Source organism: Triticum aestivum, chromosome 1D, assembly GCF_018294505.1.
Source record: "Triticum aestivum cultivar Chinese Spring chromosome 1D, IWGSC CS RefSeq v2.1, whole genome shotgun sequence".
NCBI classification, from domain to species: domain Eukaryota; kingdom Viridiplantae; phylum Streptophyta; class Magnoliopsida; order Poales; family Poaceae; genus Triticum; species Triticum aestivum.
Genome location: NC_057796.1, coordinates 306,648,314 through 306,720,402, shown reverse-complemented (window position 1 = coordinate 306,720,402; position 72,089 = coordinate 306,648,314).

The following is a 72,089-nucleotide window of genomic DNA, read 5'->3' as shown; positions in this document are numbered from 1 at the left end:
CTCAGTGCCCCAGGAACCAACTCCGGCGACTTAATGACGCACCAAGACGCTTGGCCTCACCAAAATGCGCTACTTAAAGCGGCAACGCCCAGCTAACCTCCACACCATAGCGCATCGTCCTCCTACCTGGCACCACATCCGCCATGACCGCAAGTGCGAACACTTTGTAGGAGAGCTTGTCTTTGGGGATGAAGCTCGAGGTTGCCGCCCTCGCTCAAGTCGCCTCTCGCGACGCAATAGCGGCGTAGCCTGACGCGGACGCGACCGCACAAGCGGTGGCCACGCTGGCGGCCGACGACGGGAGCACCGTCAGCCACGCGTCCTACTTGCCGCCGTCCAACATCCGGCACCGCCGAGGTCGGGGACTCCTCCGAGGATGAGTAGGGCATGGGAGGCGGCAGGGCATGGTGTGCCAACTGGCCGGTCCGTATCCCATGTTCTACTCTTCCTCGCTGGAGACCGCACCTTCACTTCACGGGTCTTGAACCCTGCCCCCGTACATAGAGATCGCAGATGGAGGATGTCGGTCGCCGTCGTAGAATAGGTTTAGGGTCGGGTTTCTTTTATTTTTCTCTCCTATAAAAGTTTGAAATGTAATGATAATCTGCCGTGTTTGCATTAATCTTGGCCGGTGTATATGAACTTTCACAATAATATAGTATATTGTAGGAGTACTAGCAAGATGCCCGTGCATTGCACGGAAGATCAAGATCTTGTGGGAGAAAAGGATGAATGAGGGAAGGCCTTATCTGCCAATGTGGAGAGGAGTGCGGGTAAATTGTCATAGTTTCCTTCCTATCCGTTAGATATAGATCAGATGGCCTATATTGCAGGATGACAGGAACACCATCATCACCAACTCTGCTTTTTATTGAACCGAGACAAAGCTAACATGCGAAGTAAAATAAACACATAGGGTCTATACATACACAATTTATCTTAGGCACTCCAATAGTACGTCCACTACACATTCACGCATTTCACATCTTTCTACATCTACGGGAACCTACGAAAGGGTTAACGTAAATTGCCTCTCTCTCTCTCCTCCCCTGATTTTCATGGTGGTGGGCCCCTCCCTCCCCCAATCTACAATCAACGGCTCACACGTTTCACATTACGTTAATTACGTAACTGGGATTACGTAGGTGTAGCATTACTCATCCTAAAAAAACCCAACTAAGCCAACCTCCCAGCATATCGCGCGGGAAAAGACCCGGCCGGGCCGTTTTAGTCGGGATTACCGGATTACTACTAGTAGTATCGATGGATCACGCGAAGCAACAAGTTTTTTTAGGGGGCGAAGCACCTAGTTTAAAAGGAAAAAAGGCGGTACACTCACAGCACCATTGTCGCGGTCGCATTGCACCCCACACACGTTCGGTCCTGCACACGGCTCACGTAAACGGAACGCGCTTTGGCTTGCCTCTTCACTGACACGTGGGACTGCACTTGGAGAAACCGACCATGCGCCAAACTCCCCCCGCCCACCGCGCGAAAATCCCCCCCCCCCACCCAAAAATTCCCCCCAAATCCTAGATTCAACCGCCCTTCGGCCAACTAGCCAATAATATTCCCCAAACCCCCCTCCCCCCGTCCCCTCCACTCCATTCGCTCCGCCAAAGCCGCCCTCCCCGCCGCGCCGATACGTTGGCGCTGTGGTTCGTCGAGGGGACACACAGTGATCCTCTTGCTCCCACAGTACACCCTCGTAGACTGCCGTCCTCTAGCCTCGCCGCCACCGCTGGCGACGTTCTTGTGGAGGCGCACGGCGGTCAGCGCCGCCACCGCTGGCGACGTTCGTGTGGAGACGCACGGCGGTCAGCTTCTCCCATGGTACGCGCATTCTAGACCGAGGCCCCGTGCTTGTCGGTGTAGCGCTGAACGTTAGCTGATAGACGCTGTTAATCTCACTGTTTGCCGAAGTAGTTTACAGTCAATATGCTCTACTTAAGAAGCTTCCTTGCCCTGTTCTGCACTCAATCTGCTTAGCTGAGATGGCATGCCAAGGCCGATTAGTTGCTAAAATATCCTGCCAATGACGTAGATTGCCATGGTCTAGTAGCCAATATGTTAGGTGAAATAGCTCTACACCGTTTTATACTCGTTCTTTATTGCTGCGATGGCCTTCGATAGTTCGATGGCTATGTGCTCGGCCTCATTGACTGCTGAAACAACCTGCCATAATTTAGCACTCAAATCTGTTTGCTGAATTAGCTTTACATATATTTCATTACTTAGATCTGCTCGTCCAAATATCTTGTCATAGCTTTAGACATCGACCTAGGTATTTTTTTCTAGACTTCATAAAAAAGCATATATGTTTTTTCTGTAATATCTAGTAGAAGAACTAATTTGTATGTCTAACAGATGGACATGACTTGGATAACTTCTGCTCGAAGATTCTCCGCTGCATATGTCGAGGGGGTTGAAAACTTCATGAACTTTATCAGAGCTGAGTACGGTGGTCCGAAATCAGATGTGCTCTGCCCGTGTAGCAGTTGTATGAATTCAGTTACAAGACCCCAGTCAACTGTGCAAAATCATCTACACTTGTATGGGATGTCGGTCACATATACTAGGTGGGTTCATCATGGTGAAGCTGTGAACATCAATGTTATTGACTACATGGAAGCAGCAGATCACCATCTTGATCTGCCTGATGCTCAGGTGGAAGAGGAGGACGAGGAGGTGGTGGCGGAGCCAGTGAGTTTGACCAACATTGAAACAATGCTACGAAACGCTCGTGCATTCCGTGAACTTTCACCTGCAGAAGAAAAATGGTGGGACCACATGTTGGAACAATGCAACGTGGCTGTCACCCCAGGAAATAAGCTGTCAGTATTCTCAGCTATGGTCACCTTTCTTCAGGTCAAGACATCTGAGCGGATGACCAACAAATCATTCGATGCGATGTTGGCTGCTTTCCGCAAAGCTTTCCCAGATGCGTACTACGCCAATAGCACTCATTCATAAACTGGTGACGGGTACAAATAGCATAAAGAAATGTAACCAACGTTTATTGGAAAAAGCAACACCAAAGATTTGGGACCAAAAGCGGTTAGCAATGACCATGGAATAAGTTTCTTCAGCTTGAGTTGGGTTAAAGCACGGAAGGTATTTGCACCATCACCGTCCTCAAATAGAGTGTTTTCTACGGTCGCTCCATGAATAGCGCAATAGTTTTGGTTTACTAGAACCATCCGCATATTGATTCAGCTCGGTGGAAACCCAATTCTTTTCCTCAGGATCTCTTGAATGAAATTAGGGAACGAAGTTAGAAAGACCAGTGCCCGGAAAAGCAAGTCGGAAGGGGATCCGGATGTTCAGTGCTTAAAGAAAAAAGATAGGTGTTGCTCTGTTGTTTGCTTTGAGGTTTCCCCTAGTTGGGGAGACCGAGAAGAAAACCAGTAGGAAGGCGATCCAAAGTCTAGTGTTAAAAGAGAGTTCGCTCACTGAGTTCTTAGATCAGTAGATCTGGATAGAGTCTCGCTCATAAAGGAAGAGTAGCGCGCTAGCGCGGCTCGCTTCGCTTTTCGACGCGGAGCTAGCTGCTGCCTTTTTAGCTTCAAAACTACAGGGCGCACACACCTACAGTAAAATGAAGAATTTCCTTTGTGCAGTTGGAATTGGATATGATATGATCCATGTTTGTAAGAATAATTGTGTTCTGTTCCGGAAGGATTATGCCAACTTAAGTGAATGCCCGAAATGCAAATCATCAAGGTGGAAAGATGGCGATGCTGTGAAGAGGATTCCTCATAATGTTCTGAGACATTTTCCAATTACACCAAGATTGCAGAGGTTGTTTCATGATGCTGAAACAAGAGAGGATGTATTGTGGCATTCTAGGAACCAGGAGTACAGAGATCAGGATGTAATGAGCCATCTATCACATGGTAGTGAGTGGAAAAGCTTCAATCAGAAACACAAAAAGTTTGTTGCTGACCCGAGAAACATTAGACTTGGCTTAGCTTCAGATGGATTTAACCCATTTGGCCACCAGAGCGCCACATATAGCATGTGGCCAGTGCTTGTTATCCCTTACAACATGACTCCAAATGTCTGCACCAAAGAATCAAACTACATGATGGGCTTGCTCATCCCAGGTCCAAAAAGTCCTGGAAAGGATTTTGATTTGTTCATGGAGCCTCTTGTGGAGGAACTTCAACAGCTATGGAGGGGTGTTCTCACTTGAGACCTATATAGCAGCCCACCAGCTGATTTCTTTCTGTGTGCTGTTATAATTTGGTGCATCCATGATTATCCGGCTTTGGGCACTACGTCAGGGTGAACGACACATGGTTACAATGCATGTGTTCGCTGTGATAGGAATCCGATGTCATACGCAATACTTAGCAAGATCTATTACATTGGACACCACCATTTCCTTGCCAAGGACAAGCCGCATCCTAGAAAATACCGAAGACATGTGTTCAATGCAAAGCATGAAAACCGTGATGCGCCAAAGAGGCTCACCGTCGATGAGTTGCAAGTGGAATTAGAGAAGGTCGGGCATATTACACCAGGAAACCATCCTGGTAATGGTAGCGGGAAAAGGAAGCGTGGCAGGGCAGAAGAGAGATTATTGTTTACCCGCAGGTCCACTTTGTGGGACTTGGAGTATTGGAAAGATTTGGATCTGCGGCATAATCTTGATGTGATCTACATCAAGAAAAATATATGTGACAGCATTATCGGCACACTTCTTAATATTGAAGGCAAGACGAAAGATACCTTAAAATCTAGGATTGATTTGATACACCTAGGTATCAGACAGATTTGCAGGTGCAAGATGAAGGTAAACCACGGGATATAGCACCAGCTGTGTACGTCTTAGACAAGGTAAATAGAAAAGAATTCTGTGAGGTCCTGTCACATGTGAGATTCCCACATGTATTTGCTTCCAACCCCGAAAGGAGAGTCAGTGCAGGTGGAAACAAGGTACAAGGGTTGAAAACTCATGAGTGCCACGTCCTACTTCAAAGGGGTTTACCTGTTATCCTTAGAGGATTGGGCCGCCCAGACTTATACAGAGCAGTTGCAGAGTTGGGACAATTCTTCAGGGAACTGTGCAGTAGAAATATCAGGATAGATGCTTTGGAGCGTCTTAGAGACAAGATACCAACTATCCTATGCGACCTTGAGAAGATATATCCTCCAGCCTTCTTTGATGTGATGGTGCATTTGGTTGTTCATCTACCTGATGAGGCACTACTTAGAGGTCCAATACAGTGTGGCTAGATGTACCCTATTGAAAGGTGGCTAGGGACTTCCAAGGGTTATGTTAGGAACAGAGCTAGACCCGAGGGTTCCATCGCAGAGAATGTCGGTGTCAAAACCGGCGGATCTCCGGTAGGGGGTCCCGAACTGTGCGTCTAAGGTCGATGGTAAGAGGAGACAGGGGACACAATGTTTACCCAGGTTCGGGCCCTCTCTATGGAGGTAATACCCTACTTCCTACTTGATTGATCTTGATGAATATGAGTATTACAAGAGTTGATCTACCACGAGATCGTAATGGCTAAACCCTAGAAGTCTAGCCTGTATGACTATGATAATGAATATCCTCCCCGGACTAAGACCTCCGGTTTATATAGGCACCGGGAGGATCTATGGTTACACTGGGTCGGTTACAAGGAAGGGAATCTACATATTCGGCCGCCAAGCTTGCCTTCCACGCCAAGGAGAGTCACATCCGGACACGGGTGCAGTCTTCGGTCTTTGCATCTTCACAGCCCATCAGTCCAGCCCATGGCTAATAGGCCGGACGCCTAAGGACCCCTTAGTCCAGGACCCCCTCAGTAGCCCCTGAACCTAGCTTCAATGACGAGGAGTCCGGCGCACAGATTTATCTTCGGCATTGCAAGGCGGGTTCCCCCTTTCCGGATACTTCATAATGGTCTTCGGACGATCGAGTTCGGCTTTGCAGCATGAGTAGCATATACTTCCACAGTGGGCATAATAATTTATAAGTCCAATCCTCTGGCAACTTTTTACAACATGACATCACGTCAATCCGGTCATTATTTTGAACCGTTTTTCTCGCCTGCTGCCCCACGTTCCGAGACGCGGTTGTCATTGGCACGTCTTATCCAAGCAGAGATCGTGTCCCCTTATTAAGGGATTCTTTATCGACACGGACGTGGGTAACCCAACCGTCTTTTAGGATACAACTCCTGGGGAATAGGCAAGTTTTAAGGCCCAGGAGGAGACGTTCGATATTCACGGCCTTTATACAGGGGTACAAACCCGTCTTTTTTCTCCACGCTTGCTTCTTCCTCAACCCTTACTACCTCGAGTTCCAACACCCAGGTTTCAATCTCCACAAGCCTTAGTCATGTCCGGATCCAGCCGTCAGGGCCGGTGGGTGGCTTCTTCTGTCACAGAGGAGGATATTGTGAAGCTTCGGGCGGCAAGATATCTGACCGCAGAAATCCTCCATCGGCTTCCCACGGAAGGGCAGGTCATCCCTACCCCCAGATCCGGCGAGAGGGTCATGCTCATCTCCCACTTCCTCCGAGGATTAGGGTTCGCCCTTAATCCCTTCGTCCGGGGGCTCATGTTCTATTATGGACTTGATTTTCACGATCTCGCCCCGAACTCTGTTCTTCTCATCTCGGCATTTATCGTCACGTGTGAAGCCTTCCTCCGAACTCCTCCGCACTTTGGCTTGTGCCTCAAGACCTTCAATGTGAAGCCGCAAGTGATAGAGGGGGAGCAGGCAGAGTGCGGTGGTGCCTCAGTGAGCAAGCTTACCAGCGTTGTTTGGCTAAAAGGATCCTTCATAGAATCTTCCGACTTATGGCAGCAGGAGTGGTTCTATATCACCGAGCCCCGTGGTTCCAAGTGGGCAGCTGCGCCTGCGTTCCAATCCAGCCCCCCAATTCAGCTTGCATCATGGATTAATAAGGGGTTGGACTGGGGATCAGTTGATGAAGTGCGGACTCTGCAGAGTCGTATCTGAAGCCTCGTTGAGAAGGATATCGATCTTGTCAACGTTATTCAGGTAATGCTAGTCCGCCGGACCCTGCCATGCCAGCGACGGCCTCTCCGCATGTGGGAGTTTAATCAAGAAGGGTCACGGACTCTTCAGCACTTCTTCGGCACTACGCACGAAGGAATGTGGAGATTATTTTTTGGGAAACGAAAACAATGGCCGGACACCACCGAAGATATTGGCGTTGACTGCAACCATCCGGACACCCCGGTAAGCGCTCAACTTCCGAACACTTTCTAGTTAAGCATCCCGTAATAAGATGTTGAGCAAACCATATTTTCTAGGGCTCGATAAACAAAGTGGAACGAATTAGGTGTCCGGCCCCTCTTCCCGAAGACTCAGCGAACGCCGTGCTGGCAAGGATGTTGGCCCCGACACCGTACCAGGTGCCTATGAAGGAGGGCAAGAACAAGAAGACTGGAGGCAACCCTTGTTCTGGAGATAAATCAGACACCATGTCCGAGGAAATCAAGGTTCCTTCGCCCAAACACAAAGGTACAGGAGAAGCGAACATCCCTTCTCCCCATGGCAAAAAAAGGGCCATCTCCGAAGCTTGGGAGGAGAAGTCTCCCAAGAGAGGCAAAATGCCATCGTCGGGCGGCTCGGGCTCGGTAGGCGACATCATTGCACAACTTCATCATGAGGACAAGCCTCCAGCCAAATTGTAATCGAAGCAGGGTGCTTTAAACAAATCCCGCTCCTTTCTTGTTACCGAAGTAGCATCTAACATAAATGTCTTCGCAGTTCGGCGCACGATTTTCCTCAGCAATCCTCTTCCTCGGGATATCTTCTCCCGGAGATGATGGCGAGCGATACGCCTCCCCCGACCTGCTCGCCCAACATGGCGGATGACTTCAAGGTGTCGTCACGGAGGGTTTCTCCCGACCGACAAGCAGTGAGGGCGTCGAAGGAGACCTTACCTGAAGGTGGTCCATCTGTTGCCCAGGGTTCGGGGGCCAATGATGAAGGTCCCCGACTATCCGGTTTACAGCCGGAGATGATTCTGGAGACGAGTGCACGGGTTCCTTCAAAGGAAGACCGTACTCCTATGACGGCTTTCGAAGATCCAGAAGCACAAGACATGTTAATGAACATGCTACGACAAGCGTCTATCTCAGAGGAGCACCGTGCCCTGATGGGTATGGTGGTCGAGAGGATTCTGTCCGCGAAGAGTGGATTGAATGAAGCCTTCACGAGCCTGCTAAGAGGCTTCGAGGTTTGTGATATAATTTTTCCAACTGTACTTTACTCGCAAAATGCACCTGTGTATAGATAGTAGCCCCTGAGACTCGGATTGCCTTCCAAAGGGAGGCGATCGGTGGATCACAAAAATATGCCTAGGTAACAATCTGATGTAATTGGAACACATGTCGTTTCACCCCCGGTGACTGTCCGGACTACAGAAGTAACCGAGCTGCAGCGGAGGCTTGATGTGGCAGGGGATGACATTGCGTTGATCAACAGGCGTCTTGACGAGTCGCAAGGTATGTGTTTGGAGCGGTCATGATACATGCGTGCTTTATAATATAAGCGTGACGCTGAAATTTGTATACTAGATGTGCGTGATTGCAGATGGTGCTGCCGCAGTTGAAGTTCTTCGGGCAGAGCTAGCCCAGGCCAAGGAGCAGGCCCGGTTTAGTAATGAGGCTGCCGAAAAGGCATCAGCCGAGTTCAAGGCTGAACAGGCTGCTCGGCGCCAAGACGAGGAGAAAATAACCATGATGGCGCTCGAACTAAAGGATGCTGCTGGCCGCTGTGAATTCCTTGAGAAGGAGAATGAAGCCAAAATGGCTGAACTTGACAGGGCCTTGCGAGAGGCGAGAGAAGCGCGTTCTGAATCTAGAGCAGCCCGTGAGGAGATCCGGCAAGCTGGGGAGATTGCGGCCGGTAAGCCCTTTTTGCTACAGACTAAGTTCGGTGATCTGAACTATGCTCAGCTTAACCAAGTGTGGAGTTCTCCAGACGAGTTTTTAGACTTGCCAAAGAGTTCTTCCGATGCGGCGCAGTTTTATCAAGCGCGAGAGGGGCATGCAACAGAGAAGCTTTTCTAGTCACAATTTGGCGCATCAAAGCGCCCTCTGTTGCTGAATGAACAGATGTCCCAATGGGCCGAGCTTCATAGGAGATCCGGCGCTGCGATGAAGAACGTCATAATCCGGCTGTGGCCGACTGAGCCTATTCCGAATAGCTACTTCGGCTTGGTGCAGTGGCTTGTTGATGCGGCGCGACGTATCGACGCTGTTAAGCGGTCGGCGTGCATTGAAGGTGCACAGATGGCCTTTGCCCGTGTCAAGACATACTGGGGGAAGATGAAGGCCATCGATGTTGCGGCGAAGAGTCCACTCAAGGGCAAGGACCATCACGCACCGGAGCATTATTTTGAGGACGTCTTAGAGACTGCCCGCTCGATAGAGGGTCAATGCTCGAAAGACATAATATTCGAGTGAGGTGTATGGGAATTGTAAAAGACAATTTCATATTTAATATATTTTTATGTTTTGCTCGAAAGCTTTTGTTCCTCCTGTGCGTCCATTTTTATATAATCTGAAAGTTTTCCAATCGTCGGCTTCAGCCCCCTCGTAGGAAGTACGGGGGTGTTCGGAAAAGCATTTGATCACACTTGACCCAACGTCTTGGTCCATGAAGGAGGTGACAATGCGGCGATCCAGGCAATCAGACTTTAGAGCGTTAACACTTTCACTTAGCCATATGATTTTTATGGTGGGTCTATGAAATAGCCATTGGTATGTATGCGGCTTATTTTTAATATGATGCGCTGCAAAAATGATCTGAAAAAGATCCTTCGTATGACACAGAGAGAATCGCTAAAGATTCCGGTAAGTCGTCGAGTGGTTGACCAGCTCTCGCCGCATCATGACAGTCAATTTTCGGCTTTCTCTACTAAGGTGCTTGACCAGATGAACCGGAAGCACAATCGCAGTAGTTCTCCCTTTACTACCCTAGCCGATAGAGCAGAACGTAGGGTAGCAAGCACAGGAGCCGGGGAACCCAATTATTGACCCAAGACATGATTCGGAGCTGATGCATATAAGGCCAAACTCGTGACGCCGAAGTACGCTATAAAGCTATTCGGACTTGCCGACAACTCATTTGTTCCCATACCGAGCCCCTGGCGAGTTATGCTGAGGTGTGTGTATAAAACAACCACCGGAGCAAAAATTTGGATCGATTAGGAAAAAGTCAATACTGGACACTGGTTACTTTTACTGGGAGCTGAGTGATATGCCAATTATTATATAGATAACAAAGCCGCAACCCTGGCTATTTGACATGCCAGTGGTCGAAGGATGAGGAAAAAGGCACTTTACTAGCTCCGAATAGAGAGCGCGGTCTACAAAAAGTTATTTTGGACCTCCTGTCGCACGTCTGCGCCGCCTGTCCTCGGTTAAGGGATTCCTTGACAGGAATAGCCCTTGGATGATTGTACGAACCCAAACTCTAGTAGAGTCCTCGGGGTGAACGGCCCTTGAGCTACCTGTAGAGGGGATAGTAAAAAGAAAAAGGGCAGTTAGAAAAGTATGGGGGGGGTTGCAGGCCCACCCGTATTGTGCTTCCACCGGTGCCCAGGGTATTTCAAGTGCATAATTATGTATGCGCGGTACCCATTTCAAAGGCATATTAGGCGAACGGCGGAAGCCGAATTGCTAGTTCAATATGGACATTGATCGGTCATGTTGAATGGAGACCGGCGACATGATGGCCGACGTGGTATGCGGCGTGATGAGGCCGCTGCGTAGTTCGGCTGATGTAGCCATAGTATGATCTCCTGTACGGAGGGAGTGTTCGGTGCGCTCACCTCTAGGGGTGTGTGTCACGTATACTGTGTTTACTGTTTTTGTTACGGGGGGAAACTGCTTCTGACCCCCGTTGTTCGGTTGGTGAGCCTCTTCATCGTCGCTATCGCCGGGCGGCCTCTTCCCCTTGTGTTCGGCATTTAACTTGCCGGCCTGTTTGAAGACCCAACAGCTTCTGTTGGTGTGATTAGCTGGTTTATTGGGGTGGCCATGAATCTGGCAGGGCCTATCCAATATTTTGTCTAAATTGGATGGTCCGTTTTGTTTGCCGTAAATGGCTTTTTCCGTTGGCCGGGTTTGGGGCCGCTGAATCCAGCGTTGACCGCTGTGTCCTGTGTGCCCTCATTATTATTGCGACGTTTGTTTTTATTGCGTCGTGGCTTTCCATTACCGTCCCGCACTTCGGAGGTGCCCGGATCGCTGGCGCTATTGCTTCTACGGGCGAGCCAGCTGTCTTCTCCCGCGCAAAAGCGGGTCATCAGAGCGGTAAGGGCTGACATACTTTGGTTTTTCCTGACCGAGGTGGCGGGCAAGCCACTCGTCCCGGACGCTGTGTTTGAAGGCCGCGAGGGCTTCCGCGTCCGGACAGTCAACAATTTGGTTCTTTTTAACTAAGAACCTAGTCCAGAGCTTTCTGGCGGATTCTTCGGGCTGCTGGACAATGTGACTTAGGTCATCGGCATCCGGTGGCCGAACATATGTACCTTGAAAGTTATCACGGAAGGCATCCTCCAACTCCTCCCAGCTGCCAATTGAGTTTTCAGGCCGACTGTTTAACCAGTGCTGAGCTGGTCCTTTGAGTTTCAACGGGAGGTATTTGATGGCATGAAGGTCATCTCGGGGGGCCATGTGGATATGGAGAAGGAAATCATCAATCCACACCGTGGGATCTGTTGTTCTGTCGTATGATTCAATATTTACGGGTTTAAACCCTTCTGGGAACTCGTGACCCATTAGTCCATCAGTGAAGCAAAGAGGGTGTGCGACGCCTCTGTATCGGGCCGCGTCGCGACGTAGCTCCGATGAAGCCCGTCTGCAGTTTTCGGCCCGGGCGTGACTAGGTTTGTCGCATCCGAATAGATAGCCATCGTCGCGTGTCGCGGTTCATCCTCGCGATCTGTAGATCGATCTGGTATATCCTGCTTTACTGTCCAGGTTCTGCCGAAGGTCGTATGTATCACCCCGAGCTGTGTTGTTTTTGTTTTTACGTGGCGGTGAGGCGGGTTGCTGTTCGGCTTGAATTGCCGCTTTATCCTGACCAAATTGTGGTCGACCTGCCGCATTGTCCCGACCATGCTGTGGTCAGTCGGCCGCGTTGCGCGAGTGAGGTATGAGCTCTAGCGCCTCCTCCTCAAACTGGGGTAGCAGTTTGCGCTTCGGGTAACTCCTGGCTGGGAGCTTGAGGCCATATTCTTCGGCTGCCAGGACATTAGTCCATCTGTCATTGAGCAGATCTTGGTCAGCTTGAAGCTGTTGCTGTTTCTTTTTTAGGCTCCTTGCAGTGGCTATTAGCCTGCGCTTGAAGCACTCCTACTCGAGAGGTTCCTCGGGCACGATGAAATCCTCGTCGCCGAGGCTTACCTCATCTTCGGAGAGCGGAAGATAATTATCGTCCTCCGAATCGTCGTGTATGGCCTGTTCATCAGGGCTAACTTGCCCATTTTCCCGTTCCTCCTGTTCGGAGGTTACCTCAACGGGGTCTTTATTATCCTCAGGTTCGTCCGGAGTACTATTTTCCCAAGTGCCAGTGTTGCTATCCTATGAACGACGTGACTCAGAGCGGCGCCGAGGACGCCGACGCTTGGGGTGTGTCTCAGGAGATTTATTCCCAACTGGATTTTCTTTGTCGTCGTCGTTAGTTGCTTTGGGTGTATCCACCGTGTACACATCGTGCGAAGAAGTGGCCGTCCAGCGTCCAGTAAATGGCGGGTTTTGGCCCTGCTCCTCATCGACATCGTCGTCCATGCCATCGATGTCTTCGGAGCCATAGTCAAGCATGTCGGTTAGATCCCCGACAGTGGCTATGAAGTGGGTGGCAGTTGGGAAGCAAGATTCTCCATCATCAGCACCTAGTTCGAACCGAACATAGTTCGGTTGTGAGTCCCCCGCCAAGGACAGGTTCTTTAATGAGCTTAGCACATCGCCCAAGGGCGAGTGCTGGAAGATGTCTGCGGTGCAGAACTCGAAGATCGATAAATGATCAAGTTCAGCATCCGTGGACTCACATGGTCGGAACTTACACCCAGAGACGAGTCCGGGGTTCCGGTGACACAAATATTGTGTGAGTTTAAGTCCATGTGCGGCTCCAGCGCCGGGGAATCTGTGGCCTCCGTGGTGGGGTTGAACCTCCAGTCCTTAGATGGCGCCGTATGCTCCGGATCTAAGGTGAGGGAAGTTATAGGAGCTATCTCCTGAATGTGGTCCGATGACAGATTTAGGTCATGTTCATAGAGGTGACCAGGAGCGACCGCCGCGGTCTCGAATCCGGCGAAGATCAAATCTCCACGGATGTCCGCGACGTAGCTCAAGCTCCCAAATCTGACCTGATGGCCAGGGGCGTAGCTATCGATCTGCTCCAGATGGCCAAACGAGTTGGCCCGCAGTGCGAAGCTACCGAACACAAAAATCTGTCCGGGGAAGAAGGTTTCTCCTTGGACAGCGTCATTGTTGACGATTGAAGGGGCCATCGAACCTTTCGAGGACGGCACAGTGGAACTCTCAATGAAAGCACCAATGTCGGTGTCGAAACCGGTGGATCTTGGGTAGGGGGTCCGGAACTGTGCGTCTAAGGTCGATGGTAACATGAGATAGGGGACACAATGTTTACCCAGGTTCGGGCCCTCTCTATGGAGGTAATACCCTACTTCCTGCTTGATTGATCTTGATGAATATGAGTATTACAAGAGTTGATCTACCACGAGATCGTAATGGCTAAACCCTAGAAGTCTAGCCTGTATGACTATGATAATGAATATCCTCCTCGGATTAAGTCCTCCGGTTTATATAGGCACCGGGAGGATCTAGGGTTACACAGGGTCGGTTACAAGGAAGAGAATCTACATATTCGGCCGCCAAGCTTGCCTTCCACGCCAAGGAGAGTCCCATACGAACACGGGTGCAGTCTTCGGTCTTCGCATCTTCACAACCCATCAGTCCGGCCCATGGCTAATAGGCTGGACGCCCGAGGACCCCTTAGTCCAGGACTCCCTCAGCCTACATTGCTACAGAAGCATTGACATTCTGCTCAAAATACATTGAAACAGCTGATCAAATTAGCAAAGAGGTGGGTGAAGACAATCCCGGGCTCAATGTTTTCGATTATTCTGTTCGAGTTACAGGGAAGAGTCGACAAGAGGACAAACCTAAAGATTTGGACAAAATGGTTTGGTATGTGTTGAATAACTGTCCTGAGATACTACCTTATATCAAGTAAGTGCTAAGTACTGTAGCTTATACATCATAATCTACTAAACTTGCAGCACATTCTTATATATTTGGATGTTTGACGCGATCACTATGTTGTGCAGCATCTACAAAAAGGAGTTACTGCCGCAAAATCCAAGAAACATTGACAAACTGGTTATGGCAGGATTTGTGAAATGGTTCAAGAGCCATGTAAGCTTTTGAATTGCACTGTCAGTTTTTTAATATATTGAGTACATAAGATGATCAACTTGTCTATTTTCTAACCATAGGTTAAGAAGATGCGGGAGGATGGGCTGGCAGTTCATGATGCCCTTTACTCACTAGCAAAGGGTCCTAATACTCGGGTAAGACATTATAAATCTCGCGTTGTTGGAGATGTGCGTTACAACACCCTTTCACGAGACGAAGGCAGGAAGACACAAAATAGTGCCATCATGAGCATAGATACGTATGACAAAGAGACAACTGAAATGTATGCTAACATAACAGACATTGTTCAGTTGCAGTATATCTCCAATTTCGAGGATCATTGGTGTGTGGTTCTGCTGTGCTGTCGTTGGTATAACCTGTTTTCCAGGATCGCAAAACCCAGAGCTGATGATTATTTCAAATCCATCAATGTCAAGGCGGCGTACCAGACCAACGAGCCTTTTATTTTGGCAAATCAAGCAACACAGATATTTTTCATGGAAGACACATTTGCACGTAGCGATGACTGGAGAGTATTGCAAAGGTTTGAGCAGAGGAATTCATTTAATGAAGTTGCACAACAAGATGATGCTTATACCGCTCCTGACGTACAAGATAACACAGATGTTCCTAATATCTTTGAGAACCATCACGTCAATGACGCGGCAAAAAGATTGCCTGTCGTGCTGTGGACATACAAGAGTTGATCAAGAAGAAGCCAATGTTTGAGGACGTTGAGGACGAAGAAGAAGATGACACCTTGGGGAATTACGATTCTGATACACATGGCGAAGATGTTGACGCTGCTGCTGCAGATGATGATTACATTGCTTTTGTCGTATTTGCCTGTTAGAAGACGTTTTTTTATCTACTATGTGAAATTGTGTTTGCTATGACAACTGAAACCTGATGAACATGTTGTTTAGTGTTTTCCTGTGAGAACATCACTTGTTATGTATGCTGATTTGTGTTTGGTGATAGTATGACGACTAAAACATGATGACATTGTTGTTTAGTTGTACTCATATTTGGCTGTGAAACTTGAATTTGTGACATAGTTTGCTGTTGGACTGCAATTTGCTCGACGTCTTCGAATGAGAACAAAGCTGACCCGACAGGGCCTCTGCTAATTTATTTATTTATTACCAAAAGGGCCTCTGCTATTTATTTATTTATGAGCAAAAGGGGATACCCCTGATTTCCGTTAATAGAAATCATTAGATGTTCACAACACTACGCCCAGCCTGCTACACAGGTTTCATTCATTACTAGTTTCAGCAAAATGCTCATGTCATAGCCACTGAATACATCACGAGTGCTACATACACTGCAAATAAAGAGACAATCATCCTACAGAGCACATCGATTTTGCCCATTATCTTCACATGCTCTTTCATCTCCTCATTGCTGTCAAGGACGTTCAGCAGCTGTTGCTTGGCCATGATCAGAGGAACTGCATCTTTAACCTTCTGCTCTGCATCTTCCTCTTCTACCGTTCCTTCAGTTACTTGTCCAACACCCCAATCTGCTGGTATTGGGATTCCTCGGCTAACCAAATAATCATCCTAGTTGCACTCCCCCACATCGACAACTTCCCAAAAATACAAATCACATGAATCTTCCCTTTTCTGCAAGAATCAAATTGGAAGATCATCAACCAAACTATTAAAAAAATTAGCAACTGAAAGTAGCAGAACAACACTTAAACATATTATTACCCCATGATTCGGGCATTTGTAGAAGACTCGGCCGGGGTTGAGGATTGTGGTTGAGACGCGACAGATGACTCTGCGTGATTTGCAGCAGTGGCACCACACCAACGGTAGCGGGTTGCGATGAGCAACCGGCTGCGGTGCGCGTGCCAGCGGGGGTGTGATGAGACCCACAGGCGATGGTACGGGTGGCGACTTGGCGCATATCTGGTTGTTGCCTGCTGAAGAGCAGGTGGACGAGCAGCCATCGGACATGGTTGCTGCGGCCGGAGCTTCTGATGCTAGGCAGAGTAAGTAGAGAAGAGGAGAAGCGAACATTGGATATGTCAGTTTCATTACTTGCAGAGTAGCATAGCACCATATATAGTCATAGTCTAGGTTTGGATTCGAACCAGCTACAGGAGCACGTCTCTCTTTTTTCTAAAACTCAGCAACGTCTCTTTACAAGTACACTAGCTTGTTCTGTATGCCTTCTCAAGTCTTTGATTTTCTTTCCCTTTTTTGCGAGGAAGGAAGGAGGACAAAATTGAGAGTTCCTGGGACTCGAACCCAAGACCTCTCGGTTGAAAAGCAAGGGTGCTAGTCACTTATGTGGCGAACGTTCCCTGGGAGGAGGACGGCAGATGAACGCATTTTCCTCGCAGTTTTAGTTGCGACACAAGATCGAACAGTCGCAGTTTCGAGAATGTTATCAGGCGAACGAGCACAGTTTTTCTTTTCTTCCTATATATAAAAAAGTATGCTACTTGGTGTCAGCTTAGTCAACAAACGATTGTGCCAACCTTGACCGTTGGATTGACATTCAACGTCTGTCGTGTTTCTTCAGTCTCTTCTTCCTCAAGCCGCCAAAGCCAAACCAGCGCCGGCGGGACCGCCTGCTCCTGCCCCCCACGGCTGGCTGTGCTGCCGCGCACGCATCGTGGCCACATCGCACCCTAAAACTCTGCGCATCTTCCCCGGCTCCTGTCCGTTCCCATCCGAGGCCTCACCATCGTCCTCCGCCTTGGTTCGCTCGCCGTGGCGCCGCCCTCCGGTGTTGTCAACATGGTAAACAACCGAGAGGAATAAGGAGATGACTATACATGTTGAGGATGACAGTAGGGACCCAGCAGCGCGTGCAGTAATTCTGTTTTTCGGGACGGATAAGGGTATCAACTGGGTTGTGTGGGAGCTGTGGCCCGTCTAGCCCAGGCTTTTATTTCATATGTTTAGCACATGACCAGCCTAGTTTGTTTTTTCCTTTCTGAAAATGGCTAGCCAGCTATTTTGTTTTTTGCAAACAGGCAATTAGTTCCAAAATAGTTTTTTCTTTCGGATTTTGATATTTTAATTTTCATTGTTTTTGTGCGGGTAAAATTTCATTGAATTTAAATTAGGTATATTTAGTTTTAAAATTAAATTTAATCTGGCTAGAAATTTTGGGTTGTATGCTGTTTGGGACAGATTTGGACGCTGACTTGTGGGTCTACTAGGTTGACGTGTATGAAAGGCTTTGTCAACTTAGTCCACAAACGATTCTAGCAGTAGTGACCGTTGAATGTTAATCCAACGGCCGTGCTGCTTCTTCAATATCTGATCTTCTTGCTCCAGCCGCCCAAACTAGCGCCGGTGGGACTGCCTGCTCCCGCCTCCCGTGGCCGGCTATGCTGCGGCACAGGCCGCACCGCCCCACCGTACTTCATTGCTGGCCAGGCCATTCCTCTACTCATCCACACCTCCTGTTATTTTCCAGCGACGGCAGCCGGTCAAGCAAATTCTCGTACTCCCCACCGCGTGGGCAACCATTGCTGAGTCTTCCCCGGCTCCGTGTCGTTCCCTTCCTAGGCCTCACCGTCGTCCATTGCCATGGTGCTCTCGGCGCGGCCTGGTCAACGTGGTCAACTAACGACATCCATCCGACGTGGACTGTACGTGGAGAGGCTGACAGCTGATTCCACGGCCGCACACAAGGAAATGACTCCTTATTACGTGCAAAATAATGATTCCTCCACTGACATCTGGGACCCACCGGAAGGGCCTCTGTATTTCGCGAAAAAAGGCGCCCCCCGCTGACAGGTCGGACCCACCAGCTATCTTCGCACGCAAGGAAGTGCCTCCTTATTACGCACCAAAAAATAAATACTCCCCCTGCCAGCTGGAACCCAGCATAGTGGGAGGCTAACTTGTGGGCCTACCAAGTTGACGGGGACGGAGGGCTTTGTCAACTTAGTCAATATGAACGGTTGTAGCTCCAGTTACCGTACGATGTTCATCCAACGGCCATAGTGCTTCTTCAACCTCTGGTCTTCTTGCTTTAGCCGCCCAAACCAGCGCCGGTCGTGCCGCGTGCTCCTGCCTCCCGTTGCCGGCTGTGATGCCGCGGAGGCCTCACCGCCCCCTACTACTCCCACCGCTGGCCAAGCCATCCCTATACTCACCCACACCCCCTGTTATTCTGCGGCGATGGCAGCCTCACACCGCAGCCGAACCAATGAACACTCGTACTCCTCTCCGCATGGGCATCCACTGCCGCGTCTTCCCCGGCTCCGCGTCGTCCCCTTCCTAGGCCTCGCCGTCGTCCACCGCCTTGGTGCTCTCGGTGCGCCGTGGTCAATGTGGTCAACGACCGACTTCCATTGGAAGAGTACTGTACATGGAGAGCCTGACAGCTGGGTCCACGGCCGCAGCAAGGAAGTGCCTCCTTATTACGCGGAAAATAATGATTCATCCACCTGATAGCAGGGACCCATCGGACGGGCAACCGTATTTTGTGAAAAAAAAACGTTTCCCCTGACTGCTGGGACCCACCAGCTACATCATCGCACGCAAGGAAGTGCGTCCGGGCAAAAAAAACGATTCGCCCCCCTAACTGCTGGGACCCACCAGCTACATCTTCGCACGCAAGGAAGTGCCTAACAGTCGGGACCCACCTGGTCGAAGCGTACATAGCATTGTCATTCTGGTCGCGAATGTGTACGTACATACTGGCGATGTAGAGGCGCGCACGTGTCGTAGTAGAGGCGCGCACATAGCATGTACACGTACATACATCGACCAAGGTGCAAGAAAGTAAATACAGCCACGTACGTACATACGGGCGTGGTCTCGAACGCCTAATCGCGTGTACGTACGGCCAGGGCTCGTGTACATGGCTGGGTCAGAACGGAGAAATTGCGTCGTCGTCGTGTTCATTGGGAGGCAACAGAATGCGTCGTGTTCATCGGGAGGCAACGGAACGCGTGGGAGCCAACCGGCTTGGATGGAACAGCCGATGGAAATGAGGCCTGGCGTACCACACAACGGAGGGAGCGACCTTGTGTTCGAACAGCCACGTTCGAAACGGGATCCTGTTCATTGGGAGGGGTCTGGCGTACCCCAAAACGGAGGAAACGGACTTGTGTTTGACCTCCTACAGTCGAAACGGGGTCCTATTGATCGGGAGGGGTGTGGCGTACCGCAAAACGGGACTCCACGGGATACTGTTCATCTCCACCGTCGACCCCCTCCAGCCTCCACGGGCTACTGTTCATCCACCGTCGACCTCCTCCAGTCTCCACCTGCGACTGTTCATCCACGGGCTCCTGTTCATCTAGCCTCCACCGTGCGCTATTCCATTGGCTATTGTTCAACCAGCCCTCTCCACGGGCTCCTGTTCAACCACCCCTCCACGGGCTACTGTTCTTCCAACCCTCCACCGTCTACTGTTCATCCAGCCCTCCACGGGGTCGTCCTATTCATCCAGCCCTCCACGGGGTCCTCTTCCTCCAGCCCCAACCGGCTCGATCGATTGGGGTCCTGTTCATCTAGAGGCAAGACCATCGGGTCCTGTTCATCCACCCCACCGGGAACTGTTCATCCAACCCCCCCCAGCAACGCTCACTGTTCATCCAGAGGCAGCATCGATCGGCTTCAGTTAGCAGCCGTAGCGAAGGAATCGCTCGATCGGGTTCAGTTAACAGCCATCGATCGATCGCTCTGGTTCAGTAACGTGTATCCTGCAGTGCAATCGCTCGGGTTCAGTAGGCGAACGCCTCGCTCGGGTTCAGTTAGAGACCAATGCCTCGCACCCACGCGCGTGCGTGTACGAGAGAAACGCGTAATCCTCCGTGCATCGCTCGGCCCCGACCACCCACCGTAACCGGGAACACCCCGATATTTTCCTCGCCCTCGCTTCTACGACGGTTTTTTCCGTCATGGACGGCCCAAAGAATGTCATGCAGCTGCGTCTCCGGCCCGCCCAGAACAAAAAGCCCATTTTCTGTCATGATTTTTTGTCATAAAAGTAGGAGCCCACCACATCTATGATGATACCGGGTTTTGTCACAATTATCGTCATAAGTATGACAGAAAAAATTTCGTTCGGCCCAAAATGTCACGGATGTGTCTTTTTTTGTAGTGTGTTTTGGAGTAGTTTGTCATTTGCTCTAGTGCTTCACTTATATCTTTTTAGAGCACTACGGTAGTTTTATTTTGAAGAAATTATTGAACTCTCATGCTTCACTTATATTATTTTGAGAGTCTCTCTAAACATCATGGTAATTTGCTTTGGTTATGAATTTAGTCCTAATATGATAGGCATCCAAAAGGGATATAATAAAAACTTTCATATGAAGTGCATTGAATACTATGAGAAGTTTGATTCCTTATGATTGTTTTGAGATATAGAGATGGTGATATTAGAGTCATGCTAGTGAGTAGTTGTGAATTTGAGAAATACTTGTGTTAAGGTTTGTGAGTCCCGTAGCATGCACGTTGTAACGCCCACGATGCGGCTATATCTCCCACATGTCGAGGCACGACTTAGAGGCATAACCGCATTGTGGTTTTGTCGCAAGAAGGGTCATCTTCACACAATCCCATGTAATGAGCAAGAATGGGATAACGAGAGTTGGCTTACAATCGCCACTTCACACAATACATAAATATAATTCATACATCATCCACAATACACACATAGACCGACTACGGTCAAGATCCAAATGAAAATAAGATAACCCCAAATACTAGATCCCCGATCGTCCCAACTGGGCTCCACTACTGATCATCAGGAAAAGACACATAGTAACGACCACGTTCCTCGTCGAACTCCCACTTGAGGTCGATCCCATCATCTGCAATGGCATCGTCGGCACCTGCAACTGTTTTGGTAGAATCTGTGAGTCACAAGGACTCAGCAATCTCACACCCGCGAGATCAAGACTATTTAAGCTTATAGGAAAGGAAGGTGTAAAGAGGTGGAACTGCAGTAGGCACTAAGCATATATGGTGGCTAACATACGCAAAAGAGAGCGAGAAGAGAAGCAACGGAACGGTCGTCATCTAGTAAAGACCAAGAAGTGATCCTGAACTCCTACTTACGTCATTCATAACTCAAACCGTGTTCACTTCCCGGACTCCGCCGAGAAGAGACCATCACGGCTACACACATGGTTGATGTATTATAATTGGGTCAAGTGACAAGTTCTCTACAACCGGACATTAACAAATTCCCATCTGCCTCATAACCGCGGGCATGGCTTTCGAAAGATAAAACCCTGCAGGGGTGTCCCAACTTAGCCCATCATAAGCTCTCACGGTCAACGAAGGATAAACCTTCTCCCGGAAAGAGCCGATCAGTCTTGGAATCCCGGTTTTCAAGACATTTCGACAATGGTAAAACAAGACCAGCAAAGCTGCCCGAATGTGCCGACAAATCCCGATAGGAGCTGCACATATCTCGTTCTCAGGGCACACCGGATGAGCAGTCTGTACAACTAAAACCAATCCTCGAGTTTCCCCAAGGTGGCGCTGCAAAGGGCTCTAGTTTGGACCAGCACTCAGAGGAACACTGGCCCGGGGTTTAAATAAAGATGACCCTCGGGCTCGCGAAAACCCGGGGGAAAAGGCTTAGGCGGCAAATGGTAAAACCAAGGTTGGGCCTTGCTGGAGGAGTTTTATTCAAGGCGAACTGTCAAGGGGGTCCCATAAATCACCCAACCGCGTAAGGAACGCAAACTCAAGGAACATAATACCGGTATGACGGAAACTAGGGCGGCAAGAGTGGAACAAAACACCAGGCATAAGGCCGAGCCTTCCACCCTTTACCAAATATATAGATGCATTAATTAAATAAGAGATATTGTGATATCCCAAAATATCCATGTTCCAACATGGAACAAACTTCATCTTCACCTTCAACTAGCAACGCTATAAGAAGGGCTGAGCAAAAGCGGTAACTTAGCCAAACAACGGTTTGCTAGGAAAGGATGGTTAGAGGCTGACATGGCAATATGGGAGGCATGATATAGCAAGTGGTAGGCAGCGCAGCATGGCAAAAGAGCGCACAACTAGCAAGCAAAGATAGAAGTGATTTCGAGGGTATGGTCATCTTGCCTGCAAGGTTCTCAGAGTTGTCGAAAGCTTGACCCTCGTAAGCGTACTCAACAGGTTCCTTGTTCACGAACTCGTCTCCCGGATCTACCCAAGACAAGAACACAAGCAATGGAACCACAATCAATCACGGGAAAATGCACAAGCAACATGATGCAAAACCTGAATGACATGCAAGATATGATATGTGATGCATATGCGTGCTCCGGAAGGGAAATGATGAACAAGGCAGTAGCTTGGCAAACCAAGCATGCCACTGGAAAGATGAGATGATTTCGGTTGAAATCGATATAAAGATCACCGGAAACGGATTCACGGTTTGCAAATGGCAAGCAAAACAAGAATGACACAAATATGCGATTAACAGCATGATAGCACTTAGAATGCAACAAGTAACAATGCTACAGCACTCCAACATAGCAACATAGCATATGGCAGCAATCTACAGGAGATGCTTGACAAAAGATGAACACTGAGCTACGGCTAGTTCACAACATAACAGGCTCAAACAAGCATGGCAAAACTGCAAAAGATAACAGGTTCACAGACTTGGTGAAAATTACTGGATATGACTGAAACAGCATCAGGTAGCAATGTTCAGAGCACGAAATAAACATGCTACAGGAACTTAACATATAAAAACAAGGCATGGCAGTATTCTACTAAATGCATATGACAAACGTCCCTTACTGACCATGAGCCAAAAAGGACCAGAAGATATGATGGCAACCATGTAAACATAGCAAGTTTCGTTAACAGGTTTCAGACTTGGTGAGATTGGTGAGCTTGATGCACTCACCACAAAATAATTCATGACAAAACAAGCATACCTACAGCAAGATGGCATGTTTATGAAGCTAACCATGGCAAGAGAAAGTACATAGCATGTATGGATCAACTACAACAAGCTTGGCAAAATTGAATAACACGTAAACAATCTGCCAGAAATATTTTATAGCAAAAGTAGAGCAAGATTGAGTCATGCTATGGTACTCCATAATTGCAAACAAGGGCAGGAATGGTTCAACTACAAGAGCATCTACAAAATATCCTTACTGAACATCTCCAAAATATGCATGGATCTCTCTGTACCATCAAGTTTACAGGACAACAAAATAAGAGCAGACAAAGACTTGGAGAAAATAAAATACCAAGTCTCTGAAATCAGAAACATTACGGAGCCTAGTTTGCATGCTTGTGCTAGTCACCACAGAGATCACAAAAATACATGGCATACACCTCTGGAAAGATGGCATGGCATACAACAAAACATATGTAGAGCTCATGCCCATAAGATGCATAGATTAAAAGATACAAAAATAACAAATCCTCAAGTTCTGATAAGTAACAGCAGATAACAGCAACTAGCACTCTTGCACCAGAGATTTGGGCATCAAGATAGCCTCAAATGAACATAGTGTAATGGAACAAAATGAAGAGCATCACGATTCGAACATTTCAATATATTACACGCGAAAAACGGAGCTATATGCAGAGAGCTACAATGCAATGAACAGGTGCAAATACTGTAAAAAATAAAGGACTTAGAGAAAAAACGGGGAAAGAGGAAGTCAACCCTAGTCAGTGTCCCGATCGGATCTGGAGCAGGGCGCCGGCGCGACTCGCCGGAGAGGAGGCGACGGGGCGGCCGGAGCTGTGGCCGCAGTTGGAGAGGGGCGGCGCCGGCGGAGAGGAGGGAGAGGGAGACGGCGGCGAGCTCGGACGGCGACTGGCGCCGGCAGGCGCGGGCGCGGACGCCGAGGAGGCGGCAGGCGCGCGGCGGCGGCGCGCGGGCGGGAGGCGGCGGCGGCACGCGGGCGACGGGCGGCGGGGCGCGACCGGGCTCGGGGGCCGGCGCTGGGCCCTCGCGGGCCGCGCAGTAGGGAGGGCGGGGCGACATGTGGCGAGCTCCGGTTGGACGCGGGCGGCGCTGGAGAAGCGTCCGGCGTGGTACGGACACGTCCGGTGGCGGCGGGGAGATTTTAGGGTTTTGATCTGCGAATGTATTCGGAGGGGGAGGTGTATATATAGGTAGAGGGAGCTAGGAGAGTCCAAATGGAGTGCGGTTTTCGCCCACACGATCGTGATCGAACGACCTAGAGCATGGAGGTGAGCTTGCTGGGTTTTGGGCTGGTTTTGAGGGGGGTTTTGCTGCAACACAGAAACGGACTTTGCGGTTACCCGGTTAACCGTTGGAGTACCAAACGACCTCCAAATGGAACGAAACTTGACCGGTGGTCTACCGGTGGTATACCAAGGCCACTTGACAAGTCTTGGTCCATTCCGAGAACGTTCAACACCCACTCACGAAAGAAAATAAGAGGGGTGCACCGGAGGAGATGGGACTGCCGGATTGCAAAACGGACAACGGGGAAAATGCTCGGATGCATGAGACGAACACGTATGCAAATGCAATGCACATGATGACATGGTATGAGATGCATGACATGAACAAAATGCAAAAAGAAAAAACAAAACCCGACCACGGAGGGAATATCAAAACACATAGCCGATAATGGCAAGAGTTGGAGTTACAAATATGGAAAGTTACATCCGGGGTGTTACACACGTATGGTGGACCGTTATGTAACAAAGTTGGAGCATGAGATATTTTTTGATTGTCTTCCTTATGAGTGGCAGTCGGGGACGAGCGATGGTCTTTTTCTACCAATCTATCCCCCTAGGAGCATCCGCGTAGTACTCTGTTTCGATGACTAATAGATTTTTGCAATAAGTATGTGAGTTCTTTATGACTAATGTTGAGTCCATGGATTATACGCACTCTCACCCTTCCACCATTGCTAGCCTTTGTTGTGCCACGCAACTTTCGCCGGTACCATACACCCACCATATATCTTCCTCAAAACAGCCACCATACCTACCTATTATGGCATTTCTATGGCCATTCCAAGATATACTGCCATGCAACTTTCCACCATTCCGTTTATTATGACACACATCATCATTGTCATATTGCTTTGCATGATCATGTAGTTGACGTCGTATTTGTGGCAAAGCCATCGTTCTTAATTATTTCATACGTGGCACTCTTGATTCATTGCCATCCCGGTACACTGCCGCATGCATTCATATAGAGTCATATTTTGTTCTAAGTATCGAGTTGTAATTCTTGAGTTGTAAAGTAAATAAAAGTGTGATGACCTTCATTATTAGAGCATTGTCCCATGTGAGGAAAAAAGAAGAGGAAAGGCCAAATAAAAAAAGAAGGCCCCAAAAAACAAAGAAAAAAGAGAGAAAAAGAGAGAAGGGGCAATGCTACTATCCTTTTACCACACTTGCGCTTCAAAGTAGCACCATGATCTTCATGATAGAGAGTCTCCTATGTTGTCACTTTCATATACTAGTGGGAATTTTTCATTATAGAACTTGGCTTGTATATTCCAACGATGGGCTTCCTCAAATTACCCTAGGTCTTCGTGAGCAATCGAGTTGGATGCACACCCACTTAGCTTCTTTTTGAGATTTCATACACTTATAGCTCTAGTGCATCTGTTGCATGGCAATCCCTACTCACTCACATTGATATCTATTGATGGGAATCTCCATAGCCCGGGGACTAGCTCCTTCTTTTTGTCTTCTCCACAACCACCTTCTATTCCACCTATAGTGCTATGTCCATGGCTCACACTCATGTATTGCATGAAAGTTGAAAAGGTTTGAGAACATCAAAACTATGAAACAATTGCTTGGCTTGTCATCGGGGTTGTGCATGATTTGAGTATTTTGTGTGATGAAGATGGAGCATAGCCAGACTATATGATTTTGTAGGGATAAGCTTTCTTTGGCCATGTTATTTTGAGAAGACATAATTGCCTTGTTAGTATGCTTGAAGTATTATTGTTTTTAAGTCAATATTAAACTTTTATTTGAATCTTATGGATCTGAACATTCATGCCACAATAAAGAAAATTAAATGGATAAATATGTTAGGTAGCATTCCACATCAAAAATTCTGTTTTTATCATTTACCTACTCAAGGACGAGCAGGAATTAAGCTTGGGTCAGTTTCAATAGTAACATTCAGATTCCATAGTAAATAAAAGTTTCGACAGTTAAGTTCAGAGTGAACAGTTGATACGTCTCCAACGTATCTATAATTTTTTATTGTTCCATGCTATTATATTATCTATCTTGGATGTTTTATATGCATTTATATGCTATTTTATATGATTTTTGGGACTAACCTATTAACCTAGAGCCCAGTACCAGTTTCTGTTTTTTCCTTGTTCTTGAGTTTCGCAGTAAAGGAATATCAAACGGAGTCCAATTGACCTATAACTTTACGATGATATTTTATGGACCAAAAGAAGCACACGGAGTACCGAAGATGCACCGGAGGAGTTCCGAGGCCACCACAAGGGTGGGGGCGCCCCCGACCTTGTGGGCCCCTCATGGACTCCCCTGACTTGTTCTCGACGCCAACACCTCTTATATATCCCCAAACTTCTATAACAGAACCTAGATCGGGAGTTCCGCCACCGCAAGCCTCTGTAGCCACCAAAAATGAATCGAGACCATGTTCCGGCACCCCGTCGGAGGGGGAAATCATCACCGGTGGCCATCTTCATCATCCCGGTGCTCTCCATGATGAGGAGGGAGTAGTTCACCCTCGGGGCTGAGGGTATGTACCAGTAGCTATGTGTTTGATCTCTCTCTCTCTCTCTCTCGTGTTCTTGATTTGGCACGAACTTGATGTACCGCGAGCTTTGCTATTATAGTTGGATCTTATGATGTTTCCCCCCTCTACCTTCTTGTAATGGATTGAGTTTTCCCTTTGAAGTTATCTTATCGGATTGATTCTTTAAGGAATTGAGAACACTTGATGTATGTATTGCATGTGCTTATCTATGGTGACAATGGGATATTCACGTGATCCACTTGATGTATGTTTTGGTGATCAACTTGCAGGTTCTGTGACCTTGTGAACTTATGCATAGGGGTTGGCACAAGTTTTCGTCTTGACTCTCCGGTAGAAACTTTGGGGCCCTCTTTGAAGTTCTTTGTGTTGGTTTGAATAGATGAATCTGAGATTGTGTGATCGGATAATCAAACCCGCGGATACTTGTGGTGACATTGGAGTATCTAGGTGACATTAGGGTTTTGGTTGATGTGTGTCTTAAGGTGTTATTTTAGTACGAACTCTAGGGCTGTTTGTGACACTTATAGGAATAGCCCAATAGATCGATCAGAAAGAATAACTTTGAGGTGGTTTCGTACCCTACAATAATCTCTTCATTTGTTCTCCGCTATTATTGACTTTGGAGTGACTCTTTGTTGCACGTTGAGGGATTTTTATATGATCTAATTATGTTATCATTGTTGAGAGAACTTGCACTAGTGAAAGTATGAACACTAGGCCTTGTTTCTAAGCATTGCAATACTGTTTTCGCTCACTTTTGTTACTTGTTAACTTGCTGTTTTTATATTTTCAGATTACAAATACATATATCTACTATCCATTTTGCACTTGTATCACCATCTCTTCGCCGAGCTAGTGCACCTATACAATTTACCATTCTATTATGTGTATTGGGGACACAAGAGACTCTTTGTTATTTGGTTGTAGGGTTGTTCGAGAGAAACCATCTTCAACCTACGCCTCCCACGAATTGATAAACCTTAGGTCATCCACTTGAGGGAAATTTGCTGCTGTCCTACAAACCTTTGCACTTGGAGGCCCAACAATGTCTACAAGCAGAAGGTTGTGTAGTAGACATCAACAGTTTTTACCTCATTTGTTGTAGTCAGGTTTTTTTGGTGATGTAAATTTTACATCTATCACTTCTTGGTAATGTATTTTCCATCATCTATTGGAGATGCTATTAGAATCCCACTTGAGATTAACGATGTTTGTCTTGTACTGCTTCAGCCTCGACATCTTACGGCACGCCAGAGCTGCTCGAACGACGGAACCATCCATCACAATAGAGCAGTGCCCCGGACGCTGTCTACAGATTCCTCAGATCTTCCTCCACACCTCCGAAAGCCACCTGTGCCTCAACTTCTTCAGCGACCAACTCAATGATGCTGAGGTTGACACGGCTACGGCAAAGAGTTTGTACACTTGTCGCATCACTTATTACTCTATATTCATGTCAATCCATTAGGGCTATTTTGGTTCAAAGGAAAACACATAGCAATAGGAAATTTTCCTATGGCACTCTACTATTCAATTATTCATGCATTTTGTTGAAAGAAATGGAGCAAAACATCCACCTGGACCTACCTTTCAAAATCATATGCATTAAAACAAGACCAAGTGCATTAGTGGCAGAATAACATTCTAACTGTACACGCTTTCATATGGTTTCACTTTAATTTGGCCACGTTTCTTTGCATTCCTCCGCTCTTCCATTTCCTGTGAACCAAACACCCAAGTCGACAGAAATCCTTTGTTTACAAATACTATGTTTCCCACGTGCATTCCAATCCTATTCTGGTGTTTTTCCTATCCCTGCGTTTTTAGAATCCTGCAAGCAAAAGGAGCCCTTACAGAATTACTTCAGTTACAGGTAGGTGTCGAAGAAAACTTTGTGTGGTTTGTCCTGCTCCTGCCGCGACGTCATCCACCTTACCTGAGCTGCTCCGTCGACAGAAGCATCCACCAAACCAGACATCACGACTCCTGACCATCTTTCGCCGCCTCAGATCTCCTTCCCTGCCGCTGGCACCCACCGCAACGGCATCACCATGATCGACTCAGCAGATGAACCTGAGGAGTACACGGGTCCACAAGAGAGGTCGCACTTTTTTGTTTCTGCTTATGTTATGCACTGCTTAATATTACCTACTACTTTATCGTCCTGTTAACCTCTTAGACTCCAAGTCAGGTCCAAATTAGTGTTCAAACTTGAGTTTTAAAATTAGTTGTGGGTATGCCTATGTTGTTCATCTTGGGTGGGAAACAAATAGTAAAGCAATCATCATCTGTCTTTTTATTACATTAAAGAAATCATCAACCTTCTATCATTATTTCTGGATCCATCCACTGGTTGTTACCATCACTCTAGATTTCCACATGCTCTCCTTACATAATCTCACTATATTTTTTTTCGTATGCATGTCAAATATTGTACACAGTCATGCTGAACATGTAGAGAAAAAGATAAGCGTTTTGCGCGGCAATACAATGTCATGCAGACATCACTCCATGTTAGGTTCAATGGCAACCCCCCCTCCAGATTGTAATCCAGAGGAAGATATCTGTTCTGTGGCGGATTCGGACGTAGCTGACCACTCCTATTTACCCCCCAAGGTGTTTGCTCTAACTTGGCATGATGATGTTAGTCATATCATGCATATGTTGCCTTGCAGTGCCTACTTTCGACATCATATATGTCATCTGCTTAGTTCAGACATGTTCTGTAATGCCACATGTTTAGTTCCTATATCATATATGGGAGTTATGCAGTCTCATGTCTTTTAGGCAGCCATAATATATGTGAAATGTGCAATGCCATCCTGTTTAACCAGGCATCATATATTTGAATGATATCTTGCCCATCCTTTTCTTTGTTACATTTCCATTTGTCAAGAATGTTTGTACATTAAAATACTCTTCCTGTGAATCAACCATTTGAGTGGGTGATGGAAAAATCTGGAGTGAAAACAAGGCCTTTAGAGCAGACAGTGCTACCTGTCGAAGCAGATCTCTTGTTGGGTCCCGATAGCTCCTCAGAGAGGGATTCAGAGACAGATGACCAGTCCTAATCCCCCACCGAGGTGTATGCTCTAACTTGGCACGGTTATACTTCTCATATCATGCATATGGTGTCTTGCATTGCCTAGTTTAGATATCATATACACAATATTCAACACCATGTTCTTAGTTCAGACATCATATATGCGAATGCCCTCTGCTTAGCATATAAATCACATATGTGAATTAAATCATGTGATCCTGATTACTTAGATAGCATGTATGTGAATTATGTCATGTGAACCTGTTTACTAGAGACATCATATAATTATCTCATGCCATCTTGTTTAGTTAGTCATCATATCTTTGAATGATGTCATGCTATGCTATCCAGTTTAGATAGACATCGTATACGTGAAATTATGGCATGCTATCCGTTTTAGTTAAACAATATACATGTCAACTATTTCATGCCCTCTTTTTTGCACACTATCTATTGCATCTGTCTCTCATATAATGTCTATACATTCAACTATGTTTCCTGTTTATCAGCCATTTGAATTGGAGCGGGTGATGGCAGTATCTAGCGGAGTAAAAACATGGTCTTCAAATAAAACAGTGCTACCTCTTGGTGGAGATAGCACCCCGGCTGTACATGCACGAGAACCAGCCCTACAACACATAACCCAGACTCTCGCAAATTGTACCCCTACTACGATGGACAAAGAACAAGCTTCACCTAATCTAACCCCAACCACGGCAGATAGTAACCCAGTTCCTGTTGACACAACACTATCTCCACCACATAGCTCCCAAACAAGAGCAGTAGTAAGGCAGCTCCAGTGCCCAAAGCGCCAGTACTACCACGGCGAACCCCAACTCCACCAGTTAGTACACCAATTCCTGTGGAGGAAGCACAACCAACCATTCATAGTTTAGCATCTATCGCATTTGATGTTGTTAAATCCTATGTGCGTATCTTCCCATCATGGAAATATTATACTGAAGATGAAGGAAAATGCCAGTTGTAGGTGTTTGTCCAGGAGTTATGTGTAAGTAATGTTATTCATGACAATTACTTTGCTTTGTCCCATACATTCTACCTCCATGATGGTTACAATACAACAAATTTTTCCCATTTTTATCTATAGAGAAGGACCGATTTGGAAACTCAGGATGAGGTAACTTGTGCTAATACCTCAGCTATCTTCAAGAATGCTTGGTGGCAGTATCGGAATTACTTGAAGAAAACGTACTTCACTAGCAAAGAAACTCATCAAATTCCCTTACATTATCCTGAGACACATTTACTGGACGATGACTGGGAACGCCTTGTTCTATACTGGTCTCGAACCAAGAATGTGGTAAGGTCTATGAGCTCATTTTTTATTTTTAAGTACTATATGCTTGCGTCTTACTGTACTTTGTTCATGTAGAACAAGAGCTTAAACTTGAAGAACAACTGTTCTCATTTAAGATTTCATTGCTATTGTGCATACTGCTTTTCTCTTTTATCACTGTATTTACTCATACAAACTTATTTTTAAATTGAAGGATCCAATCGATACTCCAATGGCACAATAGGTATCTTTACGCATGTTTCTTTAACAGGTTTGCTCTTATAAATAGCTCTGTTGATTTCAATTTTAATTGTGTATACAGTTGACTTCTCATATCATGCACATTACTAGCATCACAATAAAGCCAATAGTGTTGTTGTACATGTAGACCCGTGGTACCCATCTGAAATCTTGTTGTGCTGTGTAGTTTCCCACGCTTTGTATTCTTCAGTGCCGCTTTGTCTTGAACTGATATGATTTGAACCGTGTCTCTATTTTCATTTGGAAAGACAATGCAGTGACCATAGGACATAGATATATGTTTTTGTTTGATGCTTTTATAATTTACTACTTGGCAATAGAAGACTAAGTAGTTTAATCTTGTCCACCTTACTAATGAACTGGTTCACCAAAATGAGTTTCATATACTAGTACATGCTTGACCTGTTATGTGTCTGCTTGTTTCTTCTTTTAGAATGTTGATAGAATATTGGGGAAAAGTGCCTTATTAAGCAATGGTAAAGGAAGTAATGCAGATAAGGTTCAGGATAGTGAGACATCCTTGTTGGTCTCCAACAAAGTTGATAAAACAGCTAAGGAAAACTATCTTGAGGAGAGTGAGACAACCCCAAAGTCCTGTCTTGGTTTAGTGTTCGAGTTACTGGCCGCCACCGCTGGCACAACCTATTCAAACGCACTATCTGAATCAGTTTAGTTTCTTGAGTCTCAACTACAAGCTGTAAGACATCAATCAGCTATGCTGCGACAAGAAGCGAAAGGACTACGGAAGTCCTTGGAGCATTCAGACGCATACTTTCTGGTGCAACAGCAAGCGTTGGAGGATTTTAGCGCCAAACCGGACAAAGCTAATAAGCTTGCTAAGCTTATTGCCAGCATGGTGGATACCCAGGATAACGTTTCTTGAGCTCTTCAGAAGTTGTTTCAGTTATGGACTTGTTTTGCTACCGCGTTTATTTGCACTGGTGGCCAATTTAGATGGCCAGTGTATGTAATATGCTTCTTTGTTCCCTATATTTGCACGGGTGGCGAAGTTTGATGCCCAATGGATGTAATATGTGTAATAGCCGTAATAGCCTAGCGTTAGTTGCTTGCTTATTTATTTCCTTATTGTCTTGTTTAGTTGTTTGCTTGTAGTCACTGCAGTTCTTTTTCCGCATTTTTCTACTGGCCAGAATAACCTATTTTTGGTAAGTACGCCACAATAACCATGGTAACACACGGACTGTTGTAACCATGGGCCTTCTACGGGCCGTATGATCCATGGCCTTCTACGGGACGTAGGATCCATGGGCCTTCTACGGGCCATATAATCATTTCGCCAAACATGGGCCGTACTATTCGTGGACCATGACGGGCTGTTAATAGGCCGTATTTGGTAACACTATGAAAACAACCCAACGGGTTAATGGGCCACAAACGAGCCGACTGTAACCACGGGCTGAATTTGGCCCACAACGGAACAGGCCAGTAACGGACCGTAACTAACCGTATTCTAGAAATGAGTCCAAGAATAAATGGGCCCTTAGAAGGCCGAAAGTTAACACGGGCTGGAAACGGCCGACGGAATAATGGGTCGTTAATCAGTATAAAGCGATACTCTCTTCATTATGGGCCAGTTTCATCTCAGGCCTTTAATGGGCCCGGAGTTACAAAGGGCCTCATATGGGCCGAAAGACGTCATGGGCCATACATGGGCCAGAAGTTACAACGAGTTGGAACCATATTGGACGGCCCATATGACGCTACTCGGCAAATGCCGATAGGCTGTGAGGGGTGTGAGTTAGCGGGCTGTAAATGGGCTATATGCTAACACACCATTAACAGGCTTTCCGTGGGCCGGCCCGCTACCTTTTGACAAAGTCAAACAGGCCAGCCTTTTCACTGGAATGGGCTTCTATTGGGCCATGCCACGTGTCGACGAATCATAGGCGCCTTCGGTCCAATGAGTGGATGACATCTGTCCCAGCGGTGAGCCGACACATGGTTCCTCTGGCCGTTGAGAATTTTACATGTGGAAAATCCCCATTGGCCCGGGCCGTTAACGGGTTATCGGATCCAAACCGGAACCCTATAGCTTAACAGCGACCTCCTTACGGTGGATGCCACATGTCGGTCACCCTTAACGAAAGCACTTCCGTGATGCGCAATTTATCGTCATGGAAGTGGACACTTCCGTGATGATAATTTTGGTAATGTCATGGAACACTTCTACGACAACACGTGTCTGACTATCTAGATTCTGTCATAAAATCGTCATGAATGTACATGCATGACAGAAAACGTGACCTACTGTGACAAACACGTATCATCACAGAAGTGTATTTTTTTGTAGTGTAGGACAGTAATCTCAGGTGTCGCATATGGTGGGCGGGATAGATTTCGGCCGAGCGCATGGGTGTTTGGGCACCCACGGTGTATGAATGCTTCTCGGAGGCGGTTGAGACTGGCGTCTTGGTGAAGTTACAAACCTACCCCGGTTTAGACCTTTGGACATCGGGCCGGTAGGCTACACGGGCCAGAGTCAAGGCAGTAATTTCCTACCACCAAGCATTAGTCTTGCGCGGTTTCGGGTGACCGGAGGCTTATTTGGCGCTTCGTTCAATATTTGGGAGCAGAAGCATTAACGTTTTCGGTTCTCTTGAATTGAGCATTCAGGATTTGTCAAACATCACAAATCTTGACTCTTGAAAATCCTAAAACTACGATTATTTTGGAATGGAGGGGGTACATTTGAATATACATTGTACAAGAGTATATGTTAAAAAATATGCAACTTACCTTGGTTCATGCATGGTTCTAGATATAATCTCCTTGGTTGCAAAAAAATAGTTAGACATGCATATGAATATATAGCATGTTCAAACGCACAAGAAAGATTGATGCCCCCTTTTAGATCTGATTTACAAATGCCATTATCTCCGATTCAAATAGATGAATGCACTTCCTATGAATTCGAATCTTCAAAACCCCCTTTATGTCGAATTCAACATGTATTCTATTTCGTAGCTAGCAATATGCAAATGTATCCATGTAAGTGACAAATGTATAAAGTTCTTCACACTAACAACATGGAGTGCCATAATTAATGTTTGTATATGAATTGCAAAATCAATGCATTGTCTAGATTTGAAACCACTCTCACTCTATGGATCGATAATATGAAATAAGCACATGCACATGCTAGAATTCAATAGAGTATGGGTGTCTGATAGACCGATGTTTGTTCATACGCAAATTACAAAATTCATGATCTCATCCAAACATAATAATGCCATTTATATTTTAATTTAATGTGTCGAACCACCTTTTACACGTAGATGCACTATGCCTCGGCCCGTTCTCGCACACACGCTATATATCTCTCTATCTAACGCATAAGTGCATACACTATATACATCGGCATTTCTCTGTCACACATGCTCACAATCTCTCCCGGGGTGTCGGGGTGTCTCTCACACACACTCTATATATCTCCCTCTCTCTTTCTGACTACTATGTACCACTCTTTTCACTAATCTCAGTTGGAAACCACTATTTCTCTCACATACATATATACACACACGCATGGTCTCTACTAGCCCCCTATAGGCACATATATGTGCCTACGTGTCTCCCGCACACACATTCTCTTTAGGCCTCTCTCGCACACATTGCCCCCCCCACACACACCTCTCTCTTAGTACTTTGCAGATATGATTCCATCAGACCATTTGGTAGGATATCCCTCACTGTTAGGTTGGATGGTAATACGAGGCAAATTTTTAGCCAAGTCCGAGCCCTTGCAGTTGAGGAAAAAGCCTATTCCTGGTACTGTATATTTGTGATAGGTGTGTGTACAAAGTACACGTGAATACCAGGCATTGTGTATGTGTGTATACTATGGACAAACTATCCCCCGGGCTTCTATAACATACTCAGGGCCTAGGGTTACAAATCATATATAGTTGGCTTATCATCAGTGGGGATAGAGTCCTGCACGACTCTGGTTGCTTCGTCTTGTACGCCGAGTCCTCCACATGGGTCTTCGTATAATGTGTCTCGGTCCAACCTATGTGGCGCAGGATGGAACCGACCCATAAGTCCTCACGTTGACCTACCACAACTAGAAATGATGTGCCCACCACACACCACACACAATCGGCCACAAAGAAAATAGGCATATACAATAGTACAATGTTATACATGAAAGTTAATTGCATGGTGCATCCAATAATATTTGTTATGCATTGTGAATGTTTATATTTTATGCTAAAATATTAGTCACGGGGAATAGAAATGAAGGGCACATCTCTCCTTGTCTCCACCGGACACCCCCTCTTTCTACACCACTTTCACATACGAACACAAACTATCTCTCGGCCCTCTAAAAGTATGCATGCCCTTGACACATTCACACATGATGGTCACTGTATTTCAAGCGAAAGCACTATAGGGTCACTGGACTTCAGAATATGCTCATTACGGTCACCGTATACATTCTCGTGGTGATCATACGATATCTAGCTCACGATATGTCTTTGTATTTTGTTGATAACACAGACGGACATTGTATTTGATGTGTGCTCTGTATTTTGTTAACGACACTTACAGTCATTTTATTTAAAGCGAAAGCACGATATGGTCATTGGACTTCAGAATAAGCTCATCACGGTCACCATATACATTTTGTGGTGCTGACCAACCTGTGGTTGTATGGTTAGGAGGACAGTGGTTTCCCCAGCCCACCAGGGTTAAAGTCCTGGTGCTCGCGTTTATCCTGGATTAGTTTCAGTACTTTCTGGCGATGTGCGTTCAGTGGGAGGAGATGTTCCCCTCGACTACGAGGCACCTATCGTGACTTCGTAAAATCTCAAGATCATATCCTGGCTCACTCTCTCAATGGTGCTCATAGGGGTGGGTCTGGGTGTGTGCGCTTATAGCGGTGAGTGTTTGCACATATATATGAGCACTTGCGTCTGTACCGTGTTGAAAAAAATACATGTCGTGATTATACGGTCACTGGCTCACCCGTACAACTCTGTATTTTGTTGATGACACGATCAATTGACCAGTCAAACGTTCCACGTGGCGCAACTAGTGTTGCACCATCAGCGCGCGTAACCATGGGGCCCACCTGTCAGTGCGTATATGAAAGAAAGAAATGGTAGTTTGAGTCTGTACTGTGTTAATAAAATACATTTTATGGTGATCATACGGTCACTGGCTCACCATACAACTTCGTAATTTGTTGATGACACGATCAATTGACCAGTCAAACGGTCCACATTCAGCAACGCACATTACCAAATGGCCCACCCGTTAGCGCGTATATGAAAGACAGAAATGGTAATAAATTAGTGGTCGGCGGGGATTCGAAGTCGTGAGACCTCTGGTTGGCAGCCCGCGCCCCCTAACCACAGCGGGCAAGGATCGCCTTGTGATGATATGCTCAGCCGTCCGTTTTAATTGCACGCACGCACCAGCCACCGTGGTGAATACAAACTCATCACACATGTGCACAAACACACCTCAAATCCCGCATGCAGGTGTGCAATAATCACACGTACCGAATTAGCTACACTTCAGTCAACTGAATCGACTTTTGGGTCAGTCGATTTTCAGGGGGTAGGGGGCTCGTCGGAGTTAAGGAAGAACCAGCCGCAGCGGGGAGCGGGCTCGCCAGAGAGGTACCCCACTATCTATCTTAGGGTTCAGAGTGGGGGTGGTGGTCGCCGGCGGTGGGGGCGCGATGGAGGGGTGGTGGCGTGGGGATCGCTGGAGAAAAAGCTCGGCGCGCGCGGGGGGGGGGGGGGGCTAGAGGGATGGACGGGGTGGCGGCGGACTGGCAGTGGGGAGTGGTTTCGGGCGGGCGGGGCGGCGGGGGCCGGCGGTTCAGCCGGTGGTGGCTGGTGCCTCAGGGGGGTGGAGGTTGAAGGTGAACTGCAGGCCCTCGATTTCGTATCCAACGGCTGGAAATTGACCGACTAGAGATGAAAAAGTCAGTCGACTGACGTGTAGCCTCACCCCGCACGTACACATGCACGCACACAACACTCGCACGAACACACGCACGCATGCAGGCGTGCAACACTGACATGTACACATGCACTCACGAACAAACGCACGCACGCACACATGCATGCAACACTGAAACGTACACATGCACACACGCAACACTAGCACGCCTGCATGCACACATCACACGACGCAAGACGCACGCTCAATCTATACGTGCATGCACCCTTTGTTAAGGACATGGATTGTTACGGGTATTAATCAATCTTATATGTGATAAGCAGAACATTGATGTTTGCAACGGTCTTTATGAATCACAAAGTATCGAACGGGCTATCAACGTATATATGAAAATTTAAAATTCTCTTACATTATATAGTAGGCTTATCTACATGAAATAGATGACGTCACACTGAATGAACAATCATTGGTTTATGAAATGCCCACTTATAACCGCCCTGGCCCACCAAAAATCTCCTCTGTCATGCGCTGCCTGTGTTGGGTCACTGACATGCAGGCCGGGTACCCAACGAGCCCTCACGTCAGTGGAAGAACGATGCGGTGTCGTACGTCCGAGTGGAGGGCGCCGCTCGCTGCACGCCTGGCTGAACACGCCTCCTTGCCGCATTCAAATGCCTCCAGGAAACCCGTGTGGAAGCCGAGAAACCCACTCTGGACACACGTCCGTTCATTACCGGACCGGCATCAAACGCAACGCCGGCCGAGCTCCTCCCGTCCTCCGTCTATTTAATCTCCTATTTAAATGAGGCCAGATGTCGGCCAAGAATCGCACACCTCCGCCGCTCCCCTATCTCCTCCTTCACCATTTTGTCCATGCTTACAATGGCTTATGAAGAGTAGTTATCCTGCATCCAAGCCGGCTGGGTGGCCCACCGAGCCCGCCGGATACGAGCTATGCAACTCGTTGATCCACCTCCCTCCCCTCGCCCGACGAAGCCAGTTGCCGCCCCAATCCGGCACACATTTCAGCAACTCGCCACTCCAGGCCAGCTCGACGAGGAACGGTGAGCCGCTCCATGCCGGCACAGCGGGGAGCACGGGCATCATCGATGCCGTCCATGCCGTCGCCTCGTACCGCGCCTCCCGTGTCTGTGACCGCGTCTCTCATTTCTGTGGCAGGGACTCCCATGACTGCGGTCGCGCCATGCAAGCAGAGACAGAAGCCGGGTGCGCGGAGAGCGACGAGTCGGTGGCCATCACCTCCGTGTTCGCCGCCATCATCGAGGAGAAGTAGAACACCGGAGGCCGCCACCGCTTGGATCCCATGAAGGTCACCGCGGAGGTGACGTCGACGTACACAGTAGGTGTCTTGCTGGATCCTTTTGTTGCGAGGACCTTCATCGACCACACATGGGCTCCACGAAAGCGGAGAAGCCCCCTTCAGACTCCATCTTGGGCATCAGCCAATGATGTCAGTTGAGTGGTGGGGAAGCGAGTTGTCCTTTGCGATGAAGCATATACCTCCGGGGCTCCCCGCAGTCCAGTGATCGTGCTGCCGGACATGAGGAAGAGAAATAGTCAGCGGGCGACCATTTAGGCTAGGTATTATTATACCTATGCTGTTCAGGACTAGCACCGCTTAATTGATTTGAATGTAATGAAATTCGTCATGTTTGTATGAAAATCTAGTATTTTATATGAATTCCGTGATTGTTTATATGAAATATCACCGAGTTTGCATGAATTTTGTCCGGTTGGTTGAGTTGCTATCAGAATGTGTGCGGCTATGGTTGGATGACATAATTTACGGGTCGCCGATCGGTCTGCGGCCGGCTCCGGCGGCATGGTGGGACAAAAAAAGCACAGTTCGTGCGAGCTCGTCTCCAATGCGCGCGCTGGAGGATGCATGAGCACCCGAGCTCTTCCTCGTTCATCGATGGCAAAGGCACGGGTGGACAAAAGGGTCTCGAATATTTTGGCTATCCCGGGAAAGATCCAAACAGCCCCTCCCAGACCCACCCCTCCCAGCACAATCAAATCCCTCGTTCGCCGTGAAATTTTGCCATGTGTTGTTTTCATGGATATTTTGCTTTATGAAAACAAATTTAAATATGAACGAATAATCGGTCTCCGCGGTCTTCTGTCGGGACATAGTTGGATGGCCTCATAGTAATAGTAGTGTAGAGTACTACTAGAACTTCTCCTACTCGATAGTGAGTGTTTACTACTGTATGTACGTACTAATTGCAACGCATGCATGTGTTAGCAGTATAATGACCACATACGGATCTGATGGTAAGATTTGTGTAAGTTGGATGTCATATTATTGCTCTAACATGTGGTCAAAGTTAGCCTCCAAAACGCATTTTATACCCTATATGGATTGAGGGAGTACATGCATTGCTAAGGTTTCTCTTAATCCTTGCATGCAACGTTTTTATTGAAGCTTGAAATGTGAACATGTGAATGGGAGGGACCACTACAACCCTTCCAAAAGAACTGTACTACTAATGGTATCGTACTCCCTCTGTTCACCATCTCACATGTTCACTACTTATGCAAACTATGGAAGTATCAAACTTATTCCACCACTCAGCATCTATTATGGATGCAATGTGGATTCTAAATTGAGTCATATAGACCGGAAAGTAGGCACTTAGGGCATCTACAATGTATGCATTTTGTTTCCTCTAAGCCCTCTCCGCTCTTAGAGGCAAGCCTCTATACATTGCATGAACTGCCTCTAATAAAAAATTGGCTAGCATCGCGTCTAACCTTAGAGGGTGCCTCTAACAATGTAACAATCCATGTGGTCCCAATTGTCAGCCTTAGGAAGCATAAGAAAGTAGGAGTTCAAGAGAAATAGTACTAATTGGACAAATGTGTTGTTGATCAATACTTTTAAATTTCTGCTAGGGCCCACCTTAGAGGCTGGTTAGAGTGTCTATACATTGTGGTTTTTTCATTTGATAAGAGGCAAACCATGTGGGGCCTACCTTAGAGGCAAGCTCTATACACTAGAGATGCTTTGTATGTATTACTTTTGATGTGTCCCGTCAACTCACATAAAGAGGAGAAGCTTGCTTAGTACACCGTCTCCCCTGCCCACGGGCGCGGTGGCTCGCAGAGTCGCAGGACGAGGAGAAGCTTGCTTACTACGCCTACACCCGCTCCCTCGCCCACGCACGCGGTGGCTCGCAGGACGTGGAGAAAATTTTACTACTCCCTTTGTTACTCCTCGTCCCTACCTTGGTTAGAGAAATTATCATATTGTTTGAAATATATGTATTTTAGTAGTAGGAGTAGTACAGTGGTACATAGGAGTAGTACTACAGCAATTTCCTTGGAGTCCGTGGTGCAACAAGCTACCCTAGGCTATGTTACTACTCCCTCCTTTCCGGCTTATGGCTCAATTCAAATTCTCTCCAACCAAGGTAGATAGTGAGTGGTGGAATTAATTTCGTAGTTTGCATAAGTAACTAGTACGCTTGTTTTTCTCAAGAAGTTATGTTTATCGATGCATTAATTACAACGAATGCATGCATGACCACTAAATTTCCATGAACTTCTACATGCATTGGTGAGTTTTCTCTTGATACTCTTTGCATCGGGTGATTTAATGCACCTCGAAATCCAAACATGCGATGGTACTACTAGTACAATTGAGACATATAAAATGAAAAACGATTTTTTAGATGAGCCCTATAAATCGGAAAGGAGGGAGTAGTAAGTAGTACTACCTCCATAGTGGTTACGTACTCCGTAAAATAAGATTTTCCCAAAACTAAGTCGCTCAACCTTTATTTGCTTGTTTCCCTTCCTGCCTCGTTGCCTCGAACAGACTATGCCAAAATCCCCTGCCTGCCGCGCGAGAAAAGACCCGCCCTCGCCTTTTCTAGTCCGGGTTTGTATCGATGGACTCTGCGAAGCAGAAAAAACCAAGGTGTGTCTTGTACTCCTTCGTCGTACTAAAAGAGTGGAGACACTCGCTTTCATGAATTCTGTACTTCCTCTCGCCGACATGTGGGACATATAGCAACCGGGTCGACGTGTCATGCACCAAATAATAGTGCAGAACAGCAGGGGGACGCACCCCAGTCGTAGCGCCCCAGTAGTAGTAATGAGCAATGAGACGTCAAATCACAATGCCGCACCTTTCCAGACAGACGAAGCAACCATTATTTCACACTTCGCTGAATCCGCTTCGCCATCATCTCCTTCAAGAAAACCACGTATTGCTTCTGCCAATGTTCTGCCTCAAGAGGAACACGCATCGTCTTGGTACATCATGACACGTGGGACCGCATGACAGGCCATGCTCCCCCGCCCACCGCTCGATAAAATCACCTCATTTTTACTACTTCCTCCGTCTTGGTTTATAGGGCATGCACGTCGTTCTAGGTTGAGAATTTAACTAGTAACTCATATTTGTGACATAGTAACTCATATTTAGTTAGTCATATTGTGATGAACAATATATGTTCAGAAACTACATCCGCTTAAGAATCCAATGATATACTTTTTGTGACACAGTAACTCATATTTAGTTAGTCAAATGGATGACCTAGAACTACGTGCACGCCCTATAAACCGAGACGGAGGGAGTAGTATCTCTTTAGATCAATATAGTCGGGATTCACCAAGGACCAAACCAAGTGGTGGGTTGCTCCTGTTGTGTTGGCGTAGCAACTCAAGCAGGGTCAGTCCGCACACGAATGGCGACACACTTAGCAGGACCCCTTTGGCCGACATGTGGCTCATCCATCGCCTTGTTCCACATGCGATGCACCAAATTACAGTTTGGAGCAGCGTTTGGACTTGGAGGCACCCCGATCATAGCGCCGCGGTAGTAGTAAATGAGCGATGAGGGGTCAAATCACAAAGCCCCACCTTTCCCGCATTAAGCTGGACGGATGAAGCGACCATCATTTCACTCAAGGGCACAAGAGCATAAAGAAAAGACAAAATCAATGGTGCGTGTGGCAGCTACCTAGGGCACCCTAGGGTAGGAGCCTCCACTACAAATCCGCTTCTTCCTCGTCCTCCTGAAGAAAACCGATGATGTGTGCGATGGGTAGGGTTTGTAGGAGTACTACGGCGTGCGGGGCCACGTCGTAGTAAACAGGAGAGGGATTGAATTCGAGTCGACACCTTAACACGGGTGGGCCGCTTGGTTTTACGGGAACGAGGCATCATTTTGGGTTCGGGGACCAATGGAGATATACATAGTACACAAAAGTTTGTGGACGTAAGTTCGACCGAAAGGCAATGACGCATGGCCCCGCATTTTGATATACTCGCGGCCGAGTGAAATTTGCTACTCAAAATAATGCATAAAAGTTCCTCAAAAAACATCTATAACTAATGGGAATTGAATGTATGCTTAAAATGAAAATGTAATACAAAGAGAAAAAATGAATTGCAGTTAAAAGAATGACATTTCTAACAAAAATGTGAATGTGAACAACATATGTGTGCACGTGACCAACACATACATTGTCAATACAAAAACTAATGCAAGAAATAACTTATGAGTAACATGCACGAATTGATGATGTGGTGCTTGCGTGCATAGAGTACAAAAACAATGTGATTTATGACTTGCATGCATGATGTGTTCTTGTGCCATAGTTGCATATCTAAGAAAAAAGCTACTAGTGGGTTGTACTAGCTATTTAGGAATAGAGAAGATGTATACATGGAAGTTGTAGGGAAAGAGATGACATGTCTCTCAATTCCTATGAGTAGGGATTGGAAAAGAGGTATCATTTGGTACATTCTTCTCTATGCGCCATGCCCATCCATGCAATGATGGCTTTGGACCTCCCGATGAAGACTATTGCAGTAGTGAACAAGGTGTGCAGAGGTTTCCTCTGGTGTAGGAGGGCCACTGCGAACGATGGTAACTGCGTAGTCGCTTGGGATTCGGTTTGTACACCAAAATGGGCCGGTGGATTGGGGCTGCCAAACCTCAGATGGCTTAATGTGGCCATGCAGACTAGATGGCTTTGGCTCGAAAGGGTGGACTCGAGCAGACCATGGAGCGAGTTCAAGATTAGGGTTCCACCGGAAGCGAAACTATTGTTCCAGGCAGCGACTATGAGCGAGGCGCATTGTGGGCTTACCACGCTCTTCTGGGAGGACCGTTGGATTGATGGTATGAGGGTGCAAGACCTTGTGCCAAGTATTTATGTGATGGTACCGCCGCGCTCCAAATCGACGAGGCTTGTTGCCCCGGCAATTGAGGATGGATCCTGAGTGTTGGATGTTGGCCCGGTGATGGGGGAGGAGGCACTGACGGAATTCCTCTCGCTATGGCTATGAGTACGCACGTGGGTGCCAGACGTGGATGTGCCAGATAAGATCTCTTGGGCTTGGGACAATAACGAAAAATATTCGGTGAGGTCGGCGTACGCGGCAATGTTTTGGGGCCGTACGGTGGAGCCAGTGGAGGAGATGACTTGGACATCCAGGGCACCTTCCAGTTGCAAGTTCTTCACCTGGCTTGCTCTACGGGCCGGTGCTGGACTGTCGGCGTTCTGAGAACGGGGGTCCCCAGACTTGCCTGCCTGCGGCCCACGGCGTGGCTCTGCGAGCGGGCCCGTACGGCCCATCTTCACCAACAAGCATTCAAGACCCTCGCGAGGGGGCTAGGCCTCACGAGGCGGACGACGCAAGACCTCCTCGGGAGCGGCCTCACCAGGCTGGCTCACGAGGGGAGGAGAGATCAAGGCAAGGCAAACCTCGCGTGGTTCCAGTGATGTGAGCTGTGACGATCGAGATCAGGCGGGCGCCAGCGCGCACAGTGTCCTTGTTTCCCCTTTGGTGCTATGGAGGCAACCGCAGCCGAGGAGTACCGAGGCGTCAAGCAAAGGTTTCCATATCGGTGCAACGAGACCAAGACCAGCAGGACGGAGGTCACCATGGAGCCCAAGGCGGCGTCAGCCCCAGAGCCTTTTGCAGGCAAAGACTACTTTTGTCAGGATAAGTTGTACTAGCTGTCCCCTTTCAAATTGGCCGTTGTTGGCTCCCTTCCCGCTCAATATTTGGGGAGAGGACCAGGGCCTCTATAAATAGGACTAGCCACCATAGTAGGAGGCATCTCATCTTGAGTAATCCTTACCCACACTAGTTAGCCAAGCACAAGAACACCTCGCCTCAGGAGGCTGTTCTTCCCCTTGTACTGTTCATCCTCAGCCCAAGAGGCAATCCACCACCACCACACTGGAGTAGGGTATTACACCACAATGGTGGCCCGAACCAGTATAAATCTTGTGTCATTTGTGTTGCGAGTTCGTTGAGCTAGTCTTTGAGATCTTAGCGAGGTTAGGGCATGGATCGGTAGGGGGAGATCTTCGTGCGCACCCCAGTGTTCGAACCTTGAGGGTTTTGCCGTAACCCGAGATTCGACATTTGGCGCGCTCGGTAGGGGTGCGCCGTAGCTTTCCTTCCATCGATCTGCGCTCCGCCACCACCGCGCTTGGCCCTCATGGCAGGCGTCTCGCTCCCGGCTCCGATGACTGATGCCGACGACGGGGCCAGGGGGCTCCGAGCCTTGGCCCCCGCCTTACAGTGGCCGCCCAAGTTCAAGCCGGAGATGCCGCCGTGGACCCGTCAGCTTTCCTACTGGCATACGAGGAGGCCGCCCTCGAGGCCGGGGGCGACGACAAGGTCATGGCCAACTGGCTTCCCATGGCCCTCACTGGCGCACCGCGCGCATGGCTGCTCAACCTCCCCGGATCCACGGTGGCATATTGCGAGGAGCTGCGCGGCCTCTTCACTGCGCGCTATGCAGCACCGGCGCATCACGCGGTCGCGGCCCTCCTAGGCGGGTCGCAAGCACCGCCTTCATATCGCCATGTCAAGCCATTCCGTCGCCAGATCGGCGCCGCTTCCAAGCGCGCGAGGGCTCCACCGGGCTGGGCCGCGCCCGAGGCCGACCTCACCTTCGATGCAAGGGATCACCCCGTCTCTATCGTCGGCTCGGGCATGCTCCCAATGCTTTGCACGCCCACCATCTGCAATGTGTCTGTCACCAAGACGCTCATCGACGGCTGCACCGGCCTCAACGTGTTCTCCGCTGAGGCCTTCAGCCTTCTACACGTACCACTCGAGCGGCTCCGCCCTAGCAAGCCTTTCTCAGGGGTTGGTGGAGGCTCCGCCCATTCCCTGGGGTGGATCCGCCTCCCCGTAACCTTCGGCACGCGCGACAATTACCGCACCGAGCTGGTCGACTTCGACATCGCCCACATCTTCCTCCCGTACAATGCCATCCTCGGATACCCGGCCCTAGCTCAGTTCATGGCGGCGACCCATCCGGCCTATAACCTCATGAAGATGCCCGGGAGCAAGGGCGTCCTCACAGTAGTTGGGGACACCAAGGAAGCCTTGATGACGCTCAAGCTCACCCTCAAGACCACCGCAACAGCGCAGCCTGCCGACGCGGACACCGCCAAGGCCAAGGGAGCCGCACCAACCAAGAAGAAGCAGTTTTTCACTCAAGACAAGGCGAAAACCAAGCAAGTGCCAGTCAAGGAGGACGGATCCTCGGGGGCAACCTTCAGCATAGGCGCCAACCTCGAGCCTGACTAGGAGGAGGCACTGGTGAAGTTTCTGCACGCAAACAAGGAGGTGTTCGCTTGGCAGCCCGACCAGCTGGTGGGGTCCCGAGAGGGGTGATAGAGCACCACCTGAAGGTGTGCCCCAACGTACGCCCCGTGAAGTAGAGGGCGAGGCGGCAGTCCATGGAGAAGCAAGCTTTCATCGTCCAAGAAACATGCAAGTTGGAGGCGGCGGGTGTCATTCGCGAGGTTCGATACCCCGAGTGGCTGGCAAACCCCGTCATCGTTCCCAGGAAAGGCGGAAAGGAGCGGATGTGCATCGACTTCACCAACCTCAACAAGGCCTGCCCCCAAGATCCGTTCCCGCTTCCACGCGTCGACTAGATCGTTGACTCCACCGCCGAATGCGACCTGCTGTGCTTCCTGGATGCGTTCTCGGGGTATCACCAGATCAAGATGGTGGTAGAAGATGTGGAGAAGACAGCCTTCCTGACCCCGTGTGGGGTGTACTGCTACACTTGCATGCCTTTCGGGCTGCGCAACACAGGCGCAACCTTCCAGCGGCTCATGCACATCGCCTTGGGCCGGCAGCTCGGGAGAAACGCTGAAGCCTACGTGGACGACATCGTGGTGAAGTCTCGAGAAGCGAGGACCTTAATCTAGGACCTGGAGGAAACCTTTGAAAGCCTCCATCAGGTGGACTTGTGACTCAACCCAGAGAAGTGCGTGTTTGGCGTCCCTTACGGCAAGCTGCTGGGCTTCCTTGTGTCTCACAGGGGGATCGAGGCCAACCCAGAGAAGGTCAAGGCCATTGAAGACATGAGCCCACCGCAAACCCTCGAGGAAATGCAGAAGCTTGCTGGTCGGGTGACTGTGTTGGGGCGCTTCATTTCCAAGCTGGGAGAGCGTGCCCTACCCTTCTTCAAGCTGATGAAGAAGAAGGGCCCATTCGAGTGGACCCCGGAGGCCGACCGAGCATTTCAAGACCTCAAGAGATACCTGACCAGCCCCCCAGTGATGGTGGCGCCACGACTTCTCGAGCCCCTGGTGCTTTATCTTGCCGCCACCCCGTACTCCGCTAGCGCGGCTCTAGTGGCAGTTCAAGAAGAGCACCAAGCCAAAGGCGTGTCGTGCCTAGCTAGGCCACCAGCTGAGATGACGCAAGATCAGGAAGGTGCCGCAAGGGCTGTAGCAACATCAGCAGAGGATCAAGCTCAGCAGGACGACGCCGCCGAGACCCCGACAAGCGATCAAGCATTGGGGGCTCCATTACCTCAGGAGACGCCCCAACTTCCGCAAGACACGAGCCTCATCAGCGCACCAGCCCTCATCGAGCACCCGGTGTATTTCGTCAACATGGTGTTGCGGGATGCAAGGACGCGATATCCCATGCCTCAAAAGCTCTTGCTCGCGCTCTTGGTGGCCTCACATATGTTATGGCACTACTTCTAGGGCCACCCCATCAAGGACGTCTCAGCCTATCCATTGGAGAGAGTGCTCAGGAGCCCTAATTCTGCCGGAAGTGTCGCTGAGTGGAACATTGAGCTGCAGGCATTCCAGTTGGAGTTCAGCACTACCAGGGTCATCAAGGGAGCCGCACTCGCTGATTTCATGGCAGAATGGACGGATGCCCCGGCACTTGAAATAGGCGAGGATCAGTCCCTCTCGCCGGGAAGTGAGGCGCCTGACGGCTGGGTCATGTATTTCGATGGTGCCTTCGCACACCAGGGCGCGGGGGCTGGAGCAGTGCTCATCTCGCCCACTCTGGACAAGCTCTACTACGCTGTGCAGCTCTGCTTTCAGCAGGGCGAGAAGGTCTCCAACAACATGGCAGAGTACGAAGGCCTCATAGCTGGCCTGAAAGGTGCGGTAGCCCTGGGGGTGAAGCGCCTCACCATTAGGGGCGACTCACAGCTCCTCGTCAACTTCTCCAACAAGGTATACGAGCCGAAGGACGAGCACATGGAGGCATACCTCACGGAGGTGCGCAAGATGGAGAAGCAGTTCCTGGGCCTGGAGTTGCAGCACGTGCCCCGTGGCACCAACAAGGAAGCTGACGACATCGCCAGAAGGGCATCCAAGAGGCTGCCCCAAGAGCCTGGCGTCTTCGAGGAGCGGCTCTTCAAGCCATCGGCAACACCAACGCTTTCAAGAACAGCTCAGCCTCGGGAGGAACTCCCGCAGCCGCCTGCCACAGGAGCCCCAGCCTGTGGCCCGACCTCGGGAACACGCCTACTCTTGGCGCTTGAGCCCCAGGAGGGATGCTGGACCGAGTGTCGGTGTCAAAACCGGCGGATCTCGGGTAGGGGGTCCCGAACTGTGCGTTTAAGGTGGATGGTAACAGGAGGCGGGGGACACAATGTTTACCCAGGTTCGGGCCCACTCGATGGAGGTAATACCCTACTTCCTGCTTGATTGATCTTGATGATATGAGTATTACAAGAGTTGATCTACCACGAGATCGTAGAGGCTAAACCCTAGAAGCTAGCCTATGATTATAATTGTTGTTGTCCTACGAACTAAAACCCTCCGGTTTATATAGACACCGGAGGGGGCTAGGGTTACACAGAGTCGGTTACAAGGGAGGAGATCTACAGATCCGAATTGCCAAGCTTGCCTTCCACGCCAAGGAGAGTCCCACCCGGACACGGGACGAAGTCTTCAATCTTGTATCTTCATAGTCCAACAGTCCGGCCAAAGGATATAGTCTGGCTGTCCGAGGACCCCCTAATCCAGGACTCCCTCAGTAGCCCCTGAACCAGGCTTCAATGACGATGAGTCCGGCGCGTAGATTGTCTTCGGCATTGCAAGGCGGGTTCCTCTTCCGAATACTCCATAGAAGATTTTGAACACAAGGATCGTGTCCAGCTCTGCAAAACAAATTCTACATACCACCGTAGAGAGTATAATATTTCCACAAATCTAATCTGCTGACAACTTTTCATAGCGTGACGCCCCGCCGTGGTCCAGTCATTACGAACCGTTTTTCCCAGCCTGCCACTGCATGCATTGCGAGGCGGTTTTATTGGCACGTCTTGTCTAAGCAGAGATCGTGTTCCCCTTATCACGGGATTCTCATCAATACGGGTGTGGGTAACCCAATCGTGCCTGCTGGTATGACTCCTCGATATTAGGCAAGTTCCAAACGGCCACACGGAGGACGCTTGAAATTCATCCTCTTTATAAAGGGGCCAAGGCCTGTCCTTTTCTTCTCGCGCTCAATCCTTCCCTTCTCCCACCTCGAATTCCAACACCCAAGGCTCAGGTTAAGTGCTTCGGACCTTCAATCATGTACGGATCCAGCCTTCAAGGCCGGTGGATGGCCTCCTCTGTCATAGAGGAGGACATCAAGAAGCTAAGAGAAGCCAGGTATCTGACCGCCGAAATCTCGCACAGGCTGCCTGCTCGAGGGCAGGTCATCCCCACTCCTGAACCCAACGAGAGTGTCGTATTTGTCTCCCACTTCCTCCGATGGCTAGGCTTTAGTCTTGATCCCTTTGTTAGAGGGTTATGTTCTATTACGGGCTTGATTTCCATGATCTGGCTCCGGATTCCATCCTTCACATCTCGTCGTTCATCGTCGTGTGTGAGGCCTTCCTCCGCATCACCCCACACTTCGGCTTATGGCTCAAGACCTTCAATGTGAAGCCAAAGGTGATCAATGGGCGACACACAGAATGCGGAGGTGCCATAATAAGCAAAGGCGCCGATGCTCCATGGCCAAAGGGAACCTTCCCGGAGATGTCCAACTTATGGCAGCGGGAATGGTTTCACATCACGGCTCCCCGAAGTATTAAGTGGGTAGCTGCCCCCGCCTTCCGTTCGGGCCCCCCGCCACAACTGGCGTCATGGGTCAACAAGGGGCTGGACTGGGGGCCGGCTAATGACGTGCCGACATTGCAGAGTCGCATCCGAGATCTCCTCAAGAGAGATGTCACCCTTGTCATGGTAATGCAAGTCATGCTAGTTCGTCGGGTCCTTCCATGCCAATGTCGACCTCTTCGTATGTGGGTGTTCAACCTGGAAGGACCGCGAACTATTCAGCAATTCTTCGGCGTGATGCTCGAAGAGATGTATAGATTGTTCTTCAGATCACGAATAAAGTGTCCGGACACCACCGAGGATGCGGGTCTAAACTGCAATCGTCCAGACACCCAAGTAAGTAATTCTTCGGCCGAACATGCTGTCTCTTTATCTATCACAACATCATTTTGAAAAGTCGCTCTTTGACCAGGACTGGATAAAAAAGGCGAAGATGATTAGGTGTTCGGCCCCCCTTCCCGAAGGCTCAACGAATCCAGTACTAGCCAGAATGCTTGAGCTCGTGCCTTATCAAGTTCCATCAGGGGAAGATAAAGGGAGGAATAAAGAAGCCAAAAGCGGGCCTCACTCATTACTCATCCAAACCGGGGAAATTAGTGTCTCCGCGAAGGAGGATAACTGGGGAGAAGAATCTAAAATTCCCTCTCTCCAAGGAAGGAAGAGGACCGCCTTTGAAGACTTGGAAACGATGGTTTCCAAACGAGGGAAGAAACCTTCGCCAGGGGGGCCCTACCCCGGAGGGCATCCTTACCGCACAGTGCCCGCAAGGGGATCAGCCCTCCACCGAGCTGTAAGTAAACAAAAGTACTTTTGGTAAATATATCCTGCTTCATTTCTGAGGACAATAATCGAGACGTATGTCTTGTAGTTCGGATCGTAGCCCTTCTCAACAGAGTTCGTCTTCGGGGGATCTTCTTCCGGAGATGATGGAGAGTGAAACGCCTCCCCCTGTCTCCCCGCCTCCTGAGGCGGACGACCCTGAGGTGTCGTCATGGAGGATTTCTCCTAATCCGCCAAGGCCAGAAGGTAACCCTTCGGCCACCCGAAGTCCGGAGTATTCGGCTCCTAAGGAGAGCAACAGAAAGAGTCCGGGACTCTCCGGTGCACGACCGAACGCACTGATGAATCTTCTGGAGCAAGCTGCTATCTCAGAGGCGCATCATACTTTAATGGGTACGGTGGCTGAGAGGATTTCATCCACCGAAAGTGGGTTGCATGAAGCTTTTATGAGCCTGCTGAGAGGCTTTGAGGTACGCAAAGTGATATAAATATTTTTTGGCGGTACCGCACACGCTAGGTGTGCCCTATGCAGATAGTAGCCCCTGAGACTCTGGTTGCTGTCCAAAGGCGGCAAATAGAGGATCATAGTCCTAGGTAATGATCATGCTACCTTCATGTGCAGGCGGCTGAGGGTCCGGTGGCTGGCCGGACTGGTGAGTTTGCCGAACTGAAGCGGCAACTTGATGCGGTAGATGCCGACATCGTGCTTGTAAACAAGCGGCTTGACGAGGCACAGTGTATGTATTCTCCGGTGGTTAACAAGTATTAAGAGGAGCATGATGCTAGTATCTATAATATTTTTTGACTGCAGATGGAGCTGCCGCCGTGGAGACCCTTCGGGCGGAGCTTGCCCGAGCCAAGGAACAAGCCAAGAAAAGTGATGCTGCCGCCCTAAAGGCGGTCGAAGAGTTAAGAGCCGAAAAGGCTGCTCATCGCCAGAGCGAAGATAAAATAGCCAAGATGGCTATTGAGCTGAAGGATGCCGCCGACCGGTATTAGCTTCTTGAAAGGGAAAGCCAAATGAAGACGGCGGACCTGGAGAAAGCCATGGCAGCAGCCAAGGAAACGCGCTCTAAAATCAGAGCGACGAAGGAGGAGCTACGTCAAGCCGGAGATATCACGGCTGGGAAGCCCTTTTTGTTGCGGACGAAATTCGGAGATCCAAAGTATGCCCTTCTGGATCAATTATGGAGTTCTGCAGACGCGTACTTGGACTTGGCAATGAGTGCTGCTGATGTGACTGAGTTTTTCAAAGATCACGAAGTGGAAAAGTTGTTCTGGTCGCAGTTCAGTGCTCCAATGCGACCGCTGCTGTTAAATGAGCAAATGGCCGAGTGGGCTGAGCTCCATATGTTTGTCCGGGCTTGCCATGAGGTCTGTTGTGGATCATCTTTGGCCGAAAGGACAAAGGCCGAATAGTTATTTTGGTTTAGTGCAACGATTTCTTGGTGCTGTGCTGCATATTGATGCTGTAAAGAGGTCGGCGTGCATAGAGGGTGCGCGGATGGCTCTTGCTTGTGTCAAGACATACTGGGCAGAGATGGAGGCCACCGCTATTGCAACCCAGAATCCGGCCGTAGGCCAGGTTTCGGCCGAGCACTATTTTGAAGAAGTCCTAGAAGGTGCTCGTTTAATAGAGGCTCGGTGCTCGAAGAGTATCATATTCGAGTGACATGTATCCCAATTGTAAAAACAATGCTATTTGGGTTATAAAGGCTACGTTTATACTTTTGCATGAAAGTATTATACTGCCTCCTGTGCGGCCGTTTATGTATGTATATAACCTGAAAGTTTGCAGTCGTTGGCTTCAGCCCCCATGCATATAATACGGGGGTGTTCGGAAAAGTGCGTGTTCACACTTGATCCAACGTCTTGGTCCATTAAGGAGGTGATAGTGCGGCGAACAAGGCAATCAGACTATATTGCGTTAACACTTTCACTTAGCCATAGGAGTTTGACGGTGGGGCTACTATATAGCCCCTGCTACTTCCGCGCTCATCCGAGTACGGGGCGCATACATACATGACCAGGAAAACCAGTCCTTCGTTAATGCGGAGGACTCGCGAAGATTCCGCTAAGTCATCGAGTGGTGGACCAGCCTCGCGCTTTATCATGACAGTCAGTTTTCGGCTTTCTCTACTGAGGTGCTCATTCGGATGAACCAGGGCACAATCGCAGTAGTTCTCCATTTGCCACCTTAGCCGATAGAGCGGAACGTAAGGTAGCAAAACACGGGAGCCGGGCAAACCCAACTATTGACCAAAGACATGATTCGGAGCTGATACATATAAGGCCAAACTCGCGACGCCAAACACTCCCTAAGGTATTCGGACTTTACCAAATATACCAGGCGGAGTAACGCCCTTGATAATGAACCCTGAATTTCCAGGTACGTGGATTGGTCTGACGTGGCGAAATGCCAATAACGCCAGCATCCCTCTCGGTTGTGTTGAGTATCCGGGGGATGTGAAGCAACAAGAGACAGTAAGAAAGGTTTACACAGGGTCTTAATCTAAAAAGAAACCTTTGAGCGGGGCCTTGCTGCACGTCTGCGCCTGTGTCTCCGTTGTGCCGTATCCTGGAAGGGTGTAGCACGATTGTCATCTGTAAAAGAGAAAAACTTAGGTGAAAGTCTTCGTGCGAAAAATTAATTATTCTTAATAGACCATTTAAAATTCAATCTAAATAGGGTCAAGCCAAACTGTAGCCCTTTTTACATGCCGGAAGCCCCTAGCACCACCTATGGGGTTATGTCCATCAACCCAATCTCAGGTTTATCTAAGCTGTTACAGCTAGTCGTGCGCCGGACTCGTCTAGCCGTGTCCGTGGTCTTGATGATCGATCATTTATTCTGGTTGGAGAGGCCGTTCTGTGTTCGGCTGCTAAAGCCGCCATACATTGTTCCGCGCATAAGGAACGCTCTGTGTTTCCTCTAACTATGATGGTGCCGCGTGGACCGGGCATCTTAAGTTTAAGATAAGCGTAATGTGGTACTGCATTGAAACGAGTGAAGGCCGTTCTTCCGAGTAGTGCTTGATAGCCACTTCGGAATGGAGCGATGTCGAAGGTTAACTTTTCACTTCGGAAGTTATCGGGAGAACCGAATACAACCTCTAGTACTAGAGAGCCCGTGCAGCGGGCCTCTGGGCCTGGTATTACTCCTTTAAAGGTAGTATTGCTTTGGCTGATTCTTGTCGGGTCTATCCCCATTTTGCGGACTATGTCCTGATATATCAGATTAAGACTACTGCCGCCGTCCATAAGGACTCGGGTGAGATGGTATCCGTTAATTATTGGGTCTAGCACCAAGGTAGCCGATCCTCCGTGCCGGATACTAGTCGGGTGATCCCAGCGATCGAAAGTGATCGGGCAGGCCAACCAAGGGTTGAACTTGGGGGTGACGGGCTTCACGGCGCATTCGTCTCGGAGTGCGCGTTTGCTCCTCCTCTTCGTAACATGAATCATGTTCACTGTTTTGACCTCTGGTGGGAATTTTTCCTGTCCCACAGTGTTTTGCTGGCGAGGCTCATCCTCGTCTTCACTTGGTGTCTCCCTCCCCTTGTGTTCGGCATTTAGCTTACCGGCCTGCTTGAAAACCCAGCATTCTCTGTTGGTGTGATTTGCAGGTTTGTCGGAGGTGCCATGAATCTGACATAATCTGTCTAGAATCTTGTTTAGGCTGGATGGTCCATCTCTGCTGCCTTTGAATGGCTTCTTCCGTTGACCGGGTCGAGAGCCCCTGAATCCGGCGTTTACCGCCGTGTTGTCTGGGCTGTCTTCATTGTTTCGATGCTTGCTTTTATTGCGTCTTGGTTTTCCATTGCCATCCCTGACTTCGGATGTGCCTGGGTCGCTGGTGCCACTACGGGCCAGCCAACTATCTTCGCCCGCGCAAAAGCGGTTCTTAAGACTTGTTAGGGCTGCCATTGTCCTTGGTTTTTCCTGGCCGAGGTGTCTGGCGAGCCATTCGTCCCGGACACTGTGTTTGAAAGCCGCTAAGGCTTCAGCGTCCGGGCAGTCGACAATCTAATTCTCCTTAGTGAGCAATCTATTCCAAAGCTTTCGGGCTGACTCTCCGGGCTGTTGAATTATATGACTTAAATCGTCTGCATCTGGAGGTCGGACATAGGTCCCTTGAAAATTAGCCCTAAAAGCGTCCTCAAGCTCTTCCCAACTTCCAATTGAGTTTTCGGGGAGGCTCTTCAGCCAGTGCCTGGCTGGTCCTTTCAACTTGAGGGGCAAGTATTTGATGGCGTGGAGATCATCTCCGCGAGCCATATGGATATGGAGGATAAAGTCCTCAATCCAGACCCCAGGGTCTGTCGTTCCGTCGTAGGCCTCTATGTTCACGGGCTTGAATCCCTCTGGAAATTCGTGATCCAGCACCTCATCGGTGAAGCATAAGGGGTGTGCGGCACCCCTGTATTTGGATGTGTCATGGCATGCTGACGGTTGTAGTGTTCGGTTTTGCTTCTGTGCCGGAGCGCGCTTCCTAGATCCGTAGATGGGCCTGGTCATACTGGCTTTTTGGTGCAAGTCCTCACGTAAATCGTGTGCTGACTTATGTGCGACATCGTTAGCCGCTCTATCGCGACCACGGGGTGGTCGATCCGGTTGATCGGCCATTTTATTTTTCGGCTGTATAGGCTCTAAAGCCTCGTCATCGAATGAAGCCAGCAGTTTGCGGTTTAGATAGCTCTTTGTGTGGCGACTGCCATCGTACTTTTCTTCAGTGTCGAGCACTTTGTTCCATCAACTGTTGAGTATGTTTTGCGCGGCCTTGAGCCTTTGCTTCTGCTGCTTTAGAATCCTCGCTGTGGCAATAAGCCTTCTATGGAGGTTCTCTTGCTCCAAGTGCCTTTCCGGGATGATGTCTGCATCGTCGTCCGGACTGTTCTCCTCTTCGGAGGAAGGTTGATTAGCTTCGCCCTCGGCGTCGCCGTGATTGGACCGCGGCTCCGTACTATGTTCGCCGTGTGCTGGTTCGTCCTACTCTGTCGCTGGGTCCGCGTGGTCGTCGTTTCCTTTCGAGTTGACCGGGGTATTATTCTTTCCTGCGCTGTTATCGCTGTTTTTGCCGAGGCGGGATTTGGAGCGGCGCTTACGTCATCACTTTGGTTGCTTCTCGAGGGAACTATCCTTCGCTGCATCCTTCCATTCCTCATCATTGTTTTCTTTGGGTGTATCCAGCATATATATATATATATATATATATATATATATATATATATATATATATATATATCGTGTGATGAAGTGGCTGTCCAGCGCCCTGTGGGCGGTGGTTCCTGTTCCTCTCCAGCATCGTCGTCCATCCCGTCGATGTCTTCGGAGTCGAAATCAAGCATGTCAGTTAAATCGTCGATAGTGGCTATTACGTGGGTGGTGGGTGGGGAACGGATTTCTTCGTCGTCCGCTTGCCTCTCAAGACGGACACAGTTCGGCCAAGGGCCTCCTGACAAGGAGAGAGACCTTAATGAATTTAGCACATCGCCCAGGGGCGAGTGCTGAAAGATATCCGCGGAGGAAAACTCCATGATCGGTGCCCAATCAGATTTGATAGGCACTGACGCAGGCGGTTCGGAGCCCGTGGTCGGGGACGAATCCAAGGATCCGGCAACACATGTCTCGTAGGAGGTGAAACCAGTATTCGGCTCTATCGCCGCTGAGTGTGCGGCCTCCATGGCGGGGTCCATCCACCCGTCCTCGAACGACGCAATCTGCTCCAGATCAAGGGCCGGAGTAGCCACAGGTGTGATCTCCCGAACACTGTCTGACGACAGAGCTAAATCATGCTCATTGTGACTGTGCAGCGCACCTGACATGGGCTCGAATCCGTCGAAGACCAAGTCTCCGCGGATGTCGGCAGTATAGTTTAAGTTTCCAAACCTGACCTGACGGCCAGGAGTGTAGCTCTCGATCTGCTCCAGATGGCCAAGTGAGTTGGCCCTCAGTGCGAAGCCGCCGAATACGAAGATCTGTCCAGGGAGAAAAACCTCACCCGGGATCGCATCGTTGTCGATGCTTGAAGGGGCCATCAGGCCTTATGGTGACGACATAGTGGAACTCTCAATGAAAGCACCAATGTCGGTGTCAAAACTGGTGGATCTAGGGTAGGGGGTGCCGAACTGTGCGTCTAAGGCGGATGGTAACAGGAGGCGGGGGACACAATGTTTTCCCAGGTTCGGGCCCTCTCGATGGAGGTAATACCCTACTTCCTGCTTGATTGATCTTGATGATATGAGTATTACAAGAGTTGATCTACCACGAGATCGTAGAGGCTAAACCCTAGAAGCTAGCCTATGATTATGATTGTTGTTGCCCTACGGACTAAACCCTCCGGTTTATATAGACATCGGAGGGGGCTAGGGTTACACAGAGTCGGTTACAAGGGAGGAGATCTATAGATCCGAATTGCTAAGCTTGCCTTCCACGCCAAGGACAGTCCCACCCGGACACGGGATGAAGTCTTCAATCTTGTATCTTCATAGCCCAACTGTCCGTCCAAAGGATGTAGTCCGGCTGTCCGAGGACCCCCTAATCCAGGACTCCCTCACCGAGGAATTAAGGAATACCTGATGCAAGGGACGTTGCCGGAGAAGGAGGAGGACGCGGAGCGTGCAGCCCGGCAAGCCACGGCATACTGCATCCGGGACGGTGAGTTATACAGGAAGCGACCAAATGACGTTTCACTGTGTTGTATCTCCAGGGAACAGGGGAAAGAGCTGCTAGCCGACATACACGGCGGGGACTGCTGGCACCATTCGTCATCGCGAACCCTCATCGGCAAGGCATTCCGCAGTGAATTCTACTGGCCTACGGCGCTCAATGACGCAGCTGAGCTGGTGAGGTCCTGCGAGGCCTGCCAATTCCACGCCAAGCAAATCCATCAGCCGGCTCAGGGCCTCTAGACCATCCCACTCTCGTGGCCGTTCGCAGTCTGGGGACCGGACATCCTGGTCTCGTTCTCTCGAGCGCTAGGGGGCTACTGATACCTCTATGTTGCCATCAACAAGTTCACCAAGTAGGCAGAGGTGGAAGCCGTCCGCACCATCCCAGCCGGTTCTGCGGTCAAGTTCATCAAGGGTCTCGTGAGCCGTTTCGGGGTCCCCATACGCATCATCACCGACAATGGCTCGCAGTTCACCAGTAATCTCTTCAAAACATATTGTGCTAACCTTGGAACGCAGATCTGCTACGCTTTGGTGGCGCACCCCCGGAGCAATGGTCAAGCTGAACGCACCAACGTGGAGGTCCTGAGAGGCCTCAAGACCAGGACCTTCAAGAAGAAGCTCGAAGCCTGCGGCAGGGGCTCGGACGATGAGCTCCAGTCCGTGCTGTGGTCAATCCGCACCACCGCCACCAAGCCAACGGGCGAGACCCCGTTCTTCCTCATCTACGGAGCAGAAGTGGTTCTCCCTCACGAGGTCAAGCATCGCTCCGCACGGGTCCTGGCATTTGATGAGACGCGGCAGGACGCCACGCGGGGGATGGACCTCGTGCTGGGGGAGGAACGTCACCACGAAGCTACACTACGGGCGGCAAGATACCAGCAGGCACTGCGATGGTACCACTGTTGCAGCGTCCGCTCCAGGACTCTCGAGGTGGGTGACCTCGTCCTGAGGCGGGTGCTCTCCAGGGAAGGGCTGCATAAGCTCTCACCCATGTGGGAGGGCCCATTCAAGGTCGCCCACGTCTCCAGGCCTGGCGCTGCGCACCTGGAGACGCAGGACGGGGTACCTATACAAAACGCCTGGAACATCCAGCACCTCCGGAAGTTCTACCCATGAAGAAAGGCCCAGCGCCTGTGAAGAAGGCCCAGTGCATGTGAAGGTCTCCGCCCGTGACACTCCCTTGTAATAATGAGTGGGGCTGTACACGCCCCGGAGTCTCAGGAGTGCCGCCCTCGGGCCTCGGGGGCTCCCTCCCACGTCCAAGTAGCAGCACTTAGCTCCGCGCTGGTGAGAAGACTTGAAGACTAGACTAGGTACCGGACGCGGCTTTCCATTTGCTTTTCGTAGTTGGATCACCCTATTTTTATTGAAGTTTTCTTCTGGAGTTCTTTGCTGATTTGGTGCTGTCGCCTTTTACCGATGTTTTCGGCTCCAGTTTAGCCTGCACTCTCTCTCGCATACCTCGCGAGGGCGCTAGGCAGGCGCCCTCGTGAGCGTTTTTCCTTCCTCTACCTTTCGTCTGCTTTTTCGCGAGGCACCCTCGTTCGAGCCCACAAGCTGGCGCACCTCTCCTAATCCGTGCCCCTCGGGTACCGTGATATGAAGCACTGGGTCAAGGCTCAGGTGAACGATGAGCCTCCTAGCGAGCCTCCTAACGAATTTTTTGCAGTTCCTAAGCACCCACCAAGTCATGGAAGGCCTTGACAGGCACCAGGAAACAAGTGCCTCATGAAGAGGAGGCTACCCCGAACGTATCAAGCTAAGTTATCTCTACACAAAATAACAACATAGCATAGTGATTGAGAAATCATAGTTCGATACACGCCCCTCCGGGGCCCATACTGGTTTCTTTTTCGATGCATGAAGGAAAGGAAGAACAAAATAAAAGCGGCGCCTGCCCCTACAGCGGTCCATGGGGGAGGGCTCTTGGCGCCGTCCTGAGCTCAGCCAGACCCCTCCTCGTGCTTCACGGAGGTGCGGTAACGAGACAATCCGCTGCCGCCTTCGAAGCGGGGCGCGGCGGCGTGGCGGCTGGTCGTAGCCACCACTGCTGGAGCTGTCGCCGGGGGAAGAGCCGCTATAGCTGGACGAGACGCGGTCAGCACCAAGGGCGGGTTCGCCATCATCCTTGTCACGATCGTCGCCAAGGCCGAGCACCTCCTCGCCGTTGTTCACCTCGGGGCAGCACCCGGCGCAGTGACGATCTTCCCCAAACACCCTCACATAGAGGGGCGCATCACCGTCATACTTGAAATGGAGGGTGCACCGCCTGCCCAGGCCGAGCGCGCGGGCGAACGTCTGCCAACCGCGGGCCAGAGCAATGTTGCCCGCGGCGGAGACCTCGACCGCGACTCAAGAAGCCCTGCTGCAGCAACCGTCCGCCTGCAGCCAGAGCCCGCCTGGACCAGAGGCTGGCAGCTCGTTGGTGAAGAAGCACGGGAGCTGAAGCCAGTTGCCGGCCGGGTTCTCCGACCAGACGACGAACTCCAGTAGCACCTCCGCCGAGTGGAAGCGTGGCCGGGGAGGCCGCGCAACCACGCCACGTCACCCTTCATCGATAGGGCTGCCACGACCGGAGCGACCCCTGCCACGCGCAGCAGCGCCACCACGGGAACTGGGGGCGCGGCGGGGGTCGCGGTGTGCTTGCGGGGACAGCCGCGTCCACGCTTGGGTGCCGGAGAACCGGGCCCCTCGTGAGGGGCCTTCCCCTTCTCCGCCGCAGAGAACCTCCTCGACGGCACCATTGGTATCGGCAATGGAGCAAAGGGGAAGAAGCAAGCGGAATGGGGAGAGATGGGCGACGGGGGCTCTGCCCCCTCTCCATTTATAACAGGAGAAGGCCAACCAGCGCCCCCACGATCACAGGTAATGATGGTTTTTCCTTGCATGCAGTAGTGACTCGTCAAGTCGGGCAGTTGCCGAGGCAGCATGGGGAAGGGGAGACGCCCACGTCCAATCAACCGCCACGCGTCAACCAAGGTTGCAGGCTATTGGGGCCCGCAGCGCTCCGCGCTAGCCATTTGGCTTCGCCTCAAAGCCAAGCCCGAGCGCACCTTGGGCCCGGGGGCTACTGTCGGCGTTCTGGGAATGGGGGTCCCCAGACTTGCCTGCCTGCGGCCCACGGCGTGGCTTTGCGAGCGGGCCCATACGACCCATCTTCACCAACAAGCATTCAAGACCCTTGCAAGGGGGCTAGGCCTCTCGAGGCGGACGATGCAAGACCTCCTCGGGAGCGGCCTCACCAGGCTGGCTCACGAGAGGCGGAGAGATGAAGGCAAGGCAAACCTTGCGAGGTTCCAGTGACCTGAGCCGTGACGATCGAGATCAGGCGGGCGCCAGCGCGCACAGTGTCCTTGTTTCCCCTTTGGTGCTAAGGAGGCAAGCGTAGGCGAGGAGTATCGAGGCGTCAAGCAAAGGTTTCCATATCTATGCAAGGAGACCAAGACCAGCAGGATGGCAGGACGGAGGTCACCATGGAGCCCAAGGCGGCGTCAGCCCGAGAGCCTTTTGCAGGTCAAGACTGCTTTTGTGAGGATAAGCTGTACTAGCTGTCCCCTTTCAAATTGGCCATTGTTGGCTCCCTTCCCGCTCAATATTTGGGGAGAGGACCAGGGCCTCTATAAATAGGACTAGCCACCATAGTAGGAGGCATCTCATCTTGAGTAATCCTCACCCACACAAGTTATCCAAGCACAAGAACACCTCACCTCAGGAGGCTGTTCTTCCCCTTGTACTATTCATCCTCAGCCCAAGAGGCAATCCACCACCACCACACTGGAGTAGGGTATTACACCACAACGGTGGCCCGAACCAGTATAAATCTTGTGTCCTTTTTGTTGCGAGTTCGTCGAGCTAGTCTTTGAGATCTTAGCGAGGTTAGGGCATGGATCGGTAGGGGGAGATCTTCGTGCGCACCCCAGTGTTCGAACCTTGAGGGTTTTGCCGGAACCCGAGATCCGACATGGACCTCGGATAGACTTGCGAGGAGAGGGCTACCGCATCAGGATGCTTGCCCCCTATGCGACCAGGAGGAGGAAAGTATTAACGAAGGGCTACTTACTTGCGTGTTTGCTAGATCAACATGGGCGGTGATATGTGCGGCTCTGGGAAAGCCGGAATGGACACCAATGGCACAAGACTCCCTTCACACATGGCTTCGAGATAAGCAAGGGCCCAATAACCTACGGTGAAAGGATCTACATGCCATCTTTATTCTTACACTTTGGGAGCTGTGGAAGCATCAGAACGCTATTGTGTTCGATGGAGCATCACTGTCGAGGGAGGTGCTTCTAGGTAGAGTACGAACCGAAGGATTGACTTGGTCGGTAGTTGGGAAGTATAAAGGGATTGTAGACCCCTTCTTCCATAGTTTACATAGGTGGACGAGTAGTGAGGAGTAAGTGTGAGGAACTTGTGTAAAACTTGGTGGAGGCACTCTTTTGCCTTTCTTCTTTAATATATAATATGCACACTCGTGCATGTTCGAGAAAAAAATCATTTGGTTCCCATCAAAGGAACTTTTCTATTGAATCTAGAGATGACATGTATCTCAATTCCTATGAGGAGGGATTAGAAAAGAGATGTCATTTGGTTCACATCATAGGAACTTTTCTATTGAATATATGCTAATGTTTATTTTCCTTTGAAATTGTGGGAGTATAGGAATCCATTCATATGAACCAGGTGGCTCTAAAGCTATAAAAATGATGTCATGTTTATTTTCCTTCGAATGTGGAGTATATGATCTATTCCTATGAACCAATTGGCTCTAAAGGAAAAAATCCTATAAAAATCATATCATTTAGAGTTCCTATGATATTCCTCCACACCAAAGGATGGTTGAAATTGCTGCAGGTCATACGACGGTCTTTCTTTGTGCACTCCTCCCCCATCTTTATAGTTACCTCTTGAAGATGGATGAAATGATATATACTGGGTATTCTATATGTGCATTTTGGTATATGAAAACTCGGTAAAAGTTTATGAGGTTCGGATTTTCAATAAAGCTATATGCACTATATTTTGGAATGGAGGGAGGATCATATGACAGTTGCTAACACTCACATGGAAGATTAGTGTGTCGGAGGAGTGTCTGTTCAGTTAAATGACATGGCAAAACTAACACTGTCAGATGCCGATCTAACGGTTCTTATGACGTTCGTCATGAAATGGCTTTTGGCGAACGTTTGTCACATATGATTTACGGACACATGCATTGCATTGATACGTGCCCCCTCTCTCTCATGCAAACACATATCCTCACGAGTCATGACTGTCCCGAGTCCTCCCGCGCCCACCGTCTATCTGTAGGTAGACGTCACACACATATGTGTCTTCACACCCTACCCTTAGAACTTCTAAAAAATAAAAGATGTCACACACCTTTTATTTTAACTCACACGTCACACACTTATACTATTACTCTTGTGGCGAACATTCTTTGGGCATAGTATATTGTACTCTCACAAAGAGAAGCGGTGCACGCACGCACTAGTTCTCTCACACCCACTCGCGGGTACACGTAGGAGCGCAATTTTTAAGCTAGGAGCGCATTTGGTTACAAAGAGGCATCCCAATTGACATTTTGACTAGTCTAGTTTTCAACTTGATGGAGGGTCGGGGACCGCACGTGAATGATACAGTATTGTGCGTCCTGGATGTGGTGGCACGTTATTGATTGAGTTTTATTTTTACTTGAACTTTAAATAAAAATAGTGGTTCGCGCATTTTGAATTTAATAACGGCTGGTACAACAAAATCACTCCACTATAAATATAAGCAGGAGCCTTGGCACTTGCTTTACTAGGGTTCCTCTCTTTCACTCTCTCATGCTCTCCAGATCTAAGCAAGACATAGGTGGCCACACACTCTCTCTCTCTGCTCACAGCTGGTCACAAATCCGGGCGGACCACCTCGACTGGGGCAGGGGTGTAGAAGCATCATTCACGCGGTCGGCAGCGGCGAGGGAGGAGACCAACAGCTGCCCGCACATCCCGATCGACTGCCGTGCCGTTCTCTCCGAGACAGCACTGGCTCGGGAGGGCCTCTGGCCCCTTCTTCCTCCCTACGGTATTGTGGCCAAGATGCAGCCTCCCGATGCCGTCTTTGCCACAAGCCGATGACCCTCACATATATATTCCTTCGAAACCTGCCTTGCTCTACTGCCCCAGCTCCCCGCGTGGCTGCGTGTGGATCTTTTTCTACTTCCGTCGGCTGTTCCAAAGCACCCAGACTTTTACTATTATTAGAGGTAAAGCTAGTTCATAAGTCGAATCTAAGAGTTGGTTCAAACAGGGAAGAAAGTGGGAAACTTGTAGCATGAATCTAGGACTTGGTTCTAAGAGGAAACAAGGGAAAGTAGTAGATACTAGCTACCCAATAGGTCTCTTGGCTGAAAAGGCGAAGAAAGCGTGGTGGATGGTGAAGGGTGGGGGGAAGTGGACCTGTCTCTTGGTCGAAAAAGGAAAGAAAGTGAGGGGTGTTGGGGGACAACGCAAATGATAACGAGCAGGTCTAAATTTCCTATGCTCGCATAGGAAAATGTCGCCGATGAGATAAAAAATGGAACAAATGCAGACATGTTGCCTGAGTGTTTGCCGCTCTCGGCAACCACATCTGCCTCACCACTTTATGCCCCTGCTGTCCCTACGCCCATATCGCTACCGTTAATTTAAAATCACATGAAGCATTAAGCAATGCCACCTAATGTCACTATTAAGTCATGGTCTAGTGCCGTCGATAAATTGAAGCAATGCCACCTAATGTCACCATTAAGTAATGGTCTAGTGTCGTCGATAAATTGAAGCAATGCCACCACCATTTTATGAAGTGCTTCCGTCTTGCTTTATTTCCCATGAATTTTGTTTTTGCACTTAAACTTATATCTCACACCGCTAACATTGCTTCATCCCAGTGGAACTACACAAATTTGATTGCACATTTACTGACCATGTCCTACTCTCATGACAGTAATACTAATGCTATTGTTCTACATGTTAATCTAGTGGCAGTGTTGATGTGACGTGATACCACTTACTTAAGGGCACTTTCATACTGTCAATGTAGTGCCAATTATAACACAATAGATGCTGTTGTGAATCACATGTCACTGCAAATAACTGTCACTGTTTAAATAACCGTATTTCATATTTGCACAAACAGGGATGTCTGTCTCCATATCATTTCTATCTGCGCAATCAAAAGTACACACCTAAGTTTTAGTAGAACTGCACAAAATGAGATGGTTATTCCTAGCGGTCGTCGTCTAACCACCTGTCTTCCAGGTATTCCTACATTGTTAGTAACTAGGTAGAATGACCAACGCAATCTAAAAGAAGCTGATTCATACATTTTACTTCCTGATTGCAGTGCAGGGACGAGCGAAAACAATTGCATCCTAGAAGGGAATGCACTTTCTCCCAGTTCATCCATGGACCAAGGACTAGCTGGCACGGCTGCACGGAGGTTTTTGGGACAGTTGCGCGGACAAGAGGCATTGTGGTCTGCTTATTTCTGCAAATAGCGGTGCTTAAATTTACTGGAACTGCACAAGAAGTTTAGATGGTCAGTACACTACATGGTTCAGTTCAGCATTCCAACTGAGAACACAATTATAATTGGTTATTCTGGAATGAGAGAACCTAACCCTGGATGGTGGCAACAAGAAAAACCAGAGTGAACTCCAGGAAATTAAAGCCTACATAGGGAGGCCCTTTTCTCAGAGAAGCCCTGCTTGATTTATCCTGATTTGTAAACCTTCTCACAACTTTGTCTTCTGCTGTGAACTAGTATATGTTTTTTATGTTATATGAATCATTGAGATGTATAAAATTGCTTAACTTATGCTTTTCAAGTATTTTATCAAGCCGAGTTTAATGTGAATCTTCCACATGAATGCTGGACTAGCGTGTGAACGTTTGGAATTTACGTTGTGACCTCAGTTAACTGCATGAACCACTGTAACAAGATACGTAGTTGCTTATATGTCAGACAGTAGATTATTGATTGTTAGCTGGTCGATAGCCGACTTTTCTAGTGTTAAAGCGAGTTGAGCCAATGTGTCATGTTTTGCACAACTGCTTACAAGTGGGGTAGCACCAACAGTGTTTACAAATACTTAACCAGCATTACGTACCCTATGTATACGTCGGCGCACAATTTTTCGAACGAGTACTCTATTTCATCAAACACACACTGCTCGTATGATAAACCGTGACAACTTATGTCTTACCATGCCATAATCATGAAAAAAACTAGTGAGGACGCATTTGTTTCGGCAACAATTAGGATGGTTCTCACATGATTCACGGGCACACAAAACTAGCAGCAGTTCCCATAGACGGATTCAAACAGAGTACTAGCCCCGGAGGACTCGATAATAGGCAAGGTTCGGATAATTAGACACAATCCAAACTACTATTAAACACTAACCGGGCAACTATTTCATGCCTTGATCTAATTTGGGATGGAAACAAGATGGACCTTGCCATGAACATCATCGAGGATGTCCGGAAGCAGCTCAATCCTGTGAACCTTCCTGAAGATAACCTTGTGGCCTTACCACTCATAAACTTGTTTGTGCAGGCATGCCACGTCATCTTCCTGCGTAAGCTTGACAAGAACAGTATGCCTCACAAACGAAGGAGTAGCTTTCACCTTCTTGTGCTTCAGTACACCCTGGACAACACGCCTGACAACAGTGAGGCTAGAATACATCTCGACATTGGTATAAGTGCAAATGGCTTCCAGGATCCAACAGCCTAAGAACTCTGTTTTCCCAGTGTGTATATTCAGGTCATCCGCCTCCTAGCGAGTGACATGTACAACCACACAATCCTTATCTACATTAGGGCTCTAGTTGAAACAGAAACTAATTCTGAATTACTTTCCAATATAAGAAACACAAGTTATTTAAACCACTATGTAAAGTCAAAAGTATGCATGACAGGGAAGGTAGCATGGCATCGAAGCTAATAAAATTTTGCATTATTTATCACCACCTACTTAGATAAAAAACCACAATCGAGATCGGCAAAGAAGAAAATCACCTTGGGCAGCTCAGCGGGGGGGGGGGCACATCCTCGAAGGGGGAAAACTGCTCCTGCAGGGCCACGGGGGTTGTAGCCTCAAACGGGGTGTTGACCATCTCAGTAATGGTTGTGAGAGTATCTCGGGTCGGCTCGGTGGCTGCCTCCATCTTCTTGGAGCTCTCTGTCTCGTGGGGATCAGCCTCCCGTGTCTGCTCCAATATCGGCAAATCTTTGCCTGGTTCTCCTTGGTCCATCATGAAACCGATGAATACTAGGAGACCACTAAAAGGAAAACACAATCGCAATGACAATGAAACAAAAAAGAGAGTGAGGATCGGTTACAGCTTTGCAAAAGTTCTTTTTTTCTGAACGAAAACATACCAACATCACGGATCTGCTTACCTTCCCTTCATTGGGAGAGACGAACAGTGGCAGATGCGAGTGTTGGCTTTCTTGAAGACGGTGAGGGAGAATGCACTACAAAAAAAATACACTTCCGTGATGATACGTGTTTGTCACAGTAGGTCACGTTTTCTGTCATACATGTAAATCCATGACAAATTTATGACAGAATCAAGATAGTCATACATGTGCTGTCGTAGAAGTGTTCCATGACATTACCAAAATTATCATCATGGAAGTGTCCACTTCCATGACGATAAATCGCGCGTCACAGAAGTGCTTTCGTCAAGGGTGACCGCCACGTGGCATCCACCGTAATGGAACGCCGTTAAGCTATCGGGTCCGGTTTTGGATCCGATAACCCGTTAACAGCCCGGACCAATGGGGATTTTCACGTGTAAAATCATCATTGGTCGGAGGAAACACGTGTTGCCTCACCATTGGGACAGATCTCATCCACTCATTGGACAGGAGGCACCTATGATAGGTCGACACGTGGCACGGCCCAACAGTGGCTCATTCCAGGAAAAAAGGCCGGCCCAGTAAAAAATAGCAGGCCGGCCCATATAAGGCCTACTTGTGTCAGGTCCATTTAAGCCCACGACCCATACGAGATGTGCCAAATCGGCCCGTCAACGGCCCGTTAAAGATTTGACACCATTGCAGCCCATCGTCAGTTCGAGCCCATTAACAGCCCGCTATATATTTGGGCTCAATATCGGCCTGATGAGATTTCGGCATGTTAACAACCCATTCAGTGGATGGGCCAATTTTCACGATGTACATCTTTCGGCCTTTTAGCGACCCATTTAAATATTGGGCTAATTTCTGGCCGGTGTGTCTTTCAGCCTGTTGACGGCCCATAAATCAGTTGGGCCATTTGTAGTCGAACCTGAGTTTCGGCCTTTTAGCGACCCATTTAATTGTTGGGCCAATTTCCGGCCCGGTGTGTCTTTTAGCGTGGTGACGACCCATATATCTGTTGGGCCATTTGTAGTTGGACCTGAGTTTTGGCCTTTTAGCGACCCATTTAAGTGTTGCGCCAACTCCCGGCCCTGTGTGCCTTTTAGGGGACCATAAATGAGTTGGGCCATTTATAGTCGGACCTGAGTTTTGGCCTTTTAACGGCCCATGCCCTTCATGGTCCAATACCAGCCTGGTTTCTCTTTCGGCCTGCTAAAGGCCCACAACACAGTTGGGCCATTTACAATACGACCTAACTTTCAGCCTCTTAGCGGCCCATGCTCTTCATGGTCCAGTACAAGCCTGTTGTCTCTTTCGGCCTGCTAAAGGTCCACAGTATAGTTGGGCCATATGTAGCCCGAACTTAGTAACGGCCTGCTAATGGCCCATGAAATCAATTGGGCCCACCTGTTGCCCGCTTCGATGTCAGCCTGTTAACGACCCGGGAGTTAAGAGGGCCGACCATTAACTTTCGGCCTGGTAACGGCCCATTAACTTAATGGGCCCACTAAAGTTCGTACATGTCTTTAGGCCAAATTAGATAATTTGAGCCCATTACGACGAGCAATTATGCACAGGACCAAAACCGATCAAGCAAAGGTACGACATACAGGGAAAAACGTTGCACATCCAGCATATATTACAGGAAATTACATCCACTTGGCAATCAAAGATTGATGCCAGTGCAAATAAATGAACAGAACCTAACGATCTACAACGTCACAATCTGCAACCTCAGCACAGATGACGCCCATAAGCATGTGGTCAAGTTCTTGCTGCTTTGCTACACTGTCTCTGAAAACATTGATCTGTTGTTGTGTCGCACGACTCTGCGCCTCTGATTCCTCCACCATTTCCATCATTCCTTCAGCCATTAATTGGTTCACAAACATACATTTTTTCTGTTGCATTCGAGACAGAGGATACTGAACAGATTCAGATGGCAATTTTGGCATGCTTGTATTATTGATAGTGGAGAGTGTCTCGACCACTGCATCATAACATAAATTAGAGGGGAACCAAACAGATTAATCATGAGATATTGGCATATTACCTGGCCTAGATTTATTGGAAATAAACAATGGGGTTGCCTTGCTGTTTTTAGAGTTTGTCTTCTTATCTTCAGCAGCCTGCACCAAATTAAGACACTAGCATTGCTATCATTGGCCAAGTCAGATAATAGGAAAGCAACATTGGCACAACGAATGTTTGGGCAACTAGCCAACAACAAATTAACACAATATGGCATAACTATCATCAGCCAGGTAAAGTAATACGAAAGCAACATTGACACAATGAATGAATGGGCAACCAGAGCAGCACGACAATTCAGTAATGTGCATGATATGAGATAGTACACTCATGCAGCTCAGTATGCAAAACTACCAGGCAATTTTCTTTACAAAAATCAACATTGGCGCCTTTAACATTTTGCTACAACTAATTTTAGATCAGACAAAGGTTGGATTCACGCCGATTAACAAAATACATGCTGATGTAAAAATATAGTGATATACAACGGGTACTTACATCAGCATTGGAGCACAGAGAATTCCTGCAAGATATTATCCTCGAATACAATCCCAATAAAGGAAATCTTCTATCATTTAACCTTATTTTCTAAAAGAGAGATGGGTAAGAAACATGTAGAAAATATGATCAGAATGCTATAAAATTTCATGATGCGAGGATACGCACACGCTTCTTAGAATGGAGTTGACATTCTTTTGCTGGACTAGAGCAGAGTAGTTCTTTGGCCACTGGAATCTTCTAATTATCAGTGGGAATTGGGTTTCTCTGTGCTGGAGCAGTATCTATGAAAAATGGAGTTGGTTTATTATCTCCCGGCGTTTGGATCTTTTGCAAAGACCTAGTTTGTAACCCTTTAGATTCTAACATAGCCGTCTTCCCCTTGCATGCCTTATATAGAAGAATGGTGCTTCAATTATAAAACATGCTACAACAGAGATGGAATAGGTACTAAAGAATAGAAAGGCATGACATATTGACATGTATTCCCTCCATCCGGAAATAAATGGATGGGTCTAGGCGTATTTCAGTTCTATATACATCCAGTTTTATCCATTTTTGCGACATGTAATGCGGACGGAGGGAGTATGATGTAAGAGCTAGGGATACGACAGGACAACACAGTAAAAAACATTGAAAACCCACTGCAGAACCAAAGTAATCAAACCCACTGATATGAGATAGTACACTCATGCAGCTCAGGATGCAAAACTACCAGGCAGTTTTCCTTACAAAAATCAACATTGTGGCCTTTAATCATACATTTTGCTGCAACTAAATTCAGATCAGATAAAGGTTGGATTCACGCCGATTAACAAAATACATGCTTATGTAAAAATATAGTGATATACAACAGGTACTTACATCTGCATTGGAGTACAGAGAATTCCTGCAAGAATCTTTCCTCACAGACGATACCAGTGCAGAAATTCTTCTATCTGTTAAGCTTATTTTCTAAAAGAGAGATGGGTAAGGAACATGTAGAAAATATGATCAGCGTGCTATAAAATTTCATGATGCAAGGATACGCACACGCTTCTTAGAATGGAGTTGACATATTTTTGCTGGACTGGAGCGGACTAGTTGTTTGGTCACTGGAATCTGCTTATTATCAGTAGGAGTTGGGTTTCTCTGTGCTGGAACAGTATCTATAAAAACTGGAGTTGGTTTATTATCTCCTGGAATTTGGATCTTTTGCAAAAACCTGGTTTGTAACCCTTCAGATTCCAACATAGTCGTCTTCCCCTTGCATGCCTTGTATAGAAGAATGGTGCTTCAATTATAAAACATGCTACAGCAGATAGATGGAATAGGTACTGAAGAATAGAAAGGCATGACATATTGACATGTATTCCCTCCATCCGGAAAAAAATGGATGGGTATAGGCATATTTCAGTTCTAGATACATCCTTTTTTATCCATTTCGGCAACATGTAATCTGGAAGGAGGGAGTATGGTGTAAGAGCTAGGGATACGACAGGACAACACAGTAAAAAAACACCAGTTGAATGTAAAACTATATGCTAGCGGAATACGTACAGAAAAAACTAAGGCAACATACACGTGTATGATTGGGAAACTAAGATGGCATTGCAACAAAGCACTAGAACAGCACTTCAATGTAAAAAAATGGTATGGTAGACAGATGAAGTACATACTGATGAATAACAATGCATACGATATTCATAAGCATGATGTCCAAATTAAGCAGATGGCATTGCGATAGAGTAGAATGACAGTACTTGATTTTGAAAACATGTTATCATGAATGGAATAGGTACTAAAAAACAGGAAGGCATGACATATTTACATGCATGATCAGCATGCTAAGCACATGGCATTGCAATAGAGTAGATACACTCCAGGACATTATATGCATGTTGTACCCATATCACGGGCCAAGTTAGAGCAAGGACCTTGTGGGGTGAAGAGGATTCAACATCTTTCTGCAAGTCTTCTGAAGAACTGCCTTTACATGTTCCATCATATTGGGTATCATTGACATCAAGTTTATTGGCCTTTACATTGCTCCGTGAGGTTCTTTTGGATATATCAGTGTGTGCAATTATATCTGACATGCATGGAAGACAACTAGTAGTTAGATTTATGTAATGAGTGCCTGTAGGAGACGACATAAATAGTAGGACTGGGGTTAACTAGCAGCAACAGGTCTCAAAAACTAAAGGGAGAACACAGATGAAAGCTACAGAATATGTATCGTTTGTACTCAAGATTAACTAGATGGCACACAAAAGTATTAAAGAACAACATAGGTAATACTAGAAGTGGTATAATACTATACTCACCAGCATGTGGGATAGCATTGGCGGATGGATGATAACTATGGAACAATGTTACCTAAAGAACAAGTATCTTAGCTGAACTATGGAACAACGTTAACTCCTGAACAAGACCCATAAGGGATTAGCATGAATATACATTGAAATGTGATAATCTATTTTCCATGCTTAGATGAATAGCAAAGCCATAAATGTTGCACACAAGTCAGATGAGGGTACAACCTATCTGGCCGCCATCCATAGGAGTGAGCATCATGTGCTGACTTGTCGATGGCCCTGCAGTTGTTGTGGCTGTCCATGTCGGGCACGCGCATTCGATGCAGGGAACTGTTAAGTGGGGACTATA